General features: G+C 34.1%; 2 protein-coding genes and 1 pseudogene across 2 annotated transcripts; 2 read left to right on the top strand and 1 right to left on the bottom strand.

Moving 5' to 3' along the window:
• Positions 1–38,744: 38,744 nt before the first annotated feature.
• Positions 38,745–38,862, top strand: LOC140053088 (5S ribosomal RNA; annotated as a pseudogene).
• A 1,495-nt stretch (positions 38,863–40,357) lies between these two features.
• LOC140051677 (uncharacterized) lies at positions 40,358–43,144 on the top strand. Its single transcript, XM_072096967.1, has 2 exons — positions 40,358–40,592; positions 41,262–43,144. The coding sequence occupies exon 2, from the start codon at positions 41,264–41,266 to the stop codon at positions 42,800–42,802; it is 1,539 nt and encodes a 512-aa protein (XP_071953068.1). The 5' UTR covers positions 40,358–40,592; positions 41,262–41,263; the 3' UTR covers positions 42,803–43,144.
• A 3,556-nt stretch (positions 43,145–46,700) lies between these two features.
• Positions 46,701–65,752, bottom strand: LOC140051982 (spliceosome-associated protein CWC27 homolog). Its single transcript, XM_072097344.1, has 11 exons — positions 65,022–65,752; positions 63,148–63,357; positions 62,878–63,021; positions 62,490–62,588; positions 60,826–60,926; positions 60,421–60,570; positions 60,073–60,231; positions 59,238–59,463; positions 56,685–56,785; positions 51,295–51,435; positions 46,701–47,952 (listed from the first exon to the last, which is right to left on the bottom strand). Exons 1-11 carry the CDS (start codon positions 65,061–65,063, stop codon positions 47,949–47,951), a joined length of 1,377 nt encoding a protein of 458 aa, XP_071953445.1. The 5' UTR covers positions 65,064–65,752; the 3' UTR covers positions 46,701–47,948.
• Positions 65,753–72,089: the final 6,337 nt, after the last annotated feature.

Genomic DNA, 72,089 nt, shown 5'->3' with positions numbered 1-72,089 from the left:
GGATTAAAGTTCAAATGTTAAGGCTGACATTGGTACTGCCGTACCTTATATTCAATATTTTAATTCCTTCATATCCTGGTAGTAATGACAACAACAGACAACAAATCGGACATCTACAATTTTGTTAATATCAATGACCTGTGAATCGAACACCACAAGATCCGTGTTCGATTTACTGATCAAAGCAACACTTTCTTCCCAGCCTTGAATTGTTCAGAAAATGAACGTTCGCAAAGAAAGTATGCAGTATTAAATGTGGCCTACTATTTAGCTATATGCTTATAGTTTAAAGGTCTGGACTAATATTAATTAGGCCCTACAACCATAATGTATGCGCAATGCAACACTAATATTAATATAGAGGTTTATGAAGTTAATGGTATTTACACTCTGTATTGGAGTTGCTCAGTAACTATACAATACACCTTAAAAACTACACCTGCATTTTTACATACGAATATTTTGTATATCTGAAAACCTATAAATGCAAAAATGTAGGCTAGCTGGCATCGAAAATTTTGCCGCCAACCAAGCCATATCAGCGTACACAACTGTATCAAGACCATGTAATTAACATTATCCATCAAACTAATTTTTTTGAAGAAATTAGAGATACAAACATCGATCGTTCTAAATCCTAAAAGGCGAACACACCCACCTGGCGGCGACCCGTCTAAAAATGATTCAATTCATAGAATCCAATACATCAGGATGTACTGGTCATTGCACTCACCACGCCGAACAAAAGGAGAGAGACCGAGGCCTTTTAAACAAATATAATTTCTTTAAAAACTCCAATACCGACACCTTATTTATTCAGTTTTCAATTAACATTGTGATTGTCAGGATCTTTTATTTTAAATTATTATTCTTTTTTCTGCAACTTTGGTGTGGAAGGTTTGTCTAAAACTTGTGCACAGTACATTTTGTAACTTTTAATGAAAATAGACCTTTATGTGATGTTGTGCAGCAACCTTTGTTTTATGACGTCACAGCCGCACAGCGCAAAGTTAAATTCAGAACCACATTGATGTGAGCCTACGACAAAATTCTATTTTCAAATTGTGATATAGGCCTAGGTGGACAAACTATTGTGTAAAGTTACTAGCACGTGTTGTAAGCTACCTCGTAAATCATTTTTTGTCATCGACATATTCCAAAAGACTGAGCACGTTCCACTAATGAATGTCGCACGACAAAATAACAAATTAATGACCTTCGGTTTACAATCGTGAAATTGACCCATGTTCAAATCAAGATTAAGTGCTCCTTAGAGAATCCAGAAAGCTGGGAGATCTTTTACAACATTTTTATTAATATAATTGCTGGAGTAAGTTGACGGTTCGTTTCTACCACATTCTACAACTTCAAGAGACAATAGTACTGAGACGACGATACGGGTTTAGGAATTCAATAGGCCTAATTCATTTTATCTGGTAAAAAAAATCTGTAAAATAATTATAACATAAAAAGCCAACAATTACTGTATGTATGTTTTCATAAGAATTTGGTCGGGAGGTATGGGCATAAAATCTTACTTCACATTTATTGTAACGGATTTCAAATTTAATTTTGGCACAATAAACAATCTTATCTATATTAGGCCTAATTTATATTTTATACTAATTATGACTTATGATTTTTTCTACCCTGCCTATGCAGCTCTTTCATTAATAATACCGTATACCCCGATTGTATAATCTTCGTTTGTCTGTACTATTATCAAATATGGTAAATACTATCATTATTTTAAACATAAATTAATTTTCAATTTGAAAGTGACAAATAATTCAAATTTACTGTTTATCTCGGGAGTTGAACGACGCTAATTGGGACCGAAACAATAATTAGTTGGTAATGAATTGTGAGCATAGAAAACGGTGCCAGATCATTAATCCACCTGAAAGAAAATTAAATTAGCCTAAAATGTACGTTAACGGCCGCCCTGGGGAAGAAAACAGTTATCAAAAGTTCACCAAAATTAAATGAAACAAATAAGTTAGAACAGTTGCTTATATGCAAATGAAGTTAAGCCGTCTATGGAGAGAGCAGCAACTTATTGGTCACAACACATTACGTTTATGTTGCTATTTTATAATACCATACACCATATTTCAGGAATCTATGACATATTTTTTTTTATTAGTATTTCGATTACTTAATGTTGTTTATTTGGTTGGTACTGTTGCTCAATTTTAGCACATGCGTAGTACTCTTTTCTATCTTTGTCATTTTGAGAATACAACATAAATAAAGCATTTGGAATTTGGTTTTACCAAACATATTTACATACAAGAAAAGAAGAATAACAATTATAAAATCACATAACAATCTTACGCATGAATGTCATTTGTTTAGTACTGCAATAGTTGTTGATTCTCGGTAGTCATAATTCGGAGGCCCAGTATTGTAGTGTGAATAGTTGTGTTTAATAATAATATTTTGATATGGCTTAAAAAATTAATTTCGTTGTAAGAATAACTTCGAAATTTAAGTTATTAAAAAATTCCCGGCAACCTGTCATAAACGTTATCAGGAATAGAAAAGAAAGGATATCAAAGTTATAAATGTGTGATTTTAAGGAAAACAAGCAGTGTAAAAGCCATTAACTATAAGGGTTTTGCATGATATTGCTAAAACAAAATGGATTACCCTCGAGTAATCACAAACTCTTTTGAGGCTCTTGGTGGAAATCGTGTATTTTGCATGAATAGGCAAAATGCATCGTGCTCTTAATAACACGTCATTATCATTAGACAGTGATTGGTAAACACGTAGCTAATAGTACAGCAGCAGGGCAGGTGACCATCTTATACGAATCAACATGTGCATGTGTTTGCTATTGATAAGAATTCATGTTTTAATATTAAGTTTTCAACTTCTTATTATCATATCACAATAATATACAAACAAAATGTAAGAAGGTAAGGAGCGTGATAAGGCATGCGTTAGTCCATTGAATAAATATAAATCGTTTCGGAATATAAATCCGCTGCTAACATTTTAAGAGTTTAGTTTAGATTTATTTTGTAACAAAATCCAATCCATTCATCCATCCATCCATTCAAATGAATTTATACATCGTCAGATAAACTGTGTCAAATTGTATAATTGCGTTAATCTTAATTCTTTTAATTGAATACAATTTACCAAAAATTAAAAAACAAACTTTACAATCATATGATAACATTAAAGAAAACAAGGCCATACACATGGCTGCAGTCGCGTGCTCAAATTTGAGTTAGTGTTTACCGACAGACCGACCAACCGACCGAAGAAGAAATTAGTTTGAATAACGGAGTTTTACCGTCTTCATTAACATTTGAATCTGCTATTTATGTTTTAATGAACTTTAAAATACCTTTTTGTTGAAATGTTGTGTCAAGAGAAGAAAGTATAAAACTAACTCCAATCCATGGTGGGATAGTTATAACAAACTAACTCCAATCCATGGTGGGATAGTTATAACAAAACTAACTCCAATCCATGGTGGGATAGTTATAACTAAACTAACTCCAATCCATGGTGGGATAGTTATAACTAAACTAACTCCAATCCATGGTGGGATAGTTATAACTAAACTAACTCCAATCCATGGTGGGATAGTTATAACTAAACTAACTCCAATCGATGGTGGGATAGTTATAACTAAACTAACTCCAATCCATGGTGGGATAGTTATAACTAAACTAACTCCAATCCATGGTGGGATAGTTATAACTAAACTAACTCCAATCCATGGTGGGATAGGTATAACTAAACTAACTCCAATCCATGGTGGGATAGTTAACTCCAATCCATGGTGGGATAGCTAACTCCAATCCATGGTGGGATAGTTATAACTAAACTAACTCCAATCCATGGTGGGATAGTTATAACTAAACTAACTCCAATCCATGGTGGGATAGTTATAACTAAACTAACTCCAATCCATGGTGGGATAGCTAACTCCAATTCACATGTTATTCTATGTATTGTTTTGGACAGTGTGTTTCTATATATTGTTTTGGACAGTGTGTTTCTATGTATTGTTTTGGACAGTGTGTTTCTATGTATTGTTTTGGACAGTGTGTTTCTATGTATTGTTTTGGACAGTGTGTTTCTTAATCTGGTCAAACAAGTTTACTTTAATTCATTTTTTCATAATTTTTTAATAATAAAAATATCAATTCTCAGCAGTTCTTAACCGTAATAACAAATATTCATTTTTTAATTTCCTTATTTTTATTTTATTTAATCAAAGTTAATATCAATTTATTAATTCCAATTAAGGCAATAAAGGGTAGGCCCTACACACAAACTGTCGATTTCCCGCCAATAAGTTATTGGCGGGAAATTACAGTCTGCACATAATTATTTATATCTCTGATGTTCATGAATATTAAACAACTTTTAACACGGTTCAATATGCCTACTTTTACTGTGAACAATAGCTAAAAGTATAAGACGTACCTCTGCCTCAATGCCAATAACTGAAGTGTTATTTTAGGCCCATTTATAAATATAATTTTATGTTAACTGTTCATTCACATTAATGACATCCTTTGAAAGAATCTGTGATTGCCGAGGCATCTTGAACACTTCTTCCTATAAATAAATTGTGATTGTGCAGTCATCAAATATTATTTAAAAAGCATAACATTAAATAATCAGTTGTTTATAACATTATGCGTTTTGCTCAATTCATATCTCAAGTAATAAATCGAATACCTTTGAAATGATATAGTACAATGTTGGAATTACGTTTACGGGTGGATAATACGAATAGCATTTGACTGCAACGAACTGTTTCTATATTAGGAGATAATAAATCGGTTTAAAAGGGCGAAGAATAACGAATTATCATACTGATTAAGGCCTATGTATGTTGCAGTTTGATACCGTGTGCCTAGCTACGTGTGCCTTCATGCTAAAACAAGATAGCCATGCCATGAAGGATGTATATGTAATAACGAGGTGTACAGTAACGATAAGCCGACGCAGAAGAACATAGCAATAAAAAAAGAAAAAAAAAAGAATGCCGGATGAAAAGGAATGAACTCAATTCAAAACATTCACAAAATACTAATAGCGGATGACAGATGTAAACGCGGGCATATTTCCACAAATCTATTAAATGAAAAAAATATATATATATTGAATTGACTGAGAGAGAGACAGCTGGCCATAGTAACGTTGATGGATATAAACATGAAATATTAAATCTATCGGTAATTATTCTAATCAGTGTAAAATAATAATACGTGAAATAACATCCGATTGGCAAGTCAGACATACAAAATGACGCAATTTATCAACGGGAATGTAGATTGCGTCGTGTGTCTAGTCAAAAACTAATCAATATGGCTACTATTTTAACAAAAATGTAACCAATGATACTTTAATAATTGAAAAATATTTGTTTGTACTAAAAAATGATCTAATGCTTGGTTCTCACTAGAGACGCAACACAACGACGTAACGCAACGTAAGGGATTTGACTAATCACAAGCGATGGATTCATTCGACTGTCGCTTGTCATTGGTCAACTCGTTTGCGTTGCGTCTACGTCGTCCTTGCGCTGCGTCCTAGAGCGTAACGCAGGGACGTAAACGCAACGCAAGCGTTTTAACCAATGACAAGCGAAGTTATAGACAGTTAGCAATCACAAGCGAATAAGCCATCGCTTGTGATTGGTCAATTCACTTACGTCCTTGTGTTGCGTCGCTAGTGGGAACCACGCTTTATGTGTAAACAAAATTTACGTTACCGGTTGGTGCGCACACGATTGCAAACGCACAAGTTAACATCATCGTAGAGGGATTACGTGAACCAAAGTCATACAAAGCTAATTTACTGGGACAATCGAATTAAAAAAATTGATGATAGGCCTATATTTAATACATAGAATATGTATTCTTTTTATTTCCAAAAATACTAACCAACTTTACATCTTTCATGGCCAATTTGCGTGTAAAAACATGTTAAAAATGTTATAATGTTATAAAAATTATTTTAAAAAAACAAAGAAACAGAAAAAATCCAGTAAAAGGGAAGTCAAGAGCAGAAGCAGGGAAGGTACATTGAATAACAAATGATAACAAATACCATCCCATATACATCAACTCATTACTGTCACTGACATTACTTAAATAGGCCTTTATAAGTTGTTTTTTGTTGTTGATTATTTAAGAATCTTTGCAAATAAAACCTTTCGTCCATTTTCTTTGCATTACGATACAAAAAAAGAAGTTAAAAAGAACGAAAGAAATCAAGCTAAAAGTAAGTGACAGGTTTGAGAACGATTGACATGTGGAACGTGAAGTCTAGTTAACAATTGTCATTAAGGAAGACCTTTAGCCAAAAGTCGATGTTTCTCAATTCGAATTGCATAATTTTAAAATAAGTCTACATAACCCCATTGTATAGAGGAAAAAGTAAACTAAACCTTTACTTACATAACCTTATGTTTTGTATCGAATTTAGGTGAAAAAAGAAATATATATTTTTCTAAATCTCTGTCTACACTATCCCCACTTTATGTGACAAATAGATTTGATGTGCCCATATAGGAACATGATGATTTCATATCACTACCATGTTTGGGCATATCACTACCATATTTGGGCACATCACACTTGAGTGTAGACAGAGCGTTACGGTAGGGCCAGCAGACCAAAAGAGGTAAAATAATGCACAAGACAAGTATGTTAATTATTTCAGGTTTTAAAATCTGGATCCGCCACTAACTATCGTTCATGAAACACGAAAAACTACAAGATCTGATCTGTTTTTGTTTCATGTTTTAGCCTCTCTCTAAAGTCATAAACCCCTATTTGCATCTCGCTCGGGTTCCTTATTTTAAGCGAATATCAAAGAATTGTAGAGAAGTTGTATTTAATAACTGTTATAAAAAACTGTTATGAAATTAAAGAAAACTATACTATGTTAATAATAATAAGTAACAGTTGAGTTTCTGTAGATTTTTTAGAACATGACATGACAAAAATAGACATTTTGTATATCAAATTATAAAGTTTATCTAATGATTGGGTACCACCCTCTTATTAATTAAGTATAGCAGTATGCACAGACTAGATAATTAGGTTGATGAGGATCCAGTGTACAGATGAACCAGCACTGTTCATTATGATAGATAAATGGGTAAAATTAAAGATAGCATTGGGTAAAACACAGGAAGGCGGTCCAAACAGGTGATTAATTACAGGTAAACTAATTATATACTGAGTGATCTTGAAATATGCCAGACGGACAGTAATCCGAGTTAAATAACGGCGTATCGTATTTCCTCAAAACTGTGAAAATATAATTAAAATAACGTCAATAACAAATACAAATAGGAAAATACATGATTGATGCTTCTTTCCTGCTATTGATTTTAGATGATATAATGGTATAATGCCTGCATGCGTATTCTATGAATTCATTTTTTATTTCAACCCCTGAACACCAACAAATAACGTTTACATATAAATAAAATAATTTTACATCAAGCATGGTACCGTTATGTTCTCTTTTCTTATTTTTTTTGTTTGTTTAACATCTAATTCTGATTCTGATAAATTGTTGATTATTGTTTATTGTTATAATATTGTTTGTAATGAAAAAAAAATGACCATTTTAAAATAAATGTTATTGAAGTTGAACCACTGTATCACAATTGAACAAATCGGTTTTCACAAGGGACCCTGTAAAAATAATTTTACTGCAGTTCTATAAGTAACCTGTTTATGCAATAGAAACTTTTTTCATCAATGTATTTAGGCCTATAATAAATATATTTATTATGTATCAATTCGTTATTTTATTTTTCTAAAATCATACACTATTGCTGCAGTAACCGCAGTAGATTAATCGACAAGAAGGGAGGCTTACAGTAATAATGACTATATAGTTATTTCTAAATCAGAGAACATTATCATTTTTGATTCAAGACGTCCAACAGCAAGTAACTCACCATTTACAAAATGGATATTAATTGTATCATGTTTCAACAAAGTTTTATGTGAGGCTGGGAGTGGAGACGTTTCACATTCATGAGTTACAACCTGGACATTGGGTCAGGATTGAACCCTGGACCAACCTGGACATTGGGTCAGGATTGAACCCTGGACTTTGAAATTGAAAGGCAAATTGAAAACACCAATTTCGTGATTTACAATAGACCCTAGTTTCTTAAAACTATGCTAAATAACCAACATGCAGTCATTGTCTACCTATTGTATAAGCTATTTGTCTTTACGTCTGGTACAACATTAATTGTATAATTTATTTGTATCTGGGAACGTTCGTCTGTAATTCGCACGTGGAAACTCAGCTGTCGAAATTCAAATTCAAATTCAGACAATTTCGGTCGCGTCAAGGACAGGCCAACATATCATTAACATTCGCATAATCATCAATATATTAATTACGAAAGTAATTATTATCTCATTCAAGACAACTTTCAACTTATGTCATACAATGTACATTATTACGAGTGTACCTCAAGTCACAATAAAACGGATGTCAGTAAATCAGTTCAAAAAAAGTTTCTGCGACCGAAATTTCACCCCCGTATAATTTTCTTCTGAAGATTTCATTATTTAATTTCCTACTCTATGGCTTTGTTACTCTCAATGTCTTTGTAGGCCTAATACTGGGTACAACATATTTTACTAAAGAGACTATATACAAAATTAGTTTCTTGATATATCAATAATACATCGAGGTACGGTTTACTAGCCTTATTAATATACGGTCTCTGGACATTTATTTTAAACTGATATATTTTCTAAGTGAAAGTATAATAACACGAATACGAACAATGCAAGGTATTCCCTTTTGACATATGCCTAATATTTGTTTTCCATTATAATCCAATAAACGATTTAATAGCAAGGTAAATGCACGATAGTTTAATGGCCTGACAACACCTACAAATAATGGTATCGAAACAAAATCTAATTTTGTATTAAATGATGTATTTTATATTGTTTTGTTACTATTTAATTCAATGTTTTACCGACGTTTTCTTCTTTTGCCTAACGGGGTGTGGGGGGAGGGGGAAGAGTCGTGTCACCCTCTATAATGTTAGAGTGGGACAAAATTGTCTTTTATAGTCCTAAACTGTTTCAATATGACGTACGTATTTATTATTTATCTCTCCCCAGACCTCCAAATCATTAAGAATAGAACAACCTTTTACATAATATTACTTATGTCATATGAACATGCATATTTTTTAAAATCAATAAAGATGGATTCTTTAATAGATAATATTAGCATATTTATAGTATATTTCTATAATTGATGTATTAATAATGTAATAATTAATAGACATGAACTATATTACTAATTCATTTCTGCAAATCGTAATCCCATTAATTATAGGCCTACATTTCGATTTTAAAGCGATTTTATTTCCAAGTTTCCTTTCTTAAAGTTGTAAACTTTAGTACTAAGTTTACTAGTTAATAATATTTATTCGGTCATCAATGTAAAATAACCAGGAATGAGAATAGGCTAAAGCCCAAACAGATTCTGCACTCACTCCATCCATATACAATACAAACAGTTACGAGAAAACCATATACAAGAAAATTAAAAATAAACATAACATAACATGAAATATAATGTTTTTGTTAGTAGGTTACTAGTTTTAATTTAATCATTCATTATAAATACATTAATTGATTTCATGATTTTGATCAAACTTGGCATATAGACACAGTCATGAATGATAAAAAAAAAACTAATGGCGGCAAAATCACTTGTATTAAGATCTTATTAATGTACTTTCTTGCGGTTTCAATGACCCATGTTCTTTCGTTTGACCTCTCAAAAATCAAAAGCTCGCACGAAGTAGACAACTGATAAGGTAAGAAAGGATAACTATTTCTAATATTTCTTTGTCAAATATAACATATTAATACGAAGAATCCGGTTACAGGTTTTCTGCGGGTGTTACTCGACGCGTAATGGTAAATAACATCAAAGAAAACGATACGCAGTCACCTTGGAAACGTGTCGGACGATTTTCAATCACATTCACTTGATTAAAATATGAATTAATATATAGTACGATGAACTACATTCTTCATTTTATAATTAAACAAGTTAAAAGAAAAATATTAACTCATTAAATTTATTCGATGAAAAAATGGAACAATTCTGATGGCATTTGTTTTTTTGTTTTGTTTTTTTTTCTTCTTTAAATACTGCTGGGGTTAAAGCAGGTTAATCGAGAAGAAACGGTATTTGGGGAGCTTGAACATTCCAAGAAGCAAAATATGAGCTTTTCCGAAGACGTCAACCCACCTTCCCCTCACCGCACTTCCACAACAGTTAAATTGTGTTTGTGTACCAAGTCAAACAAATAATCATTATAGAGATTAATATATTAATATGAGGTAGCTTCAAGTTTCAAACTTTACCCTTAAGATCTGTCATTGGGATCATTATGTGGAATAACGAAAAATCAATTAAGTTTGGTTCCAACTAGGACGCAACGCAAGCAATTTAACCAATCACTGGTCAACTCGCTTGCTTTGCGCGTACGTCCTTGCGTTGCGTCCCACTTTACCATGCATAGATAAAAGTTGTTTCCACCAATGTGGAATGATTGCTTAGAAAAAATGAAGACTAGGACCTACATACAAATCGCCAACCATGGTGTCTATAACTAACTAATGGCATGTTATACTGCACGGTGGGTACGAGACTAAGGCAACACATAACTGGAACGTCCATGACATAACGTTGTTTAAATTAATCACATTGTTTTGCTCGGTTCAAACGCGTCAACATTTAGCCGAAGCTTGCTCATTTCAAACGCGTCAACATTTAGTTTAGTGTGAACCAGAAATATTTCATTGTATCAAAATAATTGTTTCTTTTATTCAATGTCATATCAAACCGTTATACTAATAATATAAACTTATCAAACAGTAATGTTAATCTGTATCTTGTCATATCGGTAGTTAACATATATTGACACCTGTTGTCTTTCAAATGTACTACCCTTCCAGTTATGTTTTCAGCAAAATGATTTGGAAGAGTTTTGATCAAACTGATAAACTGAAAAAGATCTTGGTTGTAATTGGATTATATTCTGCCCGAAGGAGCTGACAATCAATCCACATAATCTAGTACTTCCAACACAATCTTTTTTTTCTCCTCATTAGGGCCACGTGTATATTCTTAGCAAAAACCAAATTTATCAACATATGTTTTTGTTTAAATCATTATACTATAGAAATACGTGTAATCGTCAGAACTTTCTTTGCTTTGGGTTCCCGGCGCCCCACGCAACGCAAAGACGTAAAATACGCAATGTATTTAACCAATCACGGCGCGATATAGGCCTGAATCATCCTAACTGTCGCTTGCCATTGACCAACTCGCTTGCGTTGCGCTTACGTCATAGCTTTTTGTTCTAGTGGGAACCAAGCTTTATGGCTACAGGAATGGAAGAAATGCAAGGTTTTACATTATTTAATAATAATATTCAAATAACTGACATTAATATAGGCAAGGTGGAACAAATAATTGAAATAATACAGAATTACAATCGGTTTTCTCTTACTGTTTTAGGAGTTTATTTTATATCATATCAAACTTATTAGTATTATGTAAAATAATATTATTATGGATGAAGTCAAACCAAGCTTAAATCCTGTTTTACAAGACTCATTGTTCCGCAGCCTTCACTTGTCCACTGCTCCCGTGGGTAAACATTCGTGCTATATCTGTCACGGACCACCGCTGCTGCTTCGATTCGTCCTATCAGACAATTTATCTTTCATCTTCTTGTCTTTGAAATGATTTGCCACCAGTTATTAAATCATCATCAGTCAATATTTTGATATTTTGAAACATATTTTTTCTTCTAATTTTGGTAGGATAGGAAGACAGATGCCTTTTTCACTCGAGCTCCTGTGAATAGGTACGGCGAACTCTCCTCATGGGAGCTTCAAAGTGTTGGTGAACGGCGCGGTGTGTAATGGTTCCTGTGTTTCTTTTTTTATTTGGGGGTGTGTGTGTTATTTGAGGATACTTTATGGATCATTTGTGTGTGTAAAGCAATTAAAAACGCTATATAAGATTACTATTATGTACATGACTAAATAATCTATGATATAAATACAAAATATTGATGATTGTTGACCATCCTAACGAACACACAGTAATAAAATGAATTACATAACATGTTTACAATAAAACTTGCTATCACCAGAAGGCTTAGCATCAGAACATCCCTATCATATATCTATGGTGCGATCCATCAGAGGGTGTGAACATAAGGGTGTGACCGCAACAATCAAGGATGTTTCCTATCGCTCTTGCATAACAATTGCTTTCCATTTCCGTCGTTGTATCAGCCTATCCCTCTAATTATTGCCATTATATTGCAGATGAAGTTTGTTCCAATCTGTATTCTATCATTTGTTTACGTCACAAGTACCGGTAATTAGATATTATGTGATATTATGTAAATAAGCCATTATTCTACAGATTTTATATTAGTAAACAATAATCTAAGGAGGTGATGTGTCTTTGTTACATAATAAATAAGAACACGGCATAGTTTATAATTTGCACAATTAAAGTTATTAGTATTATAATAGAATATCTCAAAATGTGTAAACGCTGTCATGTTATCGTTACACATTTTGTAGGCCTAAATACTCATTATCCTCATTATTATTAAACGAATGTTTGTAATTAGAAGAAGTAGAGAAGTAGTCATCAACTATTGGTGGTCAGTCGGTCTAGTTGGGCAAGTCATTGTTGCCCCATATCGATAGGTAGACTGGTAGACTAAAGAAGACTAAGGAAAACACAACATGACAACTGATTATCAGTTGTCATGTTGTGTTTTCCTTAGTCTCGTCATATTCGCAATCCTTCCATTCTTTGAAGCAATACTCACTGGATTAAGTAGAATTATTGAATCTGGAAATGAAGCCGAGTTTGTTGAATACATCCTGTCCACGTGATTACAGATGTTCACATAATACCTGATTTTTTAATTTAATACCTTCATTTGATCTGTATTTGACCAACTACAATAACTGACGCCACACCACATGATATGTATTTGACCAACTACAATAACTGACGTCACTCCACAAGATGTATTTGACCAACTACAATACCTGACGCCACACCACTTGATCTGTATTAGACCAACTACAATACCTGACGCCACACCACATGATATGTATTTGACCATCTACAATAACTGACGTCACTCCACAAGATGTATTTGACCAACTACAATACCTGACGCCACACCACATGATATGTATTTGACCAACTACAATACCTGACGCCACACCACTTGATCTGTATTAGACCAACTACAATACCTGACGCCACACCACATGATATGTATTTGACCATCTACAATAACTGACGTCACTCCACAAGATGTATTTGACCAACTACAATACCTGACGCCACACCACATGATATGTATTTGAACAACTACAATACCTGACGTCACTCCACAAGATGTATTTGACCATCTACAATACCTGACGCCACACCACATGATATGTATTAGACCAACTACAATACTTCTAGGTCAATGTGAAATCTTTATATCTGCAAATTAGGGCGTACAGTAATCCATCATAAAAATTAATTTCAAGAACCACGCAACGAATGGAAATAGGCCTACTAGGAATAATAAGTATATAAGATAATGTTGAAATTAACCCTAAAGTTAATTGAAATAAGAACAAAACTCCTGTCTGATGTTGAAGTTTTACAAAATAAACCGAAACAGGATTATATTGCAGTTTACCTAAATACCTATACATGAATCATTGAGGCTAAAAAGTCAAGATGTCCTCCTCTACTATAAAACATGCAGCATTTCCTAAATCTATCAGTCATTGTATTTTTGGAAACAAACTGACTTTTTTAACGCCAGAGAATATATACAAGTACTGATACATAATAATATATTTTCTAATTCTAGTATCAGCAATACATTTGGAAACAAACTGACTTAGAAATGAGAAAAGTTTAACAGTTTTTGGAAAGTGGTTAAAAATAATTCAGACCTATGCCTACGTCTTTTTGACAAAAACGTCAGAGAATATATTGCATTGCACGTCACAAATTGGGAAAGCACAAGATAAAACGCGAGGGATACGTGTACTTTGATGAAGATAAGACATCTTCTGGCAACGTTTTGGGAGATTCAAGCCAACTCGTCACAGACACGGTAATAAGTTCATATAAAAACAATACAATGATACTTTATAAATGTCGTCACGATTGTCATCACTGTGAAAATAATCCGACAGCAGAATTTAATTTCCTAAAAATCATTGGCTTAGACAGTAGCCTTATACCCTTCCTACAGCAATCTGCTGCCAAGCCTCGATTTCAGGTATTATGATCTCAAGCTGACCTGGATAAAAACACGAATTGCTCACGTCAGAGATCTTAGATCTATAAACTATTTGTCTGAATGTTTGATCTTACCAGATGTATACAGTTAAAAATAGATACGTTGCAAACTTTGCAAACACAGAGTTTTATTTTTAGAAACTTTTCCTTAGTATCATGGGGTATAACGTACGTACAAAATGACAAAAACCTGTTAGAGATCGCATTATCGCAAATGTGCAAACTTTGTCATCTGTATCTTGCCTGCGCAGTAGGTAATAGTTTTGTGCAAACCTGATCATCTGTACCTTCCCCATACGTCAGACTTTTTCCTTCTTAAAATCCCTAATTATGATTACGTCATTGAGATGGGTATCATAAGGGTGAGTTGTAGCACCCTGATTAGTTTCCTAACCTTGAAAATTTCAGTTTATCAGACGAAATTAATTGAAAAGATTATTTTAATATTTCCGATGGTTAATTGTGTTCAATAAAAATAATTCCTTTAATTCTATAATGTTAGATATACCTTTCTTAATTACCCGGTCTAACACATATATTACGTCATGTTATTTTTATAATAATTTCTTTTCTACAGTTTATGTATCTTTAATTGGGTTGATTTTAGTAAAGAATAGAAAGGTAGGCCTACTACAAATTGATGATAAGAAATCTAACACGATAATCTTAACACAAAGGTTATTGGAAATACATAGTTGACAAAAACTGACACAATATTATATTAATGACCTTTTAATCGTATATAATATAATATCTTGTGAAACAAAGACGATAAAACATGCATTTCACAATTTTCTAATAGATAATTACTTGGAAATAGCTAAGCCTGCCAGAGTTTGGCCGCTATCTACAAACTTTCCTCAACAGTTTACAAGCAGGTGTTCTAATTGTAAAATCTTAATTTGCATTTTCTCTTTCCTTGCTGATTGAACTCAAGGGATTGTTTCCAAGACCAAATCGAAAGTTGTTCTTCTACTTGTTGATATACAGTACAGTAGGTTAAGAAGTTACAACAAGGCACACGTACACTCCTAGTTCGTTTTAGCTTCTAAACTTGTATTAATAGTGTTAAAGTAAGCATTAATATCATTTCTGTTTCTCTTAATGATGTTCAACATTAATTTGTGTTCTATTTTTAAAGAACCAAATGATCTCAATGCATGTTAACGCATGTTAAAATGATAGAGGCTATGTTTAAATTGCTCTTACTACAAGAGTATTGGCAACGTAATCCATTCACTCCTTTTCAGATAGTACATCCATAAAACAATAACATTCAAAAGAAAGACAAGAAAAATAAGCCATTAAATTTACCAGAACATCTTCCACAATCACAACCCGAAATATTAATTTTCACCAACGCTGTTGGATTGCAAACTATAATTAAGCGATTACAACTCATTAATTTTGTTTTTAAAACTATGAATGGAGTTCCTCCAATATTTGTAAAATTAGGACACGATTGCGCTATTGTAACTAGGTAGCTTCAACACATTACGCAACCTATTATTAGTATATAAATTAATTATATTTACTCCAATAGAATACTAGTGTACATTTTAGACGACTCGAGAAACAAAAAAAAACATGGGCCTACAGAAAGCAGTTTAGGAAACGTCTACTCTAATTACCTAAACTTAAAATTACTAAAATGTGATCGTATAAGTATTTTATTGTATATGTAGGCCTACCGTATACTAAATGTCTAAATATATAGTATACAAAACGCCGTTAACAAACTACTGTGTTTTTTAAACTCTAAAACTTATATTTAAATCACTTATATTCTGGTTTCTTTAGAGAAATTAAAGGTCTGCTTCATAATATATCTATACAGTACTATTAAGGGTATGCAAAGAACTTGGTGATGAATAAAAGCACCCACCTATCCTCTAAGATGGTGACGGACATCACCCAGTATAGTCGCCACACATCCCCAGGGTGGTGATAAACAACCTCAAATTGAAGCCCAACCCAATATAGTATTACCTCTGTACCAGGTTAACTTAACAGCTGGGCCCAATGTATACCTGTGCTCTAAAGAACACGACAACATCCTTTTGTCGAACTGAATCTGTGAGTTAAAGATAGCGACTTCCAGCAATAATCAATAACATATCTCAACAGAATGAGTGTAAATCAAACATTTTTGTCATAAACTTCCTATTTAAAGTTTTGTATAACTTACTTTAAAGTTAATAGGCTTTTAAAAAAAAGACGAAAGAAAGGCTTTCTTACAATTACACTAATTTATGAAGAACTAACCATTTCGTAACCTTATTTGAACTTTCTAAATAAGAGAGATGAAAGAAAAAAAATGTAAAATAGACCATCATTTATTTTCAAACTGGATTTGATTATGTATAAATTAATGTAATATTTCTTAATTTTCTAACCTAGCCCTAATCGATTGGGTAAAAATTAAATACAATACAGTTTTTTTGTATAGTAAGGATCTCACTTGAGAGTTGACGTATTAAATGTAATTAGGTGCCAAATTATGTTGACCTTCCCTGGACTAGTGTTCGTAGTTGTTTTCAGAGCATACATCCTGAGCAAGAATCGTCAAAAATAGCTACAAATTCTGCCTGCTTACCACTGATAAGGACGAGTGGGGGCGTTATCGTACTCTGACAGCAAATAAAAGTCTAGTGTTTGTAGAAACATGATTCGGTGGATGCTGCTAAAAGCTTGTATCTCCAAACGTGCTCTCATTTGCTAGAGGTACTGGCCTACGAAAATATCCTCTGCCAATTAAAGTAATAAAAAGCTTATCAAAAGTGAGCAGGCATTAGGCGTTAATAGCGCCACTGATTGATAACTTACAGATGACTTTCATAAAAGGTTTCGGGTTTTAACCACCTGCATTTAACCACCTACATTTACAATCAATTAAAAACTATATCATCTTTTTTCAAACTGTTAAACTTTTAACCCATTTAAAATTGATGAGAAACACAAAACACAGTTGCCTGCACACTGTATCTGTCTTTTACCTATGCGGTAATAAAAATAATATCAAATAGTCTATTTGGTTATGGTGTAATTAAAAAAAAAACAGTATTTGGTTTTATAAATAGACCTAACATAGCAACGAATGGTTTGGTTCCTCTAATTTGGAGGGAAATATTGTTCAACATGAATTTCTCTCAGGCGCTCGTTTTTCCTTTACTGATGCCTAAAATAGTTTTAAATTGACTTGTTTAATACAAATGATAGAGTGTTTTTGAGGTAGAACTCTTAACGGGACACCATCGAGTTCCCAACAAAGTGTCCCCTGAATAAAGGTGACCGTAGCGTTAAAGCATTGTTCGTTTCACCCGGATAAAGGATGTCCCCAAAATAGGGTCGTCCCCTAAATAGGGTCGTCCCCTAAATAGGGGTGTCCTCTAAATAGGGGTATCCTCCAAATAGGGTTTTCCTCTAAATAGGGGTATCCTCTAAATAGGGGTGTCCCCTAAATTAGGGTGTCCCTAAATAAGGGTCTCTTCTAAATAGGGGTGTCCCCTAAATAAGGGTTCCCTAAATAGGGGTGTCCTCTAAATAGGGGTATCCTCTAAATAGGGATGTTCCCTAAATAGGGGTGTCTTCTAAATAGGGATGTTCCCTAAATAAGGGTGCCCCTTTAATAGGGCGTCTCCTGAATAAGAGTGATCTCCGAGGAATGCCAGTTTTATAATATAAGTTGTATATCTTGATAATTTTTAAATATTCACATAATGCTATGATAAATTAATACTGTATTATAAGGTTTTTGGATAAATACAAAGCTGTATATTAACTTTTCAATGTTTTATTTATTTGTTTTCATAAAAAAACTGATTTCCAAAAATTTTACAAAATGTATTAATTTTTAAGTATAATCTTCTTCTACGAAAACAAACAGCGTGCGACGTACAAATGAATAATAACATGTTTTAGTGTTGACCTGAGCATGGGTTAATATTCAAAGAGAAAGCTATGAAATAGGCCGAACAAATATTTGTGAATGCTAAGACGTAGTGATTGACAGTGTCACTAATCAAAACCCACGCCTCCGTAGCAAAGCAATCTTTAATTATCTTTGACCCATTATAATGCTTTGTCCACTGGTAAATATTTACTATTATTGGTCTTAAGTAACAAAGTTACATTTATGTGGGTGTGTTATATAGAACAATAATACAAAATAAATGTTTTACATCTAGGGCAAAGGGACTGTTTACATTAAATGCCAGCAGTTGGAACACACCAATATTCTATGCGGTCAATCTAAAATTTGGAATACAAATTTCTATATTCAAAATGAGCCAATACACATATCTATCTCAGCTCACCCATAGTATAGTATCGTATAGGTGTTTAGGTGACGAGCACAAGTTTAAAGAGAATTTTTCCGCTACAAATGTGACCAAAACATGTTTTTCACTTTGAAAATCTAAAAAATCTATATATTTACCAGATAAATCATATAGGAACGGAAGCCAGGTGTCTAGAAATCGATGGGGGTTATGATTAAATGTAACCGTTTATTTTGTCTTTTTATAAGCAAAATCAATGTTCGTGTCAAAAAATCAATGTTCGTGTGAAATATTGGGAACCTTTATTATTCAACTCAACTTCAAAAGTTGGGAACATTTCTGAATAACTTTAAAAATTGGGAACATCTTTATCAAAACTGCAAAATCGCCGCTTCAAAGTTTGGTTTAATTTATTTTTATATTTCATTTTTTGGGGACAATACATGTTTGAGAACATAATAACCAATGTCACAGTTAACCTTCAACCCATAGGGGTTTGTTTTACATAACAGAAACGGCAGGCCTAAATCTAGGTTCTGTAAACTTAACAAATATTCAGAATGACAGATAAAATCCCAAGTAATTAAATCACTAATTGTACTGTAATTACAAAAGACTTTGATGCTAATTATGAAGATGACGTTGTGGAATTTACAAGACCTTCACGAACTAGACGAGAAGCTGTGAAAGAGTTGATAAGTTCAACTCTAGAAACGGCCGCCGGGGTCCTAAGAGGATTCAATGTACGTAGAATAAGTGTTTGTTTCTTAGTGATTAGTTACAAATATTGACTAATGTTCTCGTTTAATTTCATCATAATTGGTGAGAATTTGGCCGCAAGATATAACCAGTCAGTCACTCATGCAAAAAATAATATATCCTGATATGGTACCGGTACTTTCTTATTTTAAAATTATTTGGTCAGTGAATTATTATTAGTATATTATACATTGTTTTGGTTGTATTTGTTATAGGTACCTGTACGGTGTCTTCGCATTTAAATACCTATACGTTTGTACAGTCTGGCATCTTGTAATTAAATGTTTGTATTTGTTATACGTACCTGTACGGTGTCTTCGCATTTAAATACCTACGTTTGTACAGTCTGGCATCTTGTAATTAAATGTTTATATTTGTTATAGGTACGTACCTGTACGGTGTCTTCGCATTTAAATACCTACGTTTGTACAGTCTGGCATCTTGTAATTAAATGTTTGTATTTGTTATACGTACCTGTACGGTGTCTTCGCATTTAAATACCTACGTTTGTACAGTCTGGCATCTTGTAATTAAATGTTTATATTTGTTATAGGTACCTGTACGGTGTCTTCGCATTTTAATACCTACGTTTGTACAGTCTGGCATCTTGTAATTACATTTGTGTATTTGTTTGTATTTTCTTTACTTTATGTTATCCATAGAACTCACATATTTACTGTGTGTACGGAAATACAGGTGTATGATCTGAATATAAATAAAATAATACTGTACATCTAACGTTTCAAAAACCCCAAACTTATAGACCTAAATTAATTTTACATTATAGCATTGAGATAAAATGTATTAATATCCACAACCACAGCATAATCATCATATACAAGATACAAGATAACTAAACATGTTTTCGAATTTCGAATTGGAGAAATTATACAAAATGCAAATTAAAAAATATATGTTAAAAATATGATTAAATAATAAAATAAAATAAATTAAATCGAACAGAAAAAGTAAAATCTATTGAAAAAAATCAAAGAGTAAAATTTTTGTTGGGAAAAGCCATATATTATAATTGTTTTATCTTTATTCACAGACACATGCACAACACATCGAACAATCCTAGAAGAAAATTATTGAAAAAATACAAAAAACAAAGAATAGGTCTACTAAACTATAAACATACTAAAAGATAAAAGAAAAAAGCCAATGAGAAATAATGACGACATAAAGTTAAAATACACGAAACTGAGCTTTTAAAAAAATAATCAAACCAAATTAAGTAATCTCAATGAAACGGCGAGTGAGAGGGCAGTGTTTGTTCCTCTGCTCATTGAAACTGAAACCCGAATGTGCACCCACAGAACATTGTACATGCTAAGATTTATGTACACGTCGCCCCCTTGATGCACCCATTACTGAGCCTTAAAATATACATTATGTATCAAAAATAACAAACAAAAACATTTTAGTCGACTGATCTTTTCCATAGACAATAATTTTTTTTCAAAACCACAATTTTATTGATAAATATATCTTTTTTAAACATGGAAACATTGTTGTTGCCATATCATAGATTGAAGAAAATATTAAATTTCATAGAAATATTATCGACTTAGTTGACACGTGTGGACATGGATCTATTGTTGTTTTTTTGTATGTCGTGTTCTTCATGTATTTTATATTTGGCAATAAAAGAAGAATAAGAATAAGAAATGTTGAAGACGAAATGCAAGAATGTTGAAATGAGTTGTTTATTTACCGTACTTGATACAAGAACATGGAGATAGAAGTATTTAGAAGAGTCAACAAGTATGATAAAGCAACGGAAATATGTCACTCCTGTCTAGGAAAAAATACGCTTTGTTTTTTTTTCCGTTCGAAAATTTTCTTTACATGGACATTTGTATTAAAGATTGAGAGTACAGTATAATTGCCTATACCAGTTGAAAATAACATCGTTTTTTCTGACAAAATTGTTACCCCACTCACGGTGGCAGAAAAACTCCAAAATAGGTTCTTTTCATAGTTTTAAGGATAATTGTTTGCTGTCGAATATTGGAACACATTGAATTCACAACATCTGGCATGGTGACCGGTAGCAGAATACAAGACCAACCCTGTAATATTTGGAGACAACAATTACATCCGATGTGCAATACCGACAAGTGTAATTATCGAAATTGACAATTTCATTTACAAGATGTGCGCTTGCTTCGCTGAACCAAAACATAAATAATATTAAATAGTCGTGGGAACTACACGTGGGCATCATGGATGGTAAAGATCGTGGGAATAGTGTAAGAAACCCCCCTTCAATGCACCGTTTGTGTTTAATTTTACGTCTCGGGTTTTGCCATTTTGCTCGTAGTTTCAACACGGATTGAAATTTTCTTTTAACGCAGAACAACTGCTTTTATTTGTTTTATTAAATTAGTTTACGTAAGTTTTCAATTTAATATATTTTAATTAATGCATATAGCTTATTTATAATTTGTTTTATAAATTCGGCTTGCAACAGGTTTAAACAGTAGAGACATTAATTATTGTCACCTTTCCTTCAAAATAACCAAATAAAAAATATCAAACATCGTTTGCTCACGATTATTATATTATAGGCTAACTGTGTTAGGCTTATATTCCAGTGGGTAAACATTTAGATTTTAGAAAACATACTAATACTAATGTACAAACAATTCATTCTTATTTAAATATGTCCGCTAATTTCGGGTAGGATTATATAATTTATATGATTCGTTTTTAACGTAGGGCCTAAGAAATATTTTTAGACAGGGCAAGTATAGACAGGCAATAGTATTGTCGTTATATAACCACGATAGTAGGCCTATTCCATACCAGTCAATCAATCAATCAATTTCAGATATATACGCGGGCGCGCAATATAACGGACATGAGCCAATTTGAATAAACATCAATTGAGATAGTAGGCTATTAACATTGATCATCATTTTCTCACCACTCTTACATACCACAGTATAAATGATAAATATTAATGCATACATACCCTATAACTAGCCTAAATTATAAATTATTTAATATTGTGTATACTCTAATATTTCTGACAGACTACACTAAAGATATATTGTTAAAAATAAATATCGCATCATCATTCACTTTGTAAAAATTGGATCGGAAAAAATAACCTTTAAAAAAGTGTAATCCAAAGCAAAAGAAAATGGAAGCTCATTGTCTGTCAGAGACAATGGATTTTGTTTCTTAAATTTAAACGTTTATTTTGTCTTTTTACAAGCGAATTCATTTATTTTTTTCATTTATTTTTTTCTAAAAAAGTGATTATTTTTTTAAACTGTAAAATGGCCTATTCAAAGTCTAATTTTAGTAATTTCATTTTTTTCATGTTTTTGGGGGAAAATATTTAGATTATTGTAGGTTTATAAATCGATAAAATAAAATTACACTTTAATCATTGCAGTACGTTTTTCTGTATGTATAGGCTAAAGCTAGCTCCAAGGCACAATTATAACATTTAAAAGATTGGAAATACAGATTAACTACTACTCTTTTGTCAGCAAAACCTTGAGACTTTAATATTTTTATAATTAATGACGAATATTTATACGATTTTGTGGAATTTAATAATTTGATAAGATTGCATAAGATGATGAGTTAAACAAGGAGTGTTTAATCAGTGAAGTATGATTTCCTTTCTTTAGCAGCAGACGTCTAAATAGATTGACAAGAAACTGACAATAAAAGAACAAATACACATCACTTCATTAAGTAATAGATAATGTATCTGAGATTTTTAAGACTTCGGGTTTCAAAATTAAGGACAAGACAATTTGATGAGTTGGAGAGCAAGACTGGACACGGTATGCTACATGATTTGACTAGACTAACAATCTGTGATAATCGACGAAGAACGTGGATGATTACAGTAATCTACAACCTATTAAACCAGATTGACATATGTCATTTATTTGCTAATTCACTCGACCCAAATATTATTACGCAATGAAAACTCGATAAAACAAATTAAATTTAAAAATAAAACTGAGGTAAAAGTTGTTACATATAAAACATTAAAAAACACATCGTACATACTGCTCATAATATCAGCTAGGACTCCCGCCATTTGAAGAAAGTTAAAAATATTAGAAATCATTTTTCTGAGGCTTCGATGTTCAAATATATAAGTTTATTTTAAATTCTAATGCAAAGTTTACAGTTTATACAGATTACTGATCAATTTAACTAAAATCAATTTCATGTGGAACCAAAACAACGATGCAAATAGTGATAGGCCTACAGAACGTCAAAGAATCAAAAATAAATTTAGATAGGAGGCACAGAATAATAAATAAGAACGAATAATGTAGGGCTACAGTAGGCCTACGCCGGGACAATATCCTTGTTAACAATCACAAGGCAGGCAGTCATGTATAGGAGGGATATCCTTCGTCAACATCAAAGAAACATACATAAAAGAAAGCTTGTAATGTCCATCATGCCATATTTCAACAAAATCTGTTTAAATTCAAATATTCTTTTATTAACCCTTTCGGAAATTCATTGTCGAATAAATTTACAATGTGTTACTTTATTACCTAATCAAATATCAAGAATCACAATAAATTTAATAATTTAAATTCAACTATTTACTTAAAACATAAAAAGGAAAAACTCTTTAAATAAAAAAAAGGGAAAACATCTGTAGGCCTACGAATGTTTTGATCAGTTTTTAAATAATTCATCTCTATTTTTGTTAATTAATATAAATCCTGTAAATAATTTATGATACCTGTTGTCGATACGATAAAGCATTATTTCTTAGAACAAGTGGGATAGTATAATTAATCGGAATATAATATAGAAAATAAGAATATCAGTGTGAAACATGACTGAGCCTAAAAGCAAATAAGAACAGATTGCAATCGGGTGTTTCAAGACGAATATTAGCCTCAGTTTGAGAGGGCTATCCCTAGTGGGATTTACTCTTCAAGGGTCACACACTATTCCAGATCACATGTTGGTCTTGATTTTAGGAGGCTTAGCAGCGATTTTCTTGTGGTATATTAATTAAGTAAAAAAGATAGACATATTACAACCCAAAAATGATTAGGCCTATTAAAGAAAATGTTTAAAAGGTCACCATCATAATCATATAGGCATAATACACAGTAGGCCTAACTATAATTAAACCAGTTCAATGTATTAATCACCTGCAGACGCTCACATTCAGAACTGTTTAAAATGTATTTTACTAATAATCTATTTCTGTCGTAAATAAACATATATAAAGACAAAACATGTGCTAAACTATGCTAGTTGGTGAAACCAAAACAGAAAAATAACAACGTAAACATTACGATGTACAATTACGTCATCTACCAGAAATTGATCAACAGAGAAACAGGTTTTGATTAACTATAAATAAAATTAAATTGCGAATTTCACCGAGGAGTTTGTTACATAGTAACACAGCTGAGCGTTAGGTAGAAACAAAATTAAAGTAATAGTTTATTGTTATTATATTCTTAGCAATGTTATATTCCTGGTTTATCCATTACACTAACACAAATGTTTGTAACTTATGATATTTTAGATTAAAACACAAACATTATTGAAACTGATTTGTTATGATGGAATTCTGTTCAGTATACAGTAGCCAGAAAAATAAATCTAAGCTAATTCCTGTAACTACGAGATGGCTTTATCCTGTTAAGGGACCGTGAGGGAAATTATAAGATTGCGTATGGAACGCCAGTGTACCCTGCATATAGGGACACGTATAGGAAATCAACATATTGCCTATGGAGCGCCAAAGGAAATACCTTCATCCTTTATAAATCCATGTTGGATATTAAGTTAAATGTTTGCTAACCAAAAATGTCATGAATGTGAACAAAATGGTAACAGAGTTTGAATAAAAATAAATTACTGGAACTAATTAGATACAGTGTATATTACCGTATAAGAAAAGTATGGTAAAGATATACTTTCTAGACTAAATATGTAAAGCGTTATTTATTAATATAATTATGGTGTTAAGATATTGCATTGCGTTGGGTTACAAACAATATTTCTTCTACTAAAGGCCAATTTACACAGACGAGCGGTAAACGGTAAGCGGACAACCGCGTAGCTTGTCCCACGTAGAATCAGTAGATCTATCCTGAGCGCAAACCACACTACGCGCTTTGTGTAAATGGTCATAAGGAATAAAATAATACAGATTCTATATTTTTATTACCGTAACCGCTCGTCTTTGTAATTTCGCCTTTTTACCGTTAAAACAAGTACCACTATATACAACGCATAGGGTACATTTTGGTATAGAAACAGTTATATTACGGTACCGGTACCGTGTAAGAAAAGTTTAGCTGGTAAGATATACATTTATTACTTTACTATAATTATGGGGTTAAGATAATGCATTGCGTTTGGTTACAAACAATATTTCTTCTACTAATACTGTTAGAAAAAGTACCACTATATATAACGCATAGGGTACATTTTGGCGTTGAAACAGTGTACTACGTAACGTATTATGTAACAGTATATTACTGTACCGGTACCGTATAAGAAAAGTTTAACTGGTAAAGATATATACATTTATTACTATTATTAATGGTGTTAAGATATTACATTGCATTGGGTTACAAACAATATTTCTGCTACTTAAAAATACTTTTAGAACAAGTATACACATAATATAAAACATTTACTTGTAATAAAATATTTAAACATCTAAATATTGACAATCATTCTCACGTTTACAAAACGTTCTCATTTTCTAATAAATATCAGCAAGGAGCTACGTGCCGCCGACACAGCACAACACACAACACTAGGTGGGCAGGCATCATGGTATTCGTTATCTCTGTACAGCACACTTTCCTGTTCTGGTCTCGCCTCTTGTTTGAATATGTTGATTACAACCGTTCTATGTCAAAAGTGCTTAATTAACGGTACTAAATTCAGACTTTCATAAGTGAAATATGGCGCTACTATCTTTGCTTAGCTTGATGAACTAGGAATGGGACTTAACTGATAAAAACTGGAGAGTAAAGAAGTCCTTTGGGTGGGTTAGTTAGTGATAGACTACGGGTTGTGCACTTGTTGAGACTGATATCAACACGCTAGAGACATATCACGTTTAGGAATGGGGCATGTTATAGGTAACGTTAATTCAACTACGATTTATTCAGCAGCAGCAACATATCATCACATGTATTGGTTATTTAAATGTAACTTCTCTTTCAAAATATAATAAATACAGTGAAATAAACCATGATGGCCTACTGAATAGATTGTTTTCAACCAAAATCTGTGGAAGTTAGACGACAGACAATACGATAAGTCCGTAGCCATTACCGTAATCATCCTATAAATCCACGGTCAACTACCATCAAATACGTCCACGGTCAAACCAATACGTCCACGGTCAAACCAATACGTCCACGGTCAAACTAATACGTCCACGGTCAAACCAATACGTCCACGGTCAAACCGGCAACCAATACGTCCACGGTCAACCACCGTCCAATACGTCCATGGTCAAACCAATACGTCAACGGTCAAACCAATACGTCCACGGTCAAACCAATACGTCCACGGTAAAACAGGCATCCAATACGTCCACGGTCAACCACCATCCAATACGTCCACGGTCAACCACCATCCAATACGTCCATGGTCAACCACCATCCAATACGTTCACGGTCAAACCAATACGTCCACGGTAAACCAGGCATCCAAGACGTCCACGATCAACCACCATCCAATACGTCCACGGTCAACCCTTATCCAATACGTCCACGGTCAACCACCACCCAATACGTCCACGGTCAACCACCATCCAATACGTCCACGGTCAACCAGGCATCCAATACGTCTACGGTCAACCACCATCCAATACGTCAACAGTCACCCACCGTCAAATACCTCCACGGTCTACCACCATCCAATACGTCCACGGTCAACCAGGCATCCAATACGTCTACGGTCAACCACCATACAATACGTCAACAGTCAACCACCGTCAAATACCTCCACGGTCTACCACCATCCAATACGTCCACGGTCAACTAGGCATCCAATACGTCCACGGTCAACCCTTATCCAATACGTTCACGGTCAACCACCATCCAATACGTCCACGGTCAACCACCATCTAATACATCCACGGTCAACCACCCTCTAATACGTCCACAGTCAACCCTTATCCAATACGTCCACGGTCAACCACCATCCAATACGTCCACGGTCAACCACTATCCAATACGTCCACGGTCAACCAGGCATCCAATACGTCAACAGTCAACCAAACATCCAATACGTCCACGGTCAACCACCATCCAATACGTCTACGGTCAACCACCATCCAATACGTCTACGGTCTACCACCATCCAATACGTCCACGGTCAACCAGGCATCCAATACGTCAACAGTCAACCAAACATCCAATACGTCCACGGTCAACCACCATCCAATACGTCTACGGTCAACCACCATCCAATACGTCTACGGTCAACCACCATCCAATACGTCCACGGTCAACCACCATCCAATACGTCTACGGTCAACCACCATCCAATACGTCTACGGTCAACCACCATCCAATACGTCTACGGTCAACCACCATCCAATACGTCTACGGTCAACCACCATCCAATACGTCTACGGTCAACCACCATCCAATACGTCTACGGTCAACCACCATCCAATACGTCCACGGTCAACCACCATCTAATACATCCACGGTCAACCACCATCCAATACGTTCACGGTCAAACCAATACGTCCACGGTAAACCAGGCATCCAAGACGTCCACGGTCAACCACCATCCAATACGTCCACGGTCAACAACCACCCTCTAATACGTCCACGGTCAACCCTTATCCAATACGTCCACGGTCTACCACCATCCAATACGTCCACGTTCAACCACCACCCAATACGTCTACAGTCAACCACCGTCAAATACGTCTACAGTCAACCACCGTCAAATACGTCCACGGTCAACAATGGCTAAGTATGAACATAGGGTTAGATGAGTGTAGTCTGTATTGAAATGTATACCACACACATTTGATTCCACACACATTTGATTGTTACCCAATTTTATCAAATTATTCAAAACATTATAAGTAATTGGTTCTTGATACTTGCATTGCTCATTCAGGGAAAATAGTTTCGACAAATTTACTTATATTTGGTCGATTGTACAATAAAAAAAAGATTAAATATTATAAAAATCATTGATCTGATGATGTTGTAAATTGTGGGGATGACGTTAACAAGTCTTAGGGAAGGGAGCTTTAGAGTGAATACGATAGCAGGAAACATCACATCCACTTGCAATCCTATTGAGTACTTAGGAAGTCATTGATTAGATGAAAGAATCTGTTAGAAATGAGATAGCACCCTCTATCGTCAAATCTCAAGTGTCTATATTCTATTTTTGTGAAGTACAGAACAAATTAACAAAAAATAAATGTTATTTAGTGGCTTGTGAGAATTCTAATTATAAAATGCTATTTATGTCGTAACTAAAAATACAGTTTTATCTAAATTAATCTTCTCTGTGTCGCAATTTCAAATTAAAAACAAACTAAAGTAGACTTACATGGAAGAAATGTATTTTTAATTTAACAATAATATAAACTTTAAGGTATTTTATGACAGATGGTTAAGTTTAAGTTTTCACTTTTCTCATTGTTTCATCTATTGGTATATTTTATTTACTGTATGTTTGTTTATTTATTTTGGATTTTGTTTGTTGATAATGTTAATAACATTTGCAGCCATCAAAATAAGAATGGATTTTTTTTTAAAAGACTGGATAGAAAAAAAGGATATATAAAAAACGGTTTATATATAGAAATAATCTTGTAATATAAATAAATCTGTTAGAAGAATAAGTATTTATATTATTAGATTTGATATTGTAAAATATAGACAACTTTTACAACTTGTTTTAATAAACTTATAACATTGTAATATAAATCTGCTAATATATAAAGATGATTATATTTGCCACAAGGAGAATTCCCTCTTTCTACGAGCATGTACGCAAGTGCATCTATGGTTTTAGATTAAGAGTTGTGAATAATGAAAATAATCTGGTTAGGTGTACTACGATACTAGTACTGTTACAATATCAAAATCTCTTCACTAAGTGGAAAAACATCCTATTTTAGTGTGATTTTCCTTTTTGTATTAATTTTTGTTGTATATATGGAATATTTATTCTGAAATAGTGATCAATTCAATTCAATTCAATTTGTATGATGTAATTACTCTCAATTCAATGTTTCCAATAATAAAAGCCAGAACAACAAAATTGCAATTTTCAGAAGAAATCAATTGAACTTACAGGAAATATAAAGTGGTATACTGCAATTAAGAACACTCCTCTGGTCTTGCTTACAATTTTGAATATTTTATAGGCCTAGTTCTGTTAATTTCTGATAATGACAAGCAAAGCCATCAGTGCAACATGTGATACTCCAAGATGACCGCTAGTGTCATTGCTAACATGTAAAATTCGTCAACAGTGCATCATATTGGTTACGTTTCATTTACGACATATGGATAGCATTACCACTAGTTACTACAAACATTCCTTTTCAACTGTTTCCCATACAAGTTAAACACAACACAAACTTTAGCTGTGAATGCTAGATGTGTGTTGTCAGGTGAAACTATCAAGTATTCTGCTTTTATTCAATTTATTGTCATTTGTAAATATATAAAAAACATTTACATTGAAATTACTGTATGTTTTGTAGATAGCTATACCTTTTTGTAAATGTGTGTGTACTAATGAAATTACTTTGTTAGTTGTCTTTGAATTATTTTTATTATATTGTTAATGTTTCTCTACTGAACCACTTTGGAAAGCAATGCTTTAGCACTGAAAGTGTCATTCAGTATAAAGACAGAATAAATACATTTAAAAAAAATGAATTGAACGGTTTCGGCTAACAACAAATAAATAGAACTTAAACTACATGGTGAAACTATCCCCCGCCGGACACCATCCCTGACGAGAGAATAATAAAAAATAAAGATACACATACAACGCAACAAACCTCTTGAGAGCAGAAAACCAGTTGCTTGTTATAAAAAGACAAAAATAAATAATTTTTTTTAATTAGAAACAGAAATCTAGTATATAAAATATGTTGATTCAATTGTGATTCCCTCTTTACTATTTAACTCTCTGTTTTCACAGTAAACATTTCCTGAGATATTAAAATGTTAAGTACCTACAAAAGTGTGAGTCTATTAAAAAATGTCAGATGTCAGCTTTATAACAAACATAGTTATCTGATAAAAGTTAGAAATTTACTAATGTGACCTCTGGTTTGTAGTAAACAACAATAGTCATCATTGTTCTAATTCTTATTTCACAATGTATTCACTACATCTGTCTTAAGCCCCATTTTAATTCTTCACAATTCATTCACTCCATCTGTCCAAGTGTGATGTCATCCACCACAGGGCTACTGAAAACTTGGCATTAAAAAATAAACAGTACAGAAAAGAGCAATAAAATCAAGAAGTGCCCACTTCTGTGTTGGGCCATTGCCCCATGGTTTAATTCTTCGGCTATTTTTTGATTAATAAATTCTTATATCAATCTTTCTGAGTGTCCCTCCACACTCACCCTCATTAAACTCATTGTTTCAATGCTGACACGGAACATCCAAACCTCTTACAAGGATGTTTATAGCATTATACAATATCATTCTTGAAAATACTGTACTACTTAAAACTGGAAGACAGGGAGACATGTAAATACACTAAGTAGTCATTTAGCGATACACTGAAATTACTTATTAACAGTCAAATGTGTTTGTAAAGGATAACAACTTTAAAATGTCAAATACAAATCACCAAGTCAGACAGAATATACAGTAGTTACAGAAATTACAAGTTTTTGTTTTGTTTATCAATTTGATTTTTTGTTAAGTTAATTTGTAAACACTTTGTGAATCTACAAAAGCTGCCCAATAGTTTCTCCATTCTACAGTTATTTGATTATAAATAAAATAAATATAGTAGAACTCCTTTTAAGTTGAGACACCTTCGGGACACAACAAATTATCCTAAATAATGTGTCCAAAACAAGGGGCTCTGTATGTACAATGCATAAAAGTCATGTTTTTCTTAGCTAGAAGTTTCTTAAGCTCTGTCTACACTATGAAACTAGTTTGGCAGAAAAGGTGTGATGTGCCCAAATATCGTAGTGATAGTTCATCGTGTCCATGGTCACATCACATTTTTTTTAATAGGGTGTCCAAAACGAGGGGTTCTGTATGTAGAATGCGTAAAAGTCATGTTTTTCATAGGTAGAATATTTTTAATAATTAGGAATATCTATCTTAAAGCTCTGTCTACACTATGGAACTAGTTTGACAGAAAAAGTGTGATGTGCCCAAATATGGTAGTGGAATGATGTCATCAAGTCCATATATGGGCACAACACATGTTTTTCTCACATAAAATGTGATAGTGTAGAGCTTCGATGTATATTATTATTTATAAATCCTTTGTAATTATCTATTTCTACAAATTTCATTTCATAATCTTGATGTTATGTAACAATAAAAAGTGTCTTGTCTAGCGAAAGCAGGGATGTTGGAGACATCATCATGTTTGATCCTTTTTATTTTAATTAAGTACAGTGTCTACCACTAATGACAGTGTATTTAGCTTAAATAACTACAAAGTATAGCTAAGTTTTTTATATTTAATATTGTTAATTTTTGTCAAACATCACTGTAATGTAAGTGGAAACTTTGTTTCTGTTGGAATGTTTTTGTGCAAATAAAAAATAAATAAACCAACCTACAAAACATTTTACTAACATGCAAGAATAACAGATTTTAATATTGAAACATTTTTCAAACTATTTAAATAAACTATTTTAAATAATATTGAACTCAAATAAAATTTGAAAAGTTTTAAATACTTCAAATATTTTGTAAAATTAACTACTACCTGAATCGTCAAATATTTTTTAATTTTACATAATTAATTAAAATTAAATTGCTTCTAATTATTATTGCTGCAATAAAAAAAAATTGTAATTAAAATAATTAATCAGAAGTCAGAATGACATTTCAATTTTAAACCGCTTGGCAGTAGCAGCACACGATTACATAAGCTCCAAGCTGTGTGCCGGGCTGATTAGGACACCCATATACCCACTTACACTTACAGAGAGAACAAAATGGCTAAATATAAATCATAAATAATAACCATCTATTCGGTTAATTAACTCAATCGCTCTGTCAGCAAATACATCAATCATAGCTTGTCATAATATTTTAATATCTACATTGCTATATAACATGCCTAGGAATTAAGATTGAATATAGCAGCAATGCAAAGCAAAGATTATAGGAAATACTATAGACACATTTTAAATTAACTATAAGTATATTTAGGCTCTGCTAATGACTATTATGATGATAATAAACATTAAAACATTTTTAAACATATTAGACATAAGACTGACAACAAAATGGTACAAAGGCAACAATGATAAATTCAAACCTAAACCACACGGCAATGAAGATGCATGCAATAATCAACAGGTAAATACAAACAACAACATTCCTATTCTCAAATAAACTGTTTTGATCTACATTCTCAGAACAACAAACTTATCCTGGGTAGAGAGCCCTTCTTATGTCAACAACAGACTCATTCTCGATTGGCAAACTTACTTCAGGCGAACCTAGTCCGGGCAAACTTATTCCAGGGCAAACTTATTTCAGGGCAAACATATTTCAGGGCAAACTTTTTCTGGGCAAAATTATTCTGGGCAAATGGTTTGACAACCAATGATGTAATTTGAGTTAGTTATAAACATAATGGACAATTTGAAAACATTATCACCCAATGGACAAGTGTATTTGATCCCTCTGCAACTTAACTGTGTGACATAAGAAAGAATTGTCAAGACTTAAACACAGACTACACCACACTACAGTGGAACAGTACATGTGCACGCTCTCTATGCTATAACAATACAAAATGTCATGTACTAAAACTTTCACAGTTTATACACAACTTTTTTATACAAAACCATGCAGGTGTTGACATTCTGGAATGTGTAAACTTTGTAGTTTCCTTGGCTATGTAAAGCAGCATAGACATGAACAGTTGTATACATTTCTCCTAGTTGGCTAACTTGTTAGATGAATTATGAGCGAGACCTAGGTCATGCCTGCAGGTTGTTATTATTAGCATATCAGTTGACAGGCTGACATTCATTGCTTTTTAAAGTAAAAGTGAGAAAGATATTGTGAGATAAACATGAATGCAAACATGCAAAGTTTAGTAGGCCAGTGTTGTGTCGATGGCCGCCATATTGCACAAGATACATCCTACAAAGTTTAGTAGGCCAGTGTTGTGTCGATGGCCGCCATATTGCACAAAATACAACCAACAAAGTTTAGTAGGCCAGTGTTGTGTCGATGGCCGCCATATTGCACAAGATACAACCAACAAAGTTTAGTAGGCCAGTGTTGTGTCGATGGCCGCCATATTGCACAAGATACAACCAACAAAGTTTAGTAGGCCAGTGTTGTGTCGATGGCCGCCATATTGCACAAGATACAACCAACAAAGTTTAGTAGGCCAGTGTTGTGTCGATGGCAGCCATATTGCACAAGATACAACCAACAAAGTTTAGTAGGCCAGTGTTGTGTTGATGGCCGCCATATTGCACAAGATACAACCAACAAAGTTTAGTAGGCCAGTGTTGTGTCGATGGCCGCCATATTGCACAAGATACAACCAACAAAGTTTAGTAGGCCAGTGTTGTGTCGATGGCCGCCATATTGCACAATATACAACCAAAAAAGTTTAGTAGGCCAGTGTTGTGTCGATGGCCGCCATATTGCACAAGATACAACCAACAAAGTTTAGTAGGCTAGTGTTGTGTCGATGGCCGCCATATTGCACAAGATACAACCAACAAAGTTTAGTAGGCCAGTGTTGTGTCGATGGCAGCCATATTGCACAAGATACAACCAACAAAGTTTAGTAGGCCAGTGTTGTGTCGATGGCCGCCATATTGAAAAATATACAACAAACAAAGTTTAGTAGGCCGTGTTGTGTCGATGGCCGCCATATTGCACAAGATACAACCAACAAAGTTTAGTAGGCCAGTGTTGTGTCGATGGCCGCCATATTGCACAAGATAAAACCAACAAAGCTTAATAGGCCAGTGTTGTGTCGATGGCCGCCATATTGCACAAGATACAACAAACAAAGTTTAGTAGGCCAGTGTTGTGTCGATAGCCGCCATATTGCACAAGATACAACCAACAAAGTTTAGTAGGCCAGTGTTGTGTCGATAGCCACCATATTGCACAAGATACAACCAACAAAGTTTAGTAGGCCAGTGTTGTGTCGATGGCCGCCATATTGCACAAGATAAAACCAACAAAGTTTAGTAGGCCAGTGTTGTGACGATGGCCGCCATATTGCACAAGATACAACCAAAAAAGTTTAGTAGGCCCGTGTTGTGTCGATGGCCGCCATATTGCACAAGATACAACCAACAAAGTTTAGTAGGCCAGTGTTGTGTCGATGGCCGCCATATTGCACAAGATACAACAAACAAAGTTTAGTAGGCCAGTGTTGTGTCGATGGCCGCCATATTGCACAAGATACAACAAACAAAGTTTAGTAGGCCCGTGTTGTGACGATGGCTGCCATATTGCACAAGATACAACAAACAAAGTTTAGTAGGCCGTGTTGTGACGATGGCTGCCATATTGCACAAGATACAACCAACAAAGTTTAGTAGGCCAGTGTTGTGTCGATGGCCGCCATATTGCACAAGATACAACCAACAAAGTTTAGTAGGCCAGTGTTGTGTCGATGGCCGCCATATTGCACAAGATACAACAAACAAAGTTTAGTAGGCCCGTGTTGTGTCGATGGCCGCCATATTGCACAAGATACAACAAACAAAGTTTAGTAGGCCCGTGTTGTGTCGATGGCCGCCATATTGCACAAGATACAACCAACAAAGTTTAGTAGGCCCGTGTTGTGTCGATGGCCGCCATATTGCACAAGATACAACCAACAAAGTTTAGTAGGCCCGTGTTGTGTCGATGGCCGCCATATTGCACAAGATACAACCAACAAAGTTTAGTAGGCCAGTGTTGTGTCGATGGCAGCCATATTGCACAAAATACAACCAACAAAGTTTAGTAGGCCAGTGTTGTGTCGATGGCAGCCATATTGCACAAGATACAACCAACAAAGTTTAGTAGGCCAGTGTTGTGACGATGGCCGCCATATTGCACAAGATACAACCAACAAAGTTTAGTAGGCCAGTGTTGTGTCGATGGCAGCCATATTGCACAAGATACAACCAACAAAGTTTAGTAGGCCAGTGTTGTGTCGATGGCCGCCATATTGCACAAGATACAACAGACTAAGTTTAGTAGGCCAGTGTTGTGTCGATGGCCGCCATATTGCACAAGATACAACCAACAAAGTTTAGTAGGCCAGTGTTGTGTCGATGGCAGCCATATTGCACAAGATACAACCAACAAAGTTTAGTAGGCCAGTGTTGTGTCGATGACTGCCATATTGCACAAGATACAACAAACAAAGTTTAGTAGGCCAGTGTTGTGTCGATGGCCGCCATATTGCACAAGATACAACCAACAAAGTTTAGTAGGCCAGTGTTGTGACGATGGCCGCCATATTGCACAAGATACAACCAACAAAGTTTAGTAGGCCAGTGTTGTGTCGATGGCCGCCATATTGCACAAGATACAACAAACAAAGTTTAGTAGGCCAGTGTTGTGTCGATGGCTGCCATATTGCACAAGATACAACAAACAAAGTTTAGTAGGCCAGTGTTGTGACGATGGCTGCCATATTGCACAAGATACAACAAACAAAGTTTAGTAGGCCAGTGTTGTGTCGATGGCCGCCATATTGCACAAAATACAACCAACAAAGTTTAGTAGGCCAGTGTTGTGTCGATGGCCGCCATATTGCACAAGATACAACAAACAAAGTTTAGTAGGCCAGTGTTGTGTCGATGGCCGCCATATTGCACAAAATACAACCAACAAAGTTTAGTAGGCCAGTGTTGTGTCGATGGCCGCCATATTGCACAAGATACAACCAACAAAGTTTAGTAGGCCAGTGTTGTGTCGATGGCCGCCATATTGCACAAGATACAACAAACAAAGTTTAGTAGGCCAGTGTTGTGTCGATGGCCGCCATATTGCACAAGATACAACCAACAAAGTTTAGTAGGCCAGTGTTGTGTCGATGGCCGCCATATTGCACAAGATACAACAAACAAAGTTTAGTAGGCCAGTGTTGTGTCGATGGCCGCCATATTGCACAAAATACAACCAACAAAGTTTAGTAGGCCAGTGTTGTGTCGATGGCCGCCATATTGCACAAGATACAACCAACAAAGTTTAGTAGGCCAGTGTTGTGTCGATGGCCGCCATATTGCACAAGATACAACAAACAAAGTTTAGTAGGCCAGTGTTGTGTCGATGGCCGCCATATTGCACAAGATACAACCAACAAAGTTTAGTAGGCCAGTGTTGTGTCGATGGCAGCCATATTGCACAAGATACAACCAACAAAGTTTAGTAGGCCAGTGTTGTGTCGATGGCCGCCATATTGCACAAGATACAACAAACAAAGTTTAGTAGGCCAGTGTTGTGTCGATGGCCGCCATATTGCACAAGATACAACAAACAAAGTTTAGTAGGCCGTGTTGTGTCGATGGCCGCCATATTGCACAAGATACAACCAACAAAGTTTAGTAGGCCAGTGTTGTGTCGATGGCCGCCATATTGCACAAGATACAACAAACAAAGTTTAGTAGGCCAGTGTTGTGTCGATGGCCGCCATATTGCACAAAATACAACCAACAAAGTTTAGTAGGCCAGTGTTGTGACGATGGCTGCCATATTGCACAAGATACAACAGACTAAGTTTAGTAGGCCAGTGTTGTGTCGATGGCCGCCATATTGCACAAGATACAACCAACAAAGTTTAGTAGGCCAGTGTTGTGTCGATGGCCGCCATATTGCACAAGATACAACCAACAAAGTTTAGTAGGCCAGTGTTGTGTCGATGGCAGCCATATTGCACAAGATACAACCAACAAAGTTTAGTAGGCCAGTGTTGTGTCGATGGCCGCCATATTGCACAAGATACAACAAACAAAGTTTAGTAGGCCAGTGTTGTGTCGATGGCCGCCATATTGCACAAGATACAACCAACAAAGTTTAGTAGGCCAGTGTTGTGTCGATGGCCGCCATATTGCACAAGATACAACAAACAAAGTTTAGTAGGCCAGTGTTGTGTCGATGGCCGCCATATTGCACAAGATACAACCAACAAAGTTTAGTAGGCCAGTGTTGTGTCGATGGCAGCCATATTGCACAAGATACAACCAACAAAGTTTAGTAGGCCAGTGTTGTGTCGATGGCCGCCATATTGCACAAGATACAACAAACAAAATTTAGTAGGCCAGTGTTGTGTCGATGGCCGCCATATTGCACAAGATACAACCAACAAAGTTTAGTAGGCCAGTGTTGTGTCGATGGCCGCCATATTGCACAAGATACAACCAACAAAGTTTAGTAGGCCAGTGTTGTGACGATGGCTGCCATATTGCACAAGATACAACAAACAAAGTTTAGTAGGCCAGTGTTGTGTCGATGGCCGCCATATTGCACAAGATACAACCAACAAAGTTTAGTAGGCCAGTGTTGTGTCGATGGCCGCCATATTGCACAAGATACAACCAACAAAGTTTAGTAGGCCAGTGTTGTGACGATGGCTGCCATATTGCACAAGATACAACAGACTAAGTTTAGTAGGCCAGTGTTGTGTCGATGGCCGCCATATTGCACAAGATACAACAGACTAAGTTTAGTAGGCCAGTGTTGTGACGATGGCCGCCATATTGCACAAGATACAACAAACAAAGTTTAGTAGGCCAGTGTTGTGTCGATGGCCGCCATATTGCACAAGATACAACAAACAAAGTTTAGTAGGCCAGTGTTGTGTCGATGGCCGCCATATTGCACAAGATACAACCAACAAAGTTTAGTAGGCCAGTGTTGTGTCGATGGCCGCCATATTGCACAAGATACAACAAACAAAGTTTAGTAGGCCAGTGTTGTGTCGATGGCCGCCATATTGCACAAGATACAACCAACAAAGTTTAGTAGGCCAGTGTTGTGTCGATGGCCGCCATATTGCACAAGACACAACAAACAAAGTTTAGTAGGCCAGTGTTGTGTCGATGGCCGCCATATTGCACAAGACACAACAATACGGCTTTACCACGTTGAAACACCGGTTCTCGTCAGATCACCGAAGTTAAGCGACGTTGGGCCTGGTTAGAGCTTGGATGGGAGACCATCTGGGAATAACGGGTGCTGTATACGGAGCTGGGGTCCCGTTAGGCATTTGAAATCAGCACTGCTGACTCTTATGGCAGCCCCTGCATCTAGTATCTGCCTCAGACTGCACTGGACGAGAGAAGCCCTTGATCAATGTTAGGACCAATCAAGGTGCTTTAAACAGTCCTGGCTTTGTTTGTATCAAACCTGTTAGTGGCGGTAATTATCGCTGTTGGTTTCGATTAAAATAAATAAAAATAAAATAAAATAAAATAAAACTATAATTATATTATACGAAGTAAATACAAAGAAATTTAGCTGGCAGCATTTTCCAAAAAAAAAGATATGTACACAAACTGACTAAAAAACTACAAAAAGTGTAAAGGTATATGAGAAATAAGTTATTTGTTGAATAATTGTTTAAATTATTCTGACACTCATAGGGAAAGCTTTGTCTACAGTATCAAACTTTATGTGACAAAAATGTGTGATGTGTTCATATATGGACATGATGATGTCATATCACTACCATATTTGGGTATATCACTACCACATTTTGGCACATCACACTTGTTTTGTCAAATTAGTTTGATAGGGTAGACAGAGATTTAAAGATGTGTCAAAACAATATTGTTGATATATATTAAACAAGAATAATTGGATATTAAATGTTCTTAATTTATTTATGCTTAATTTGCACTTTTTATTTGAAACGCATTCTGAAAATTGATAATATATAAATTTATTTTAATTATGTAAAATTTAATAATATAAAACGAAAGGAGTGAAGTGTAACTTTCAAAAAGTGGGTCAAAACTTAATTGGTGACCTAGTGAAAATTTAATTTATGATGATTGTATGGCCTGGCTGGTGCATTAAGTTAAATTGACACTTTCGATAAGAAAAAAATGATGTGGGAGTGATGTACACATTGCGGCACTTAATATAATAATCTATATTTGGTTGCTGAATACATTATATGTTAGAATTATACTGTACTATTGCAAAGACAAAGTATAGAGTAACAGACAAACACTCATGCGTAACAAATAGATCTGTAGGTGGATGCCCTACTCTGACAAAATTATACTGATCAGTACATTGAGAACACTTTGAAAGCCCACACCGTACTCCCTTTGGCTGGCCCATTCAGGATACCCATTGGCCGGCCCACACCAGACACCCTTTGGCCGGCCCTTACCGGACACCTCTTGAAAGTTTATTATCTTTAAACGATAGGATAAAATTTGGGAATTATCAGATTCTAAGAACACTCTGAAATTTCCATTTCTCATGAAGCTTTATTTCCAGATAAAAAAATAAGTATTTTATTTTTAAAGTATTTATTTTTCTTTAAATCTTGTTATTTATTACTTTTCTTGATAATTTTCTTTGTTTAGAAGTAATTGTGATAAGATAATTATTAAAGACATTGATCAAATTGATAAAAATCTATGACAAAAGTTGTTCCTTCCTTCATAATGCCACCATCCTGAAAGCAAACCAATCAGACGTTGCGACACGTAATAGGGTAACGATTCACCAGTAGGCTGGAAGTTGACTTATTAACTATAAAATCTTTCCCTGTACGTACAAGCATAGAAACCCCTGCATTCTAACAGTAAAAAATCTGACATACGGAAATAATCGGGAATGTCAAGCACAACGCCGATGACCTAACGGAAGTTAAAACTGTGATATTCCAGAAGAAACTACCATCAAATTCATTATAATTTGGTAGTATACCTTTCTTGGTATACTTATACTTAAAAAAGGTAAATTATACTCTCTATTGAATGTTTATTAATATTTGTTTAGCAGTGATTTAAGATTTCTAGGCTAGACACAGACATTATGAGTTAGCACCGGTTGTTTCTGCAATGAGTAATAGCTGACTTGCATTGCAACTATCTTGTTGAATGTATTGCTACTATTTTAAAAGTATTTGAATTAAATAATGTGATGACTATTGGGCCATCAAAGTAGGATTTGTGTGAATAACATATTTAAATTAATCACTGTCTGCAATAGTTATAGATGAAATATAATAACATGTTTTTTCTATATTTATACGATTACACTGTATGCTTACAGAATGTAGTTTGTGTTTAATATTTCTCTAATCAACCATTCAAAATATGTATTGATTTATCTGTATTAGGTATACAGGTTTGTATATTAGGTTGTTGTCTTGTATTCTTTAAAGTTAATTACATAACGGTGTAAATAAACTCTTACTGGTACTGTTAGTGTTACTGATATACAGTACATTTATTTGATTTCAAATAATATTGTTGGAAGGAGATGAATTTTTTTTTTATTTTATAGTACATTTGTTTATAACTAAAAAGATAAAAATACACCTGAAATGCCATGGAAAATACTCAAGTAATTCAAATAATCAAGTTTGATATACTTTTCTTATATACATCTGTTTGTTACAGTCATGGTATCCGGGTTACTACTTGTTCTACTGGTGGCGTCAATATCAAGTTGTAATAGCCAAAAGTGCAGCCTTTCCAACACATGTTACAAGAGTAGAGAACGAGTCTGGGGAAAGTTTGAAAAAGAAGTATGCGTGTGTCCATTCGCATCTTGTATATCAACGACTAATCCGTGCCCTGGTATCGTAAACATTCAGTTTGACGGGATAGCCATAGGCACAGAAATTACACCCGGAATATTCGAAGAATGGGGCGAGTTGAATGCCTTGAGTATTCATCAAGGACCACCTGTAAACATCACGCAAGATTTATTCAAATCGCAACGGCCACATCTCAAAATACTTGAGTTGGATACGTTTTCGATTGAAAATATCGAAGTCGGTGCTTTTGGTGGATTTCGTAAACTTGAAATATTAGATATCAGACCATACAAAGTAAACATCATTCGCAGGAACACGTTTCGTGGATTGAGTATGTTGCAGGTTTTGAAACTGTATAGTGGGAATGTTAGTGTGATACACCCAGGAGCATTTAATGGTTTGGATAGATTGAAACGGCTCTGGGTTTCTAACAACAAGATTACACATATACGAAAAGGAGTGTTTGATAATCTAGTTGCGTTGGAAGAATTACGAATGTCTTTCAATCACATCCATCGCATCGATCCATTCGCATTTTCAAAGTTGCAAAATCTGAAAACTTTGGAATGTTGGGATACGAAGATGCAAACACTGACGCCTGAAATGTTAAATGGATTAGAATCAGTAAGAAATCTAAATTTTGGTAAAAACTTCATAAATATGATTGAAAATGGCACTTTTTCTGAAATGGAGAATTTAGAGCATCTCATACTTTCTAAAAATAACCTAACATCATTCTCGCTAATTGATCTGTATTTACCGCTTCCTAGTCTACTGACCCTTGACCTTAAGTCTAATCAAATTGACAACATCCTATTACCAACTAATTTTTCTGAACCATTGCTAACGAATCTTACAAAGTTCGTACTTAATGGTAACAAATTAGCGGCCGTGCCTAGATTTCTTCTTGATTACGCCCCTGATATAAACTCTGCATACGCCCCGGTACCAAACAGTTGCGACTGTTTTGAAGTGTCCAACGTGACAGACCCATACGACGAAATTAGCTTGATACCATCAATGTCCTGCCCTCATACATGTACTATACCAACTGTTGACTGTACGCCAACACATATTGACCTTAATGACATCCGTGAGATGCCACATATTATCATCACTTGTAACGTAACAGGGAATCCGACGCCAAGCGTCACATGGAAGCAACCCAATGGCCGAATCATACTGGGAGATTATAATCCGTGGGACAGGGAAACTAATTTATATTTAAGTGATATTAAAATGTCTGATCTTGGGACATACACATGTCATGTTGAGAGTAGGGCAGGTATTGCGCAATCTCTAACAACAATTAATTTATTAACTTCAAGTTCTAAACAAATTTTGCCAAATTGTATTCTTTTACTTATCACAATCTTTCAAATCACAATCAATTTTGTTTAATAGTAAATTTGAATTTGCTTTAAACTATGCTATTATAAATCAATAAAAAAATGTAAGTCTGCATCAAAAACAAACAGTACTCTACAGAGACACAAATTTAAAAAGGTTGTAAATATATAGTAGTAGTATGTCAGTAATAGGCCTTGGAAAGATTAGTTACTGGGGCAGGAAGACTAGTAATAGTTGGGCCAGGACAATTTTTGTGTCCTTAACTTAATTTAATTTATTTCATAGAAAGAAAAAGACTAAAGAACAAACCGAAGAGTAATATTTATTTTTTATTTAGTTAACTAATCAAATATATTGCAAATACAATGATTGTTAACTCTTAATCTTATATGAGTGTCTAATGAAAACAAAAATTACTATGTAAGTCATCAGTAAAAGAATAAATAAATAAATGCTAGTGCATAATATGATGTCTTATTTTAGTTCACTTTACAATTTCTATATCTTCGTTCCCCTATTTCAAAGTCCTAATCACTAAGGCACTGATGATTGCCTTTTATAATGCCTATCTTTTGCATTGTAAGTTAGACACATACATTCAAGTGACAAGTTCTAAAGCACTGTCTACACTATCAAAGTGTCACATTTTGTTGTCACATAAAGTTTGATAGTGTAAACAGAGCTTTATACTCTGCAAACAAACTAGTCAAATATGTTTTGAAAAATCCTATCACATCACTATTACGGGGAATTCCTGACAGTGTTGCCTTGATGTTTGGTGTTTTTAATAATAGTACTACCGCACACATTAGGTTGTTTTTATTAAAAACTACTGAAGTCCAGAAGCAATATAATCTGATTAGATCTCTTACAATTCTTCAAATATTAAAATCATAATCTTTTAATTGCAAACACACCAAATTTAATCGCCATATCTCTCAGCTGATTTAATTGTTTCTAATTTAATTATTATTTATGGGAAAATACAGTATCTTCCTTCAGGCCTGACATACATTTTAATATCTAGGTCACAAAACTTCTTTTTTTCAAACAAATATTTAAATAATTATTTTTAGATTATAAAATCAAGTAATCGTGCAAAATAATTTCAATTATGAAACCATCAATCAAAGAAAGAATTAAATTGATGAATAACAACAAATGCAAGGTTATTTATATCAAATAAAAATATACTTTCATAAAATAAACTTTAAAAATAATGGCGACTTTTTATAACAATTTTAGACATCTAATTGGCAAATATAAAATATGCACAGTAGCATGTTTGCCAAAAAAGGTTTTTTTTTTTTTTGCCTAGATGTTAGGATCTGAAAAATATTAAATTCATATATACTGTATTAATAATTAACCCTATACTATTTAATACTTGCTTATAAATGCTGTACTTTTTTGTGTATTATACATACACAAATAAAAACAAATACTTTTCAGTTTTCATAAAATACTATTTTTTTTTTTTGGTAGTATAGTATCTACAATTTTTCACAGTAATTTGATCACAGTAATTTGATCACAGTAATTTTATCAAAATAATTTTATCACAGTAATTTTATCACAGTAATTTGATTTTATCACAGTGATTTTATCACAGTAATTTTATCACAGTAATTTTATCACAGTAATTTTATCACAGTAATTTTATCACAGAGTAATTTTATCACAGCAATTTTATCACAGCAATTTTATCACAGCAATTTTATCACAGCAATTTTATCACAGCAATTTTATCACAGCAATTTTATCACAGTAATTTTATCACAGTAATTTTATCACAGTAATTTTATCACAGCAATTTTATCACAGCAATTTTATCACAGAAATTTTATCACAGCAATTTTATCACAGCAATTTTATCACAGTAATTTTATCACAGTAATTTTATCATAATAATATTGCTGTTCTTGCTTGGTATTACCACAGACCTTCCGTGGTTAAAAAAATGTCTGTGCTGGCATTAAAGCACATATTGAATAATCGAATGAACAAGTCATAACATGAAGGAGTACGCCATTAAATTATATTGGAAATTATTGTAAAGTAATGATAACATGTTTCTGTATTTACAATCATTAAAATAATTTAACTGATTGGTCAAGGCAAACAGTTGCCATTATGTGCGACCCAAACCTGGGGCCCAGTCTCCCGTGGGTCTTGTTCTCCTAAGGCCCCCTTCCCCATATCACATAACTGGTTTCCTGTTGTGAGAGACACTCTTTTTCATATATTCGCTAGCAGGTGCCAATGTGAGCACTTTTCCTTGGAGACCTGTAGTCAGAAACTCCCATCCTGTTTTTTCCGAGATTTTTAGCTCAGAGCATTATCCAGTTGGCGCAATAAAAGTGTTAAGTAAAATATTTCATTTCCGATTACGACGCGTATAAGTAGCAATGATAGCTTGTACACTTAGTCAAATCAAGTGTTTACAACCACTAATATACATACACTGTTTGCTGTGTCATTATTGGTGGTCAATTTTATATAATCACTTACTTTCTTTGAGGTTTGTTTCCTTTTAAGGCAACAAAGGAAATAATGAAAAAAGTGATACCCTGTTTTTAATAATATAATCTACAAAAGCTAAAATTGATGAAGACAAATATATTAGTTTTATTTAGGGCTGCAATATCAATGTGTTGCAATATAAATATATTGGCTGCAATATATATGGACTGCAATGCATATGGGCTGCAATGCATATGGGCTATAACGTCTGTGGGCTGCAATATCTATGGGCTACAATATATATGGGCTGCAATAGTTATGGGCTGCAATGCATATGGGCTATAATGTCTGTGGGCTGCAATGTCTGTGGGCTGCAATATCTATGGGCTACAATATCTATGGGCTACAATATCTATGGGCTACAATATCTATGGGCTACAATATCTATGGGCTACAATATCTATGGGCTACAATATCTATGGGCTACAATATCTATGGGCTACAATATCTATGGGCTACAATATCTATTGGCTACAATATCAATGGGCTACAATATCTATGGGCTACAATATCTATGGGCTACAATATCAATGGGCTACAATATCTATTGGCTACAATATCTATGGGTTGCAATATCTATGGGCTACAATATCTATGGGTTGCAATATCTATGGGCTACAATATCTATGGGTTGCAATATCTATGGGCTACAATATCTATGGGCTACAATATCTATGGGTTGCAATATCTATGGGTTGCAATATCTATGGGCTACAATATCTATGGGCTACAATATCTATGGGTTGCAATATCTATGGGCTACAATATCTATGGGCTACAATATCTATGGGTTGCAATATCTATGGGCTACAATATCTATGGGCTACAATATCTATGGGCTACAATATCTATGGGTTGCAATATCTATGGGCTACAATATCTATGGGTTGCAATATCTATGGGTTGCAATATCTATGGGCTACAATATCTATGGGTTGCAATATCTATTGGCTACAATATCTATGGGTTGCAATATCTATGGGCTACAATATCTATGGGCTACAATATCTATGGGTTGCAATATCTATTGGCTACAATATCTATGGGCTACAATATCTATGGGCTACAATATCTATGGGCTACAATATCTATGGGTTGCAATATCTATTGGCTACAATATCTATGGGCTACAATATCTATGGGCTACAATATCTATGGGCTACAATATCTATGGGTTGCAATATCTATTGGCTACAATATCTACTGGTTGGGCTGCAATGGTAATGGGCTGCGATGTCTATACGAGTTGCAATGCTTATGGATTGGCAAGGGATAAAAAGATTAAATATGCGTATAACATGCTCTTTAATTTGCTTGTTGAAAGACAAAGATGAATAAATAGACAAGTTTCTATTAATAGTTTTTATTTGATCAAGATGTTTTAAATATTCATAATTGATTTTATTACAATATTTGATTCAAATATTAGGTTTAGATATTAATACAGAATATCTAAAATATATAAATACATTTTTACATCTTCTGCCAACTGGTCACATTATTCATCACACTACTTTATTTCATCCATGTTCAAAGTATGATACTTTAGGTTCAAAATGCAACCTGGTGTTTGCAGCTACTAAACTAAAAGTAAACTGACAAATTGCAACTTGGTTACCAGGTATTTCTTATCAACTATTTCAGTAAAGTTTCAGTTCATGATCACTTTGACTGCTTTTAACAGCCTGTATAAAACTACAATGATCAACTTATAGTTGATGCATTAAACTTTTCTCCCAAGCCCATCAATAACAAATGCTTACGTCCTTAGATATCATGCCAAGAACACTTACATGTGAAAAATTATATTTCTTTGAGAATTGTTACAAACAAAACTCCTGCTAAACATTTTTTCGAGAAAAAAAAGCGTGTGTGCAGTTCTGTATTGATGATCACGAAGTGCATCGAATGACGTATTACTCGCAAAAATGTTCACACATTGTGGTTCACATAAAATGGCTGTTACTGCAACATTTCCGTAGTATGCAACAAACATTAGTAGCATTCGGGTTGCGAAAATTTTGACATAATGTCATTATTTCAACAGCAGGGCTCCAGTTTTTGGGCACTGACCCTGGTTTTATGGAACAACTGGTTTTAACAACAACAAATGCAAGGAGCTAATTCTATTGTTGTGAAATGTACTGTCCAATATTTTTGGACATAATGCCCTGTGGCCATATTCACCAATCACATTTAAGTGAGATATTTCTTAAGTATTTCACTTAATTGAATAAATATTTTAAGGAATTCTCTTAAATTGTATTCATTTAGATATGAGATATTTTAAATTTTAAGGGCAAGTGTTTAAGGGTAAGTCAAGCCTTGTCTTTTAAGGCGAGCGAGTGCGATCACTCAACAAGGAGTGCGATTTACAACACGCTTAAATTTGGCAAACTTCTACACACCAAAATACAAACAGCACACCTACAGCATACCTGAATGTATTCAGGAGTGCAATTTGTAGCACACCTATCATTTTCAAAAGACAAGGCCTGGAAAGTGTTTCCTATTTTTTGAATCCAGTTTGTCTGGCCCTTGTTTATTTCAGCTACTATATGTCATATCCCACAGAAGGCTGATATTTATCTGTATCTATCATTTAAAACACTATGTTAATAATACCTGTACTCTATATCACATTCATCTTGTACCACTCACTTCCACATTCAGTTCATCTGAAAATAAATCATTCACTTTTGATTAATTATTCATAGAATATCAAAATGCATGGATTTAACTAAAAGCATATTGTGAAATTTATTGAAAAATCTAAGATAACAGATCTTTTCTGTCGAGGAGGTCACATGGATTCAAAGCATGTAGATGAAGGTGGGTGGAAAATCATGAGCAGACATGTAAGCAAGTCAGCTGACTTTAGAGTTTATTAAATGTGATTTGAAACTAAATAGTGAAAGAAAAAGTTAGAATTACAGTCGTGTATACAACTCTCTAGAAATACTTGATTGATGCATAAATTAAATTATGTATATTCAATGCTCATTCTGTTAGCATTACCTAAAGTTCACAGTGAATAAATTAAGATGTAAAACTCTCAAAATAAAGTTTTAATTTATGGTTTTACAGTAGTAAATTCAATTTATAAGCACTAAATTAAATGTTCTTCTTCCATCCACAGAAATATATTTGTTACATTTTAGCACCTGAAAGGTTATAAAACAATTGACACTTTAAATATCAATTTAAAGATGTTTGGACGTCCACCGTAATGTTAGTTCAGTAAACCTTGGTACTTGACTTTGACGCAACGCAAGGACGTAAACGCAAGGATGTAAACGCAGCGCAAGTAATTTGACCAAGCGTGACATGATGGATCATCCAAACAGTCACATTTGATTGGTCAACTTACTTGCGTTACATCTACCTCAAATGAATGTCCAAGTCCTTTACTAAGTTTGCTTACAAATTTTGAAGACAAAATTAATAAAAAAAACTATTCAACTACATAATTATGTTGTGTCCACTATCTGTCTAATGCTACTACTTAACTAAGGAGGTAAACAATATCAACTACTATTGCTGCTACTACTACTACTACTTAACTAAAGGAGGTAAACAATATCAACTACTATTGCTGCTACTACTACTACTACTTAACTAAAGGAGGTAAACAATATCAACTACTATTGCTGCTACTACTACTACTACTTAACTAAGGAGGTAAACAATATCAACTACTATTGCTGCTACTACTACTACTACTTAACTAAAGGAGGTAAACAATATCAACTACTATTGCTGCTACTACTACTACTACTTAACTAAAGGAGGTAAACAATATCAACTACTATTGCTGCTACTACTACTACTACTTAACTAAAGGAGGTAAACAATATCAACTACTATTGCTGCTACTACTACTACTACTTAACTAAAGGAGGTAAACAATATCAACTACTATTGCTGCTACTACTACTACTACTTAACTAAGGAGGTAAACAATATCAACTACTATTGCTGCTACTACTACTACTACTTAACTAAAGGAGGTAAACAATATCAACTACTATTGCTGCTACTACCACTACTACTTAACTAAAGGAGGTAAACAATATCAACTACTATTGCTGCTACTACTACTACTACTTAACTAAAGGAGGTAAACAATATCAACTACTATTGCTGCTACTACTACTACTACTTAACTAAGGAGGTAAACAATATCAACTACTATTGCTGCTACTACTACTACTACTTAACTAAAGGAGGTAAACAATATCAACTACTATTGCTGCTACTACCACTACTACTTAACTAAAGGAGGTAAACAATATCAACTACTATTGCTGCTACTACTACTACTACTTAACTAAAGGAGGTAAACAATATCAACTACTATTGCTGCTACTACTACTACTACTTAACTAAAGGAGGTAAACAATATCAACTACTATTGCTGCTACTACTACTACTACTTAACTAAAGGAGGTAAACAATATCAACTACTATTGCTGCTACTACTACTACTACTTAACTAAGGAGGTAAACAATATCAACTACTATTGCTGCTACTACTACTAAACCTAAATCTGTAAAAACATGGAGTAAAGAATTATTCTTTACTCCATGTTTAAAGCAAATGTAGCAACAAGTAGGTCATAATTACAATTACATTTACTAACAAGATTAGCAGGTTGATTATAATTAGTGCATCATATTCCAGGTAATGTTGGCAAAGAAGCAGAAATGTGTATTACTTAAAGTCACCAGTTTACTGTTAAGTCACCAAGGGCAGAAACAAGAGAGGGCTAAATTGCCTGATTATAGGTCGCGACAATGTCAGCGCCATATCAACGGGAAACCAGCAATTATGGTTCAGAAAGATTACACTGAACACGTCACAACATTCGCAGATGCTTTCACCTTCTCAAGTTCATCAAACCTAAACATTGAGGGCTCCCTAAATGTTTAAATTTAAAATACTTCCAAATTAAATTGTTTTAAAATTAAATTTGATTTAATTGTATTTAAACAATGAAAGCGTGAACTCTAATGGGGAATTGTTGGTTGAATTGCTTACAGCTTTGGAATTTCATTTCCGATTTCAACACCTACTCAAATTAAAATAACATTTTACTAATATTTTCATTAAGGTAAATAAATTAAATAAACATTATAAGTTGCATAGCTTACATGACGTGTTAAGTCCTGTCTAGAATTACAAACACATTTTATTACAGTGTTCTAACTCCTTATGTGTTGGTTATAATCTTTTTTATGCACAAAAAATGGTACTTAAATTACAAAAAAAAAATGAATATAGCGACAAAAAAAAACTAAATTTAAAATATTGTCTTATAAAAAATGTTGAGGACATCAGATTGGCACCATCAAAATGAGAAGTAAGCATGTGCTTAGAAAACAAAGTATACCACTAATTTGAATGTTGGTTAAAAATTGATTGTAATGAACTTTTCTCTTCTTTCATCAATTTGTAAAAGGAAGTGTGAAAGCCTTTACTTAACTCTTTGACATGATGAACTATTAATGGAACTTAGACAAGTACTGTAGTGTTGAAGCACTTAGAAAGCTTTTTGTGAATTAACCTGTTCCTATTCAAATCTCTAACATCATGCTGAGACAGCGGTAAATACTCTAATTTAGGATGTTTCAAATATTACCATTTCTTAAGGATAGCTTAGCTTTGGTAAAGCTGTTTCTTAAGATTTATTTATTGACAAATATACTAGTGGATGCAACTAAGGAATGGTTTCCTTCCTGGTCGTAGGGGATCTGGATCATTCATAGTAAATACACATTTTCACTGTAAAATATATTACTCTTCCTTTTTAATTTTTAACCACCCTCATCTAATAACTATATGTGGGTTTTCAGAATTTTAAGCAATGAAAATAATTTTTCCAGTATGTTTTCTTTGATGTTCAATCAATCAATCATCGACATTTTTATTCCATAATCAATAAAAAAACAAATTATTTTTGTTGTGTATTTTTACATGATTTATTTCCTTGAAATAAAAATAAAAATAGAGTACTGACCGTTTTGGTTTAGTTGTTTTTTCTCTTTTGCGTTTATTCATTGGGTTTCTTGGATCAAAGATATCAAATGTGTCTGCGTCTTGGACATTAGCATCTTTTACTTTGATGTCTTGACTTTCACACTCAAACTTGTGGCTCATCCTGAACAAAACATTAAAAGTAAGGTAAAAAAAGTAAGGTAACATTCATATTAAGTCTATACACTTAGAAGGGTAAACGTATGGCTTATGATAGGCACAGCTCAATGGTTAAGATTCATGTTAAGTCTTTATACTTAGAAGGGTAAACGTATGGCTTATGATAGGCCCAGCTCAATAGTTAACATTCATATTAAGTCTGTACACTTTAGAAGGGTAAACATATGGCTTATGATAGGCACACCTCAATGGTTAACATTCATATTAAGTCTGTATACTTAGAAGGGTAAACGTATGGCTTATGATAGGCACAGCTCAATGGTTAACATTCATATTAAGTCTGTACACTTTGAAGGGTAAACATATGGCTTATGATAGGCACAGCTCAATGGTTAACATTCATATTAAGTCTGCATACTTAGAAGTGTAAACGTATGGCTTATGATAGGCCCAGCTCAATGGTTAACATTCATATTAAGTCTGTACACTTAGAAGGGTAAACGTATGGCTAATGATAGGCACAGCTCAATGGTTAACATTCATATTAAGTCTGTACACTTAGAAGGGTAAACATATGGCTTATGATAGGCACAGCTCAATGGTTACCATTCATATTAAGTCTGTATACTTAGAAGGGTAAACGTATGGCTTATGAAAGGCACAGCTCAACGTAGTATAGTCTGTACACTATCATAATTAATTATCATGACCTTCGTAAAATATCCAAACATAAGCACAAGTCAAGAATTTCTATCTCCAAATGATGAAAGATACTGTAAGTAGAGTATTAGGAACTACGCAAGTACACCAAAATGATATGAACAGCTGAGGGGTACAGGTAACACCCTCAGGGGTGCAAAGCGTTGATGAACATACCCCAGCTGTGGTGTATATATCCAATCTACAAATAGGAAATTACTTATAATTGGGGTACTTACTGAACAGGCACAAGTTTGCCCCTCTTTGGGAATCAAGCCATAAAAGAAGTTTACAGATATTTACCTTTCACTTGGGATATTACTAATGAATTTAAAGTGTTTAAGTTACCCGGGTTGAAATTCTACACCCTTTTCCAATATCAAGATGTTCCAAAAATAATTCATACCACATGTTTAATGCATATGGCTATGTTTTTATAGCTTATTAAACATTGTGTAGTGACACTTCTATATTAGATTTAGAATCCCAGATGAATTACCAAAACACAATCAACTAATATAAAGTTTAACATAGAATACAAAGGAAATATTTTTATGATTCAATATATAGTTAATAATAATAAAAATATGATATGTAGTTGATGTTAAAGTTTAATAAAGGAAAGAAATATTAAAATCAAAAAAGAAAGAAAATAGTTAATTGTACATTAAACTATGTGGGCCTTTTGGTATAACACTTTAACAGATTATTATCAACTTTACTGATGATGATATGATCATAGAAACTAATAAATTAAACACATTCATTCGGGCTAAAATTAATACATAAAAACACAATTTACGACTTTTAAAAACAGAATTCTGTTCGATTTCTAATCCTAAATCGTATTTAATCCGATAAAATTTTGACAGAGGCTTAGAGGACATTTTGACAGAGGCTAAGCGTACATTTTGACAGAGGCTAATCGGACATTTTTACAGAGGAGGTTTAGTGGACATTTTGACAGAGGCTTACTAGACATTTTGACTGAGGCTTAGCGGACATTTTGACAGAGGCTTAGCGGACATTTTAACAGAGGCTTAGCGGACATTTTGACAGAGGCTTAGCGGACATTTTGACAGAGGCTTAGCAGACATTTTGACTGAGGCTTAGCGGACATTTTGACAGAGGCTTAGCGGACATTATGACAGAGACTTAGCGGACATTTTGACTGAACTCACCATAATATACAGAGGGGAAACAAATTAAAAGTATAGCCACATAAATTAAATAAAAAAAAAATTCTTGAAAATACTTGAAATTCCCAAAATATTATTGTTTTTGCTTTTTCGTTTGTGAACGCTTAATTAAAACTCAGTGTAGAGTGGATCTAAATTTGGCGTCATGGCAAGCTGCAACGAAAAGATAACGACTAAAGTTTGTGAGATGTCTAACAAACAGTGCCAAACTCACAAGAGAGTTGTCAGTTTATTAGACATGTTTCAATGTTTAATGTAACTACCATGCGTACGTACAAATACACAATCAGTAAACACGCCAATATTTTATAAGATTTTTACTTCTTATTTTTAATGTATGTTTTCACATGTACTCAAATTTAATAATTTTGCTTGGATGTTTTTTTTTTTGAGTTTTACTTTTTCATATATTATTATTAAATAACAAATTTCTATTTTGGAAATACAGATTTTAAAACATTACATAACACAATAGAATTAAATATCCCAATTGGAATTAGTTTTATTTTATAATTTATAAACATATTAAAGACCAAATAATAAATAAAATTGAGTAATAAATTATATTTTCTCAATATAATTTGAATCTTATGATTTACTTTATATTTTGGTTTTCAAGAAATAATCTAGAAAAAAAAAACAGTCTAGAGTTTATGAACGTCAAATCAATTTTACCAAGTGCGTTACCGCATATATATTGACTAAACACGTGTAAAATATAATTTGTGCTTTGGGACGGACGCAGAAACCGCACGAGAAAATGGCCAGGAAACCAGGCCCAAACATCACATCTGACATTTCCCCCTCTCACACATGGGAATCACGAGGGGTTATGAACCGTCCCCTTGCTTTGACTGTTTTGGCATTTATATAGTAAAGATTTCCTTCAGCAGGCTAACTTAACCTATTTAGCTCCTTATTTCAGTCCTTCATTTTGTAATACTGTAGTACACACTTCCTACTAAATATATTAAGGGTTAACTGTTGCCATTAAATTGTTATTATTTTATAAACAATATAAACAGTATGCCTTTGAATGATGGTGGCTGTAAAAAATATTACTAAATATTAAACCACTAATTATTAATTGTATTTTTGTTTAATGATTATATTTTACTACTTAAAATAATTTTATCTAAATTGATCTTACTGAAGCCTTTCATTACAATCATAATCTTAATGATTATTATCTATTAATTATAATTCTTAAATGATATGTTAAAAACAAATTATTTAGACCTCAAGAAAAGTCTGGAGACTTTGGTGTAAGGAGAGTTGACTGTATTATGATAACCCAGAAACCAACTGAAAAATTGTCAAAAAGACAAAATGAAGATAGTAAACTGTAAATGGGTGACTTGCAGCCTACTGGGCTGAATTGTCCACAGGTGTGGACGACACATACAACAACTGTCTTCTCCCCTAAGAGTTCCTCTGTGTCGAATGATGCCTCCAAACGGCGCACATTGTCTGTCCACAACGACAGGGGCTGAATGGACCAGAACACCAGGGTGACCCCTACTTTTCCTAAAGATATACTGGGTTCTTTAAAGTGCATGTGAGCCAGATGTGTGCACACTGGACCTCCAGTTTTAAGTACTTATCCGAGAAGACTTGTTCTAACACCAGAACAATGGTCGAGGAGTGTCTTAAACCTGTGCCGATTTTATATATAGCTATGGTTTGCAGCGCCCCTGCCTTAACAGCTTGGCCGCTCGAATCGAGTAATTATTGTTATAAGTTGTTACATATTTATTTATGAGATTGTGTTCCATTTCCCACTAGCAATGAACAAATCCTATCAAAACATACCCCTTTGATGACTCAGTGGGGGTGACTAAGCATCCAAACATACCCCTCTTCTGATTCCATTGGTTGGTATGGGTTAATAAGCATCCAAACATACCCCTTTGATGACTTAATTGGTTGGTGTGGGTGACTAAGCATCCAAACATTACCCCTCTTTTTACTAAATTGGTTGGTAGGGGTGAACAAACATCTAAACATACCCCTTTGACAATTTAACTGTAGTTACCAGTAGTTTGGTAGAGTGAGCCTATTTATAGACTATTCCTATAAATTTACATAAAAAAACACAATATATATCAAACGTCAAAGCCAGGCAAAATTGAGTTAGTGGAAGTCTTTAATGATGACACCCTCATATGCATTCATTCCTTCTCCTTTCACCTCTCAACAAATTACACTTCTTTTAAAGCAGTCACGGGTTCTTCACCTGATTAACTCACATGTCTTTTAAAAGCCATTACTTAGTTACCTCTGCCAAGAAGGTTGTCTGTAATATTTGTTTGTATTTTTATGTCAAAACTAAAAGACGAGAACCTTTGCCACATTTATCAATAAGCTTGATGTTAAAATACAACACGAAATTCACTTCAGTCATAATGCAATACAACAGAACACTGGATCTCACATTCTACAGTATTCATTCAAGTCATTACTACATGTTACACAATCACTCAACATTAAAATACACCAATACATATTTATTTAAATTACCACCAGAATGCAATGTTATATATCATGACTTTACATATTTGCGGGCGAATTAGAAAAGTGTGTATGTAAGGGAAGCGGCCGATGACAGAGGTTACAGATTTATCTAACCTTAAGAATTAAGATTAGGAGGTGAGTGGGTATACATGGTAAATAGGCTTTGACAGATATGATTTAGATTTCAACCATTCAGAGGTGAAAGCAGATCGCAAATAATGCTTGCTAACGTTGGTGTTATATTAATCATTACCCTAACAAAGTCTTACTGGACACTACTGTAAACTATAGTTTTTTAACATACAGCAATTTAATTCCAGCTGTATTTTGAAAAGTATGGTTAAGTTGAAAGAAGTGAAAGCCTTTAAATACTCTGTTGTCAAGATATTTAAGCTTATTAGAAAGATATGTTCACTCTCATTCTCAATGTTATATAAATAAAAAATGAAAATAAAAGTGTATTGCATGGTATAAACGTGTCTTCTGAAGACGGCTAGAAGAACAGTAACTCTATATGACCAACTCATTTCAACTGAAAAGTTGAAAAAATCGCAGACCAAGGTTACAAATAGGAGGCGCTGCACTACAACTAGCAAAGCTACTCCTAACAATCACTAACGTCTAGTCATTGCCAGATGAAGATTTGTTGATAACAAGTCGAAGCGTAGCACACACACTGTATGTATTTATTACTGGATTAACGTAAATAATTGTATATAGATATCTTAAAAATACCTTATTTAGCCTCAGTTACTTAGGGTATAAACCTCGCATCTTCAAAGGGTTAAGAAGAAATAAGTAATTGGTGTACAGAGTGTTTATTGTTCAACTATCAACTTACCAACTTCTTGTCCTGTTGGCCTTTTCCGTTTCTCCTTGCTCAAGTCTTTTTTCATTAGCAGCTAATAATTTATTTTGAAACTTTGCCAAAATTGCTAAAGTCTGAAGAGAAAAAAAACATCCTGATCATAGATTTTGTGAATGAATGAACATTACATTAGTATAACAGTATAAGAAAGCTAAAATCAATCATCACTATAATTTTCTAATGTATCAACAGCCTTCAAAGCTGTATTGTAATAAGAAACTGAGAAATAGGTTGTACAAAAGGAGTTCAACATTAAATATGTTTTGTGGTTCCAATGTTCAACTATGGAGTAGACAATTAACTATAATGAAGAAGATCTTTTAAAAAAAAAACTGTCATTTTCAGACAAAACATTGATTAAATTTGTCAATTTCTTTGAAAAGTGAATCTAATTAGCAAGAAGGACCCCAGTAGCAGGAAAGACCACAAGTCTTTTAACAGCTGTTTCAAGTCGTCACTTATACTTTCATTAGATCGCTTTTGAAAAACTTTTACTTAAAAAATTGAATCTAAAAATGCAGTTTAGCTGACAAGTTGAGTTGATTACTTGAAATATAACTTCATGGGATGATCCATAGTGATTTTCATATGTCACCTCGTGATTATTAATAAGAAAAGATATATATTTATTATGTTAATTATATAATTTAATGGCATTCATTTTGTCAATCAATATCTAAATATAAGTCTCTACTATAATGAACTGGGAATTTAAATTCTGAATAAATTATGCAACATCTTACAGCTCAACCTTTCACTTTCTTCTAAACCTTTCTATATCTTGCAAATTATGGACTTGCTCAGTTAGGTACAGTACAATTTACAGGCATGCTCAGTTAGGTATACAATACAATATTTAATATTCATATTATGATCTATTATTGATTTATTAAACATAATATTAATAGTCTGTCAAAAATAGATAACAAAAAGTATTTCTTGTTAATTTAGCTGTCAAAGGGGGCTGGCATGACCCACATGGTACCACCTGGATCCTCCTATTTATACAATGCAACCAATCAGAGTTGAGGAATGTGTGATATAATATACCAACAGATTAACAACATGGAAATGATTTGGGTTGCATTGGAAACAGTCACTCAGTGAATAATGTGGCTAGTGCTTGGTATACAGAAATAGGTCATCATTGATGACATTTTAAAATGATTAATATATGTTCCTAGAAACGCAATCATGGGATAGTTAACAGGTGTACAGTGTGTCATGATGGTAAAACAAATCACACTAAACCAACATTGAAACAATCAATTTTTTTCATCATTAAACGAAGAAAAAAACATTTATATTGCCCTATTATTATTACAATATTGTAACTATTGTTCTGTTATACAGTAGGGGCTGGACTAGAAGTATACTACTTTTTCTAGCTCCTTCTTTCCTATGTTAATAATGCCAATACTATTATCGTAAACATTTTATTTTATAAAAAAAAAGAAAGGAAATAAATTTGAATTTGAATCATAAAACATTGTATTACCCTACTGTAATTAAACAATAAATAAACAGCCATCAACATCACACTAATAATATATATGCTCACTTGAAATCATTCTATTAGAAAATAAATAAATATAAGATCAGTGAGGATCATGTTTTTTAAGATCAATGAGTCATATTATTACTCGATTGGTCTTATTTTTTTGGTTTTTGTCATATTTATCAATTGTATTTAGGTTTAAAGCTCAAGTACAGGTATGAATTTTAAATATAATATCTGATTAATTGTACATAAATCAATTATTTGTAATAGAAATCAAGACGAAAAACATGAATTTCTCTTAAGATGGTCAAATACAAAATTTGGCAAAATTCTGCTATAAAAACCAGGAAGACCTTTTTTAAGTAGTTTAATCTAATGTAATAACATGTCTGGTAACTCCATAGAAGGTGAAAAAAAGATGGTGGATAAGACGGTGGATAATTTTTGCTATAGCATAAAAATAAAACTTTAAAGTTGAATAAAAATACCAGAAATGTAAAATTCAAGTTATATTACCTATATTTAGTTATCTGATAACATTTTTTACCACACAGTTTATTTTTCATAGTTATTTAAAAATGCCCCTCTTTTTACAACATTTGTGTACAAAAGAATAGGGATTTTTCTGTGTAATTTGAACTGATAAGAAAGTGCTTATTTTCAACCAGCTCGTGCATAAAATTCCAAATATTATGAAACATAGGGGAAGCTATAGATCGATAATTATTGAAATGTATGATCAATAGAAACGTTTTGCCTGTACCTGGCCTTTAAGGTTAATATAATGTTTCATGGTTTTTTCACAAGCGCCTTGAGCACTTTAGTGGATATGTGCGCTGTATAAATCTTATTATTATTATTATTTTTATTACTCGTGGTTTAGCTGTTGCTCAGCAACAACTTGAGAGAAAAATAAATATGAATTTACATTCATGTTACTCATTCTTTCCATTGAATCATCAAAATTAAAATATAAGAAACAATTAATTTGTGGATAATGCTTCAATATTTGAAAGTAAACCAACCTGCTCTTCCCTTGATTTCCCCTTTTCCTGATTCTTCCTTTTTTCTTTAAACTTTTTCTTCTGGTCTTTAAACTCATTTATCAAGTCACCTTCTTTACCTTCAATTTCATCTTCTTCTTTTATCTGTTTTTCTTCTGAATCACCTAATTTTTCATTGTTCCTTTCTTTTTTCTTTTTCCCTAAAATTTCTCGTTTAAGATCTTCAGCTTCTTGCTGCAATAATTCTCTACAAGAAACAAGATGAATAAATTGAGACTTAAATTGGTGTTATGTGTTGAAATTTAGCCGTATTATTTGAAAATAAATTAAATACTAAAAGAATGTAATCTGGGTTAATAGTAAATTCTTTACTAAAGCAAGAGTCGAGTGGTTGAGTGCCCCAAACCACACCCATCACATCGGCACAGGGTCAAGGAAACTCCTTGACCATAGTTCTAGTGGTAGAACAAGTAATCACAGTTAAGGACACCCAGTGCAAGCTGATTAGGAAGAGTAGGGAGCTACGCCGCGTGAACTGGTACATCACAGTCCTGTTGAAATGATGGCTGATGGAGTGATGACCTCATTAAAGCTAGCAACAAGATCTTAGAATGATATACAGGCATGTACTGGAAAACACTGATAAACACCATATCATTCTTTGAAGGTCTATACAATACTCAATGGTTTACTATCTAAGTTTTTAAAAAAAGTAATCTGATGAGAACTTGTGTTTCAATGTGGTATGACTGTAATCATATGTTGTGAAAGTGTTCAATTGGCAATATTTGCAGCCGCTCAATTTGTAAAGAAAAAAACTATAAATTCTACTCAGTATCAATATAGTATATATTACTTATTGTTGCTCTTGCTCTTCTTTTCTTTGTTGTCTTTTTCACCACTTTTTACTTCCTTCTTTAACTTATTCCTTATTTTCTCTTTCATCTTTTCATTGTATTCATCATCAGGTATATCCTCAGTTTCCTCAACCCTTTGTTTTTTTGCTGGTGGTAAACTTTTGAATAAAAAAAAACAGCATTAGCTTTGACAGAAAACAACAATTGGATCACAATAATAACAACTTGTTATAACTAACTAATTACAAATCTATACAAACAAATTTTTTAATTACGAATAGAAAAGATTTGTTAAATGTTTGCTTTATTTTAATGACATATTTCTAGCATGATGGGTTAGGACTTACTCAACCTCTAGAGCTGCTTGAGCACTTAACTTGGGGTCATCAGTAAGGTCATGTGCACTTTTACTTTTTGTTTTTATTTGTTTGCTTACAACATTCACTTCCTCCTCATCCTCTTCGGCTTCTTCTCCAAATGACAATAAACTAAAATTTCTTTAGAGAATATTAAAATTTGTTAGACAGTTTCAGAAAGGAAAAATACGATTTTACAAATCCAGAATTGCCGTTTTTTCAGACGATGCCTGTATTATTCCATCACTTACAAGCATCCCGTATCTTAGAATTCTTATCATTTTGATAGACAATTGCTTATTATTATTCCATCACTTACAAGCATCACGTATCTTAGAATTCTTATCATTTTGATAAACAATTGCTTATTTGTTTGTGTACATATTTTCTACTTACTTGGTAGCTTTTGATTTGTTTTTTGATTTAGTTTCACCTTTCTCATTTTCCTTTTTCTTAATTTCTCTTGGTATAATATCTTCAAATGGATTAGCTAGTACCTAAAAACAAATTTCAAATAAATGAATATCAAAATTTATCTAAATTTAAGTACATTAATCAAAATCCTTCGATTGTGAAATTTGAAAACAGTTGGCTTCCCATCAATTGTAAAAAATAAACATATCCTAAATGTTTTGATGTTACCCTCCCTTTTACTCACAATCTTTTCAAACATTTTATTAGCAATAAATAAGAACTGAAATTACTCCATGACAAGTTAACATTCGTAAAGGAAGCTAACGTCCCAGAGGTATAAAACTGCACCATCTTTGTCCCTGATTGCTCAGCTTGCATGGTAATCGTACAAATTAATGCTACTATTAATGGAAACTAACACTTAATTGTTGCCAGGTTCTTTCAATAATGTATCCCAAATGTTGATAACAACAGTGTTTTTTCTTAATGGGTGTCAACATCCTGAACTGTTAACAGTTTATCTTTTTAAAAACAATAATCACTGTTTTGTTTAGTATATACACACACATAATACAATGTACACCATCAGTTCTCATCAGATTGCTTAAATTTAAGCAAGGTTGGCACTATTTAGACTGTGATTGTGACGGTGTAAAGAATCAGACTACTATGTGAAATGCATTGGTTTGAGCTTTCAAATGGGATATAAAACTGTGCACATAGTCAATAAAATGCAAGTTACAGAACTTGTTATACCACAGTCAACTATTCCCTGAAAACCTAAAACTCTCCCAAAACCAGACTTTTCTTGAGTTCCAAAATGCCCCAAATTCATTTTTACCAATAAAAACACATTCTGAATATCAGATTTTCCAGAAAACCGGACATATTAGATCTGCCCTAGGGTGTCCGGTACTGAAAAGAGTAGTGAATGATCTCACAGTTTACTGATCATGGTAGGTGATCAGAAATTGGAAATTATAGTCTGCAGCCCTACTGACCATGACAAAAGTTGGTCTTTAGATGGTCTGCAGCCCTACTGACCATGACAAAAGTTGGTCTTTAGATGGTCTGCAGCCCTACTGACCATGGCAAAAGTTGGTCTTTAGATGGTCTAACCCAATGTTTCCAGTGAAGCATGATTGAAGACAATTATACCCATGAAACAAACAAAAAAAGTTATTTCAAAGAGAGGGCAGCAGACTATATTTGCCAATTTATAAGCATCTTTCTGCCCAACCGACATCATATAAAAATGATAAAGTTATCTAATTTTTTTTATTTTTTTTTTATATATTTAGGCAAATTGCCAAGGATAACCATAAGTGAATTCATTCACTCTCCTTTTTAAAGGTGGCAATCCCGTTCACAAAACAAATAAACAAGATGCTCTACATAAACAAAGTGGGAGTGGAGTTGTAATTTGTCATTAGAAAAAATCCTGAAATACGACAGGAGTTGAACCAAGTACCCTGGGATTAGTAGCCAATCATCATAACCACCAAGTCAAAACTCCACTCCATAGAGTTGATTGATAAATTACATGGCAGAAGTCTTGGACTAATTGCACCACAAGATTAAAAACCTTAGATGGTTAAGCACACAAACAGTGACTACAGTGATGTCCACATTAAAGGGTTACATACCTGTGTTGATTTGATTGTTGGTGGAAATATTGGTCTGTCATCACCATCTGTCTCTACCTCAGATAGTTTCACCATATTATAGATTGTGTTGCCTGCAACCTGAAACCAATCAATGTGAAATTTAGAAATCTTTAAAAAACCGTTTATTTGAAATTGTGATTTTTTTGGGGATTTATTTTACAGCTACTGTAACACATAGACACTTAATATCATAACCCATCATGAGGACCCCTTGATTGTCAGCATATGCTGTTTAGAGTCACCCTCTATAAATAAGGTTAAATAAAAAAATAAATAAAACAAATAAATTTGAAAGTAAGATGGGAAAATCGTTTGAAGATTTATTAATCTCATGACTTTGGCGTAAAATATCGATTAAAACGTTTACCTTTCCAAATATTGTGTGTTTGCCAGTAAGATGCTCGCATCGGTCAAGCGTGAAGAAAAACTGACTGCCATTGTCATTAGGACCAGCATTTGCCATGGCAACCAAACCTCGACGAACAAACTTGAGTCTTGAATGAAATTCATCCTGAATAAAATAAGAAATAGTAGGTTAAACATGTTGATAGCCAAACAAGTAATTACTGGGATGATAATTGAGTAAGCTTATAATATTTGAGGTAGTATACTGTACCTCACATTTTTAATCACTTACCTTGAAAGTTTTTCCATAAATTGAAACACCTCCCTCTCCAGTTCCAGTGGGGTCACCTCCTTGCGCAATGAAACCTTTAATGATACGATGAAAAACTGTGTTGTCATAGTAACCTTCCATACACAGCTGAACAAAGTTGCGACATGCCTTTGGTGTTTCCTTGGACCACAACTCAATATCAATGTCACCACACGATGTTTTCAAAAGAACCTATCAAATCAATCAAGTTTATTTTGTTATAATTTTCTTAATTTAGATTATTCTTTAGATAAAACAAAGAAACTAATTATATAATGCGACATTTATATAGCGTTATTTCGTGAAGATCAGAGCGCTGATTCAACAAACAAAACAAAATTTCAAAATGCGCTGAAACGACAGGCAGGGAATGACTTGAAAAATTGAAAAAAAAAAAGAACGGTAATGTTTCAGCGTCGTACACCTATTTTTAAAAACTAAATGATTGTATGGTATGAATGGTATGATTTGGTGCAAATGTTCGTAAAGATACCAAACGCAATTGATATGTGCAATAGTTACTACAGACAAGAAGGCAGGGCCTACCCTAATAAAAGCTAGCTAGCCTAGACCTAGCCTACAGTACCTAGGCCTACGGATTAGTCCAAGTTGAGCCGCCGCCAGAAAAACATTATTTTCTATGGAACGCCAAATGCTAACTTTCGCCAGTGCTCGTTTCTATTTAATAGAAATTCTATTTTTATTGGTGGGGATAACAATGTATATTCAAAAGTTTATATCACGGTTTTTAGTATATATTATTAAATATTACAAGAAATAATTATGAAAATCTGATTCCAAATTATAAATAAGGCCTAAACATCACCGAAAATGATCGTTTTTAGCCAATAATGGCGTAAACATGTTGCCCCCCTCAGGCGGCAGTTATATGAACTAGGCCTAGACCTACTCCATTTTTCAGTAAAATAATTACATAAATCACCGTTCTTTTGGAAAATATTTTGTGTATTAAAATTGTAAAATTCAATAAAATATGATATTAAAAGATAGTAAATAAAAAATAATAATTATTTAACCTCATTCGAAGAATATCAATACTCTATTAGTCCTGGAGACAACGTGATTTACGTGGTAGGCCTACACGCGAGAAAAGTTTTATGGAGTGCATGGCATTTTTACCTTGAAAGATTCAAAACATTTAAATTATTAAATATGACTACTTTCCATTGACATTGTTGTTTTGTTATGGCGGTTCAAACTAACAAAATTGTAGTATGTAATTATATATTATTTATTTTCATGACACAATAAATATAAAGATCATGAACTTATGTAGGACACCACTCTATCACTACGCGAAATGTCATAAAAGATGCACTGGGCGTTTCATAGAAATTACCGGCGGCCCAACTTGTCGGCGGCCCAACCGGTCATATGCCAGGCCTACTACTAGAGACTTAGTAACATAGGTCTATATGGATGCCTACCTCCTATCTATATAGGCCTAGGCCTAGCTAGAGGGCCTAACTTAACTAGCCTACTAGGGCTAGGCAGGCTTATAAGTTATATAGGGCTCCGCCGCCGGCTAGACAAAGGCCCTTACCGTTAGGCGCAAATCTACTAGGCCTAGGCCTAGAGACCTTAGGCCTAGGCGGGAAGGCTAGGCCTAGGGCCCTTAAAAGTAAAAGAAGCCTACTAGGCCCTAGGGCCAGGCCCTACCTATAGGCCTAGATAGCCTAGGCCTACTAGCCTAGGCCATAGGGCCTGGCCAGGCTAGGCTAGCTAGCCTAGGCCTACTACTACTACTAATACTAGGCCTAGCTAGGCTAGTAGGCCTACTAGATAGGAGGCCTAGGCAACATCAACAACAAACAATTTATTTAAATAATATTTACCTTCCCATTTGTTGGGGGTTCATGAATATATATGTTACTCATACTGATGATATGTGGCTTGGCCTACCTCCTAGGCTAGACCTCCTAGGCTAGTACAAAATCCGTACAAAGAATATATATCACAAGAATGAGTAATCCGCGATTTTCCCTGTAACAGTAATATTGTCCATGTGGTAGGGCGCCGCCATAAGTGTGGATGTATCTGGGATGTATACAACTTTTTGTGAAGGTTTCACTAATCAAATGCTGGACCACCGGAGTATTTTCCGATGATAAAAATGTTATCAACTACATGCCAACATCATGTTAAATACTATTTGAATATTTAATTGTTCGTTTTATGCAATTTATTTAGTAAAAACTGCCGTATAAACAGTTTGATTTATCAACCGGGCGCTACGATAGCGTGACCGGGCGTGTTGGTGTTTACGCGTTTTCACGAAGGATAGTTTAATAATATTCCTATATTTAACTTGTTTCTGGTAAAACAAATAAATGTTAATGACATTTAACATTTTCTCCTATTAATAACATGTGTTTTATACTAATTTATATCATAAAAACAATACTTAATTTACCGGGCGTACAGTAGTACACGGCAATGGTAAAGAATAGGCCGTGCTGAGTAATATTCGTTGATTTTTGGTGTTGCTGTGTTAGGCCTTTTTTGTGAACTAACTTAGCATGTTAGTAAATAATTGTCTGTAAAAGTGAATAAACACTAGTTTGTTAATAAATTTGTATTATAAAATAGTTTACAATTGCAAAAACTATCATCATAATTCTATTTAATGTGACATGTATCATGTCTATTAAATCAAGTCTTATTTAGTATTTATACATCCGCCCTTATGAGGGCGGGCATCACTCACTGGAGCTCTCTGTTACAAATTTCTCATGCAAAAATCGCGGAATACTCATTCTTGTGATATATATTCTTTGGCTAGTATCACTATCTTTGCTAGTATTATAGCCAAGTATAGCGCCGCTACGCTACTAGAGGTATATTCAGAGCGTCATATTCTGACGACTGGGAGCATTCTCTACTTCTCCACGTCCACGGGGCGCCATTTATGCCTTTATTAACTTCAATAATAGAAATAGTACGTCTACGGTGGTAACTGCTCAAGTGGACCCAATTTAGCACCAGGGTAGCACAGTGATATAAAATAGAAATAGAAGTCACTACTTTTAATATCGTTTCCTATATACCTATATCACAAACTGACAAACAGAAACATCTTGGCATTCACATTGATTCAAATTTATCTTTTTCTTTTCATGTAAATAAACTCCGTTCCAAACTGGGCTTGTCCCCCATCTCCATCTTATCGCGTGCTCGGTCATTTCATTAATAAACACACATCCATACTCCTCTATAACAATACAATAATTTTGCACATATGGCGTTTCATACGTGTATTACTTGTTTCAGACAAAAATCAAAACGACGACGTGTGGAATGACACAAAAAAGACAATAAATACAGACTTGGAGCAAGTCTAACCACAAACTAACATTTACAACACCTTAAATCTTCATACAGTCCAAGATCGCATGCATCTACAACTGGGCTGCCTTGCCTACAGGTCTGCAAATGGTCTTGCTCCGGAATACCTTGCCCTGCGTCTTGCCAGAATTCCAAATCATCGATGTACCCGAAGTGTCAGTGAGAGGAAATTTGTCGTCCCTTTCCCTAAAACTGAAACTTTTAAGAACAGCTTATGATCTATAGAGCACAAACATACCTGAATTTGCTACCCACCAAACTAAGAAATGCGGTAACAATAAATAATTTTAAGTCTGCTCTAAAAAATATTTAATCCCAAAAGAAAAAACTCAACGTTTTTTATAGTATTGTAGGCTATATTTTTGTATCTATATACATATATAGGCTACTGTATTATTTACAGACAAACACCGACACACATTTATTATGTTCGACAAGTGGACTTTTATCCATCTATATCACTAATTATTAAGCACGGCCATCGACTGGGCCAGCAATGACACTCGTATTCCCAAACTGGACATTGATGTAATAATGCATTCCTCGTGAAACTTTACTCTTCCACAGAAACTCGGTATGGAGTAAACGCGGTACTGATTGTAACTTCGATGTAGCCATGGACAGTTACGACGGGGCGGAGGTATGCGAGCTGATTGGGCTATTCATCCTTCACAAACTTGCAGTGGTGGCGGCAGCGGGGGGGGGGGGGGCTACGGGGGCTCTAGCCCCCCTCGTCGGGGAGCCTAGCCCCTAGCAAAATGTGTAATGTAGTTATTTTCCAGGCGAAGTTTACCGACGGTTCGGGTACTTTTTGTCGGGGAATATAATTCGTTCGCGTTCACTTCGTAGCTTCAGCGCCTAGAAAACCTCGACGTTTCATTGACCGTGAGAGTACGTCAGAGTGATATTATGCACTTTATATGCATTCATTATCGCCAGCGATCTAACTTACTACTAAACAATAGCTATAGGTACGCACTTGTCTGGCGGTATCCCTTTGTACGAATCGTTCAACGTTGGGTCGTGATATCATGTTCCATCCAGGGACCAAAATGTGTACTGTAGTTATTTTCCAGGCGAAGTTTACCGATGGTTACGTCGTGTACTGTGTCGACGTACGCTACACTACAGCAAAAACGAATTATGTTAATTGTTCGTATGTTCACCAATTTTTTAATTTACAAGTAACCTTCTGTACCGTGGGGCACCTAAAATAAATATTTCATCCATTACTAAACAAAAAAACATGCCATTTTCGCTTAGTTATCTTATTATAGCTAAGTTATTAAATTTTCAATGTCCTGTATGTCATGAATTTCTCACCACTCGGAAGTCCAGATGGTACGCAGGCATACACTTGGGAGGAATAAACTTATTTCCCCGACTGAAAAGGTCTACACTTGCGTTTTTTAAGCCTCTGGGCCTGATGTTTCCAAAGTATAAAATGCAGCTCTAGTTTTAAACATTTTCTTAGCTCAGCCCCAACAATAAAGCTGGTCATATTTCGAAGTACAAGAAGTGCATTTTCCGGGACCTAACATCTCGATTTTTCAAACATTTCTTAGCTCAGTCACAACCATGATAGGGACTTATATATTTTGTTTCATGTTTTGAAGTATAATAAGTCCAATTTCCATGACCTCCAACTCTATTTTTCTAAATTTTCTTTGAACTTTTATTTTTTAAATTGAAAAATATGGATTGAAACAGTCATCGCGCACCGTTTTTTTGCACGCAGTATTTTATTTATGCATTATAAAAAATGGAAAAAAATGGCTACCCTAAATCTGATTAAAATGACCTCAAATGACGCTAGAACGCGTTGCTTCCGGGGGCTTCGCCCCCTGGACCCCCACCGGGGGCCCTTGGCGGCCCCCTAGCCCCCAGCCTTGTGATGCTCGCGCTTCGCTCGCATAGCCCCCTCGTCGGGGAATGTAGCCCCCCGTGTCGGGAAGATCCTGGCGCCAACCCTGCAAACTTCGTCAACAATTCGATAAAAGTTTAATCGGCCTCTACCGAGACGATGGTTTGGCGGCATTCAAGAAGTGTCATCCCGTAAAATTATTGCGATAAAAGCAAAGTTATATAAAATATTCAGTAATTTCGGATTAAAGATAACTACGGAATCGAGTAAGCAATCCGTAAACTACTTGGACGTAACGTTTAATTTGCAGACTGGGAAATACCAACCATATAGAAAACCAGGCAACCAACCCATTTACATAAACATAGCCTCTAACCACCCTCCCGGCAGGAGTTAATAAGTCAATTATCAAGCGACGAAGAAACATTCGAAAACACCAAGCAACTATACAGCGAAGCACTTCGAACAAGCGGACACAAAGATAACTTACTCTACACCCACCACTCCGCATCCGGTATAAGAAGAAACTGAGGGAGAAACATAATATGGTTCAATCCACCATTCAGTACGAACATTAAGACAAATGTCGCACGAACCTTTTTACAATTAATTAAAAAACATTTTCCCAATGGACACGTATTACATAAAATATTTAATAAGAACAATGTTAAAGTAAGCTATAGTTGTATGCCATGTGTAAAAAATGTAATTAGCAAGCATAACCACAATGTACTGAACCCCCATACAGAACGAGAAAGTGCGTGCAATTGCCGCAACAAACCCGAATGCCCCCTAAATGGTTCATGCCTCGCATCTGAAATTGTCTACTCCGCCGACGTCAAAACCAATAACGAAACTAAGACATTATATTGGTACTAGCAATTATACCCGCCCCAGGGCGGGTTTCAAAATTAGTTCACAGTCTTCTCAGTACATACTATACTCACCAACCTCCACCCCTCTTCAATAACACCCCATACTCTTTCTTAAAAACAAATTCTTCCCAGTCAGGGACAAATTCAATTCAACCTAAGCTTCGAATTGAGTAAGTATGCATAGCTACGATGGGTCTAACAATGGTTGAAGTACGTTGTAAATTGTGTAAATGAATAGGTGTCATATTGGCTGATAATTAAAATATGTAATTTAGATACTGCGGTCCCCCAGCCTTCTTTCTCCTTTCACCACCCCAGCCACCATCAACAAACCTTAACTCCTCCCCTGAACAGTTCAAATTTAGTAACTTTTCCTAGTACAATACAATCATAATCCCTCAGTGGCAGTTTTCAAATGTAGTTTAAAACATTCCAAATACAGTTTCGGTCATAATCATAGGCCTACATACCCACCCCAAACTCCCATCCGCTTCCCAGGGATGATTAAATACATTTTCCAACCACAATTCTGGTGTAAGCAAAATACCCACTATCCCCTGAACCCTACCTCCCAACCCCACTCTCCCAACCCCACTCTCCCACAATTGACGTTTTTTCCTTGGAGGATTGGTGATGTAGTTGAACACAGTAACAGTAAACAACATGTGTATGTTCACACAGGTATGGATGTCTGTAATAAGACAATCCAAGAGACCGATACATAGCTGGATATGGTTAAAATACTTTGCTAAATGTGTAATTGAATAGGTGTCATATTGGTTAATGAATAAAATATGTATATCTATATCTATATTTCCCCAAACGCCTTGCTGAGGATAATTCAAATACTGTAAAACTTTTGTAGAATAATTTTACAATTCGATAGCCTACAACCCCGAGCCCTAGCAAAAATGACATCACAAACCACCACACCCACCTCCCCCCACCCTCCCACAAAAACCCCAGGAGTCGGGGGAATTTTTTTAAATGTAGTTTAAAACCTTCCGGGTACAATTGCCATCATTTTGATACCCCATACGTATGGTTACGTGCAGAAACAGAAATTTGTATAACGAACAAACATCGAAAGTGGGGGTTTTGACCACATTTTGGTCCCTAACTTGAATCCTAGGTGGCGGATGATGTTGAAATATAGCTTAGAACATTCCCGGGTTTAAAACTGGGTTTAACAATCACAAGAAATCTTTCAAAAAAGAAACGTACAGTAAAGAATCCGAGCTCTCAAAGTACGTATGGTCTTTGAAAAGTAATGACGTAATGTTTACAATTAAATGGAAAGTAATTAAATATTGCTCCACTAAGAACGCCGCTTACGGCGTTGTAGTCTTTGTTTAGATGAAAAGCTATGTACTGTATTCTAAATGCAAACAAAACAAATCTGTTAAACAAAAGGTCTGAACTGATTTCGAAATGTCGTCATATAACAAGAAAATTTACACACACCACCTGACTAAAGCCTTATAACACCTCGAGATACGGTATTGTTCAGTGTATCTGAAGATCGTTTAACGTGAAACACCGTGTAATAGACGCCCGTGTTCTATCTAATTCATAAATATATATATACTGTATTATGTATTTTTATATTTTTTTAGCATAGTTCATCCGTTTTTTCATATGTTTTTGACTTTCTGCATATGCTGTTTAGGGTCACCCTCACAAAATAAGGTTTAATAAAAAAAATTAAATAGAAATAAAGTCACTAAATGTTAATATCTTTTCGTATGTTAATACAATGTGCTCAAGTGGACCCAATTTGGCCCCAGTGGAGCACAGTGATATAAAATAGAAATAAAGTCACTAAATTTTAATATCTCTTCGTATAAAACACTGTGCTCAAGTGGACACAATTTGGTACCAGTGGATTTTTTTTTAAATGGAAAATAATGAATATTGTTTTTCTTTTATTTTGAAAGAAGAGAGATATTTTGAGGATTGTAAATGTCAAGTGGAACTTTTTTTAAATCAGAAACAAAGTTGCATGGCATTATTTTCCATTAAATAGACTGCCATAAAACCTCGAAAAGCAGCCCATGTGCTCCTTCGTTTTTAGTACTTTTGGGTGGGCTTCTTTTCCAAACGGAGTTCTTTTCGAGATTACTTTTGCAAACTAAACGAGGGGAACTGCTAGCTTCCCGCCCGAAAAATATTTTATTTACATGATTTGAAAAATCTTCTAATGTAAATAATTAACAGCATCAAAATTTAACAGTGTGGCGTGTTGACCGCGAATGACTAACATACCATCTTTACCATAATACACCTGCACAGAAATGCACTTACTTATACTTATTACTATACATAGTCAGTATAGTATGATAATTATGATAATGTTAAAATCAAGATGCGACTTCAACATTTTAGGTGGGGTTTTCTACTTTAAAAACTCGACTTCGTATATGCCTATATGGCATGTTTATTCTGGGACGATGCGGCCATACACACCAACTACTATGAAGAATCGGACATTTCGCTACCAATGTTGCAACATTGATTAACAAAATCAAAATTTAACAGTGGGGCGCGTTGACCGCGAATGACTAACAATACCATCTTGCCCACTACACCTGCACAAACTCATTTGTATAACAACGAACGGCATACCAAACTATGATGAGAGATACATTACATTACATACGTAACGCGTAACGAAGATAATGAATTCCTTTTTTACATTAAAATTGAGGCCATTTCATTCATAAATAGAGATATGTGACACTGTATTGTCGGTAGGTATTCAAATATGCTTAATACAAAAAGATATTAAAATTCAGTGACTTATTTCTATTTTATATCAC

Source organism: Antedon mediterranea, chromosome 6, assembly GCF_964355755.1.
Source record: "Antedon mediterranea chromosome 6, ecAntMedi1.1, whole genome shotgun sequence".
Classification (NCBI taxonomy): Eukaryota; Metazoa; Echinodermata; class Crinoidea; order Comatulida; family Antedonidae; genus Antedon; species Antedon mediterranea.
Note: the sequence above shows the minus strand (reverse complement) of the source record. Positions and strands in the feature narration are given on the sequence as shown.

What these genes read in the sequence shown, in the direction of transcription:
- LOC140051677 (XM_072096967.1), top strand. Translation starts at nt 41,264, where the DNA reads ATGGTATCCGGGTTACTACTTGTTCTACTGGTGGCGTCAATATCAAGT.
- LOC140051982 (XM_072097344.1), bottom strand. Translation starts at nt 65,063, where the DNA reads ATGAGTAACATATATATTCATGAACCCCCAACAAATGGGAAG. An exon ending in AACCCCCAACAAATGGGAAG is followed by an intron (nt 63,358 to 65,021) that starts GTAAATATTATT and finishes TTGATTTGATAG; the next exon opens with GTTCTTTTGAAAACATCGTG. An exon ending in AAGAGCAAGAGCAACAATAA is followed by an intron (nt 59,464 to 60,072) that starts GTAATATATACT and finishes TGTTTCTTGTAG; the next exon opens with AGAATTATTGCAGCAAGAAG.